We start from the raw sequence: 72,089 nt of genomic DNA on the forward strand, positions 1-72,089 counted from the left end.
CCATCAGCACCTGGCGTGAGATGAGCTCGTCAGAGCTTGCGTCGACTAGCTCAGTCGACTCCGCCATGGTGGCTAACGGCCTGCCCTCCTGAAAAGGCAAAGGCTCGAGGTGTGCCACAAGTCGATCTTCGGACTCGAGTAGATCAGAAAGTTTCATGCCCTTCCAATGCACAAAACGCCCCTCCGGGGTGGAGGTGATCACCAGACTGTTAGCACCAAAATAACCCGAAGCCCCCCAACGAGCGGTGGCTTCAGGCTTTTGGAGTAGAGAATCCAAGTCCTTCTCCAATGTGGAGAGGAACTCGAATGTGTTGGCCTCCTGAAGATCAGTGGCCAAATCACGTAGGCCGAGTCGTGATCGGCTATGCGAGTCCTTAGATCGGAACAAGTCCAACCCAAGGAAAGTTGTTGCAGCGCCGGATGAAGTCGCGCCGGAAGCAGACTCCTCCTCGATCCTCGTTGCGGACCCATGAATTGGCAAATCATCGAGATCATCAACGAACTTGTTGAGGTCGCTTTGAGAAATCGCCGCGGGGGTTTTCGGCATCATGTCGACAAGGAACCGACGGAAACTACCTGCATCATCTGTGACATAGACCCACGAGCCAAAAACAAACGTCATACCCTGAGAAGGTACTGACCTGGAGAACTGGAAAGATGCCATCGAATTCGCCGGTGGATCTTTGATGCACTCCCCTACCTGGTGCGCCAGATGTCGGTGTTTTACCGACTACCTACCGAGGGATATACCCAAGGTGGTAAGTTTAGGTGAGGAGACGCCGAGATCAGGAACTCGAAGGTGCAAGGAACACAAGACTTTAGACAGGTTCGGGCCGCGAGGCGCGTAATATCCTACGTCCTGTATTGTGGTTTGTATTCTCTTGGGTGTAGAATGATCTATTTTGAGGGGGTCCCTGCCCTCCCCCTTATATATCTGGGAGGTCAGGGTTACATGAATCCTAACCAACACTAACCGGGGAATCGTAACTGAATACAACTCGAGTAGATTCCTTCTGTACCGACTAGCTTTATCTCCTACTAAAACAAGTAGAAAATAACTTAAATAAGAGATAAGACAGGCTTTATCTCTCAATCCTATTTAAACTACATTATGTACACAGCCCCGTAGTCCCAGGTCTGACAGTATCATTTTACCTAATCTTATACCGCTTTGCGCCGCAAACATGACAAACATCCAGTTTCGCATATTCATCGCTATAATAGAGGATACAGTCATTAGGACACGTGTGAATCTTTTGTACTTGCAATCCAAGATGGCAACAACCTTTTTTGCGTCGTATGTTATCAAGGGCAGTTTGTTACCCTCGGGAACCATGTTTTTACGATTCCCAGTAGCTCCGCAAATCCCTTATCGATAACACCATTTGCTGCCTTCCACTACAACAATTTTTGTGTGCTACCCAACTTTTTGTACCCCTGTTTGCATTCCGGATACAACGATATTTTGTGATCCTCCAACAGCTTCTCAAACTTCTTTGACTCCTTCACAGTTTCACTATCTTTCTATGCATCTAGCAACACCTAACCTAGTTCGTCACGTGGTTGCTCTTCTGTGGCATTTTTTTCATCCTTGTCCATTGGTTCATCATTAAAGGCACCCGCTTCATATAAGTGAGCGCTATCATCATCATCATCTTCTTCATCATCTTTCATCAGAACTCCAGGTTCACCGTGCTTGGTCCAAAGAGTATTATTATCAATGAAACCCCTTTTAATTAGGTGGACGTGTAGAGTGCTTCTTCTAGAGAATTCCTTATTATTTTTGCAAATGCAGCATGGACAACACATGGAACCTTTCGATGACCTGTGGGCCTCAGCCACATCGAGAAATGACTTTAGGCCAATAATCCACGCCATGGTGCACCGGTCGCCGTACATCCATTGTCGGTCCATCTGCAATCATATTTTTTCATTAAGGAACACTTTGGATGAGCAATTTAAGTCAATGGGATAGAGCTTCACAATTTTATTAAGGAACTATAATCAAAGATGCACATCTTCCTTAATATGATGAAACGTTATTCTATTACGAAGGAGCAAACTCTAAATAAATGCATTCTTTAGAATATGCTCATATTCTATGCATTCTTTAAAAATTAAATATTTACAACTATAGGGCATAAATAATTTGACACAAAAAATGCAACAAAATATTATCATAATGAAGTAGGAAATTACAATCTATCCAATAAAGTTTAGCTACACTACATGTATAAATATAAAATCTCTCCGTTATCCCCCATTATCCCACATTCTAAAAATCGCATAAAAAATAGCAAACTAGCCATAAATAAAGGTTGAAATGTAGGATGTGGCAATCTATCCAAAAATATCCTCTAATACATGTATAAAAACAAAATCTCTCCATTCTCCCTCATTCCAAAAATCATAAATTTCTCTAGCTACAAAGCATAACTACTAGCAAACTAACCATGAATGAAGAGAGGATGGAGTTTCTAACCTTTAGAACACTTGAATGGGTGAAATCTCCAAGAAAAATGAAGAAATCGGGAGCCCCTATGGTGGCTTGGATGAACAAGGGAGGATGAAGGAAGAAATGAGCTGCTCGAACTCGGGAAGGAAGAAGAGGTGGCCATTTTAATGTGTCTGGCTATTTAATACCGGCTGAACCTCCAGCATGTACTAGCTGAGGTAATTTAGTACCGGCTAGTGGCTTCAGCTGGTACTAAGGTGCATCTAGGCAATTTAGTACAGGTTGGAGCCACCAGCCGGTACTAAATTGCCTCCAGGGAGTGTAGCCGTTGCTGGTGGAGCTGTTTTAATATTGGTTGGGGTTCTTAACCGGTACTAAATGGCTCCCGGGGGCACTATTTTTTCAGATCGATACTAAATGCACGCATTAGTCATTACTAACGCTAGCAACGAATGCTCCGTTTTCTAGCAGTGAAAGCCCATCACTTTTTAATTTTCTAGAAGACTAAGTTTTAATTTCTTCTTCGCTCCCGTTTTATCCTTGCATTGTCTTTACGCAGCAGTTAACTATCACATCTCCCGTCTTCTTAGAAACTCAATGTCTAAATCGTTTAATGCCGCTGAAGTAACAAAGTCAAACCAAAGAACTTCCAAGGTGACGCTTTAAGAAGAAAATGACATCAAAGATGCCATTGCCGCCTCATCCGGCAAGCCAGAATTTTGAGTTTTCACCCGGAGATTCATGACAATTGCAGGAGACAGCACGATAACATCTTAGAGGGAGACCACCCCCAAAATGTCATCGTTGTCGACGCCGACATAATGTTGGGAAGGGCTTTCGCTTGGAACACCTGATCGGCAACACCACCGTCCTAGTAAGATGAAATGGTGATGTTGCTACCAGGGTTGACGGAAATGGCAGCCACGCAGTTTCCAACAAGAAGAACACCGCATCGGGAAGGAGTGGGAGCGTAGTGAGGAAGATGCCGCACACGTGACGCATCTGTTTCCCTCTCCCACACAGCCACCAGCTCCGTATCACCACAAGCCACCAAATGCCCGTGTAGCGCCAAGCGTGCAGCCACATACCTCAACCAGGCCAGCATTGGTGCCCCGACGCCATAGTGGCCCACACACCGACCACCGACCCAAGGTCTAGCTGCAGCACCAACATCTGCAGCATCCAGAGGCGAGCTGCAGGCAGCTAGATCTGGCCGCGGGGCATCCGTATTTGCCGCTCGAACGCCGTCACGAAGAAGCTCGATCATGCCACCCCACCGCTGCCTTCCTCGGGCCCTCTGGACTTCTAGCAACATGCTCGGGCGGCGGCAAGGGCGAGACGACAAGGATGAGGCTGTCTGCGGCTGGCATCTAGGATTTCCGCTTGAGTCGCCCTAAAGGGTGACGCCTTTCATATATTCTATTCTAAGATAGTGTTTGGTTTGTTAGAGAACGGGTGCCTCCCTTTACACCATGATCCGTTCCCGTTAGATTTTGTTTGGTATGGATGCGTTGCATCAGATATCATGGTAACTGGTAAAAGGATTACAGTTCAATACAAAATTAGTTACCTGTAAAAAGGGATGTATCAGATCCTTTTATAGACCCTTTCTAGGCACGTGATTTTCTCACATCCAAATAAAGTTTGTATTTTCTTACTATTGAATTGCATACACCAACCAATTCATTCCAAAAGCTTAAGTTGATAGAAAAGGAAGGACAAATACTCCAACACTCCCCCCTCACAAGTTAGGCCTCAAACATGGAAATAGGAGTCAGCTGTAATATTATTTTATAAAATAGGCTCCTTACTCCAGGCTCTAGTGTATAAAGTGAACATACATATAAATTGTTATACATCCAGATATTTTCTGACCCTTGGCACCTCAGTAATGAAAGACAATAGCAAGGCCTACGGTTTCTTCAAAAAAAGAGCAAGGCGTATCGCCAGTAAGGGCATCCCTAACCCTCTATGTAGGATGGTTTCCATAGCATTAATTATACCGCCACATAGGACTTTTAGCTTATGTGGCACCATAATAAATGAGAGAGAGAGTGGCGAGAGGAAGAACTAGGTTTTATGCAAGACCCAGTGTCAACATGTAAACCAATACGCTAGACACTATAAGTTGTGCATTGGGAGTGAGGTAGTATCTTCATAATAAATGGAGAATAAATATGATAGGTGGAGAAAAGAGAGTGAGTTTAATAGGTATCAACACCAAGATATCATGTGTTTTAGAGTGTAGTTTCTAGAGATGGTGTCTTTATAATATGGAAACATAGACACTTAACCATATACACTATAGGTTGGGATTGCACTAACGCATTTGCATCGGGTCCAACTAGGTTTCAAGCAAGTTCTGTCACTTTGTGTGGTCATCATTGAGGAATGGTAAAATGTTCCTCAGTACAAATAATAATGACCGGCAACATCAAAGCGCATCACTTTTTAATTATTAAAAGATGCCAGGATGTAGCGTTTCGGAAAAAAAATCAGGATGTAGCATTATCCTTCACTTTCGACTACCTTACAATATTTTCCGCTTGCGGCTCTTCATTGAAAATTGACATAAGTCCTTATACATAATACATATGCCAACCGTACCCCATCCATCTTACTCCTCCTCCCCTCAATCCCTCCTCCTCTTTGCCAACGAGGCACAGTGTCCGCCGCCGCCTCCTTCTTCGTGAGCACACAACTATGGGCGGAGACAACTCATTAGCGATCACAACCGCATGAGGGCCGCCTACTCCCTCAAGCCCTTTGGAACCATCCTCCTCCACCGAGCACGCACAACGTCACCGCCGCCACCACCCACCCAAGCACCCCACAATCCCCCAACCCACTCCCAGCCCCTCGCTGATACAAGCGCATGACTACAACCACCTCTCCCGTGACCTCATGGTTCCACCCTCCGTCTCCCACTGAGCAAGAGCATGTGGGTGTTGCCCTCCTCGCCCAAGCACACTCTCCATGAGGCGTAAATTCTCTAAGGCGTAATGAACAGATTGTCAAATGAAAACATTTCCATGAGCTAATGAACAGATTATATAGTATACATTATTAATGATTTAGATCACTTAGGCGTAAATTCTCATCCCATATGTGACCTTTGTGGTAGAAGCTAGCATTATCATTCTAGACATGATCAATACGATTTTCATTATCATCATGCTTATGATCATGTCTGGATAGATAGCTACATTGGCAAATAAAAAGTTAAACTATATAAATTTAAAGTATGAACCTGTCTGAGTTGTGCATAAGTGTTTTTTACTTTTTAGTGTTGTCTTCAGCCTTCTAATTCGATGTGTGCAGCTCAGATAAGATTTAGTTTTGTACTAGCTAAGCATTCAAGTGTTATTGAGCATTCTAAACACCCTAATTTTCTGTTACACAACCACTACATAGAAATTATACCAACTTATGGCTTTAATGTATTTCCAGTATGAACTAACTTGTAGCACTGATGAACAAAAATCTAGCCTAGCTCAGTTGGTTGGGTTCTTTGTGGTGGAACCGCAGCACACATGATCACATTTTTCTAAATTTTATTCTAATATTTAATAGCGCTATTCTTTTGGTGGTAGCAGACATGTCAGTTGACTATGTATTTATTGGAGTAAGTGTGTATGCATGCACATACATGAGCATATGAGTCTGTACTTTATTTCGAAAAAATATTTAATGCCTTAAAACCACATGACTTTTTCTTACGTGGAAATTTTTGTTACCTTAAAATAAGCCCCATCTGGATCCACCAACAAATCAATTAGCTCGTTAGCTGGAACTAGTTGGGTTGAACCAGCTAATTAGATAATTACTATTAACTAGTCTAGAAAGGTTTTAGAGCTAATTGGATAATTTTTATTTAGCTAGTTTAGAAGGATTTTAGCTGTGGATTAGCTGGTCCTGTTTGGATCCACGTTGCTAAAATTAGCTAATATTAATTATATTAGCCGGTGGATCCAAAGTCTCTTAGAATATCCATGTAATCTAATGGACAATGACTCATGTGTTGGTTGGGAACAATATATAAACGCCCGAGTGGTGTGTGGCTTTTCTGCGTTTATCTAACGTTTGCTGACATCTCGCTGAAACTGAAACCATCATACTGCAATGTTATTCACTGTTGCCATCTTCTTGGACTCCTTCTGCCGGGATGGATAGGGTATTCCTGCTCCGGCGGTACGGCCGTGTTATTTATACACAAGCATGCTCTAACCCACCGAGCCAAAGCAAGCTAAGAGGGAACAACTCTAATTCCGGATACATTAGTGCGAAAGCTAATGGCGGTGACCGTGGAGATCACACGGCGCGCCGTGCTGAGTCCCCGGCCAAGCTGCGACGACCATGCCGGCAGCCGGACAATCCCGCTCACCATTTTCGACCGCGCCGCCACCGACGGCTACGTCCCTGCGGTCTTCGCGTGGACCGCGCAGGCCGCGCCGACCAACGCCACTCTCGTGGACGGCCTCCTCGCGACCGTCGCAAGGTTCCCGCACCTCGCCGGTCGGTTGGGCGTCGATGACCGCGGCAGGCGGTGCTTCCACCTCAACGACGCCGGTGTGCGTGTCATCGAAGCCGCTGCAGCGGCGGACCTCGCGGATGCCCTTGCGCACGGCGTGTCGGGCCACATCGATCAGCTGTATCCCCAGGCGGACAAGGTGCCCGTGCACGTGAGTACAAAATTTCACCAATTTGTGGTATTAATTACAAGTGAGACTGAGGTTCCTTCCCTTTGCAATATTAGTATGCTGTGAATTTCTTGGTATTTCTGTGCAGGAACGTGCCGACGAGCCGCTCCTCCAGGTGCAGCTCACGCGGTACAGGTGCGGCGGACTGGTGATCGGCACCGCGTGCCAGCACCTCGTCGCCGACGGGCAGTCCATGAGCTTCTTCTACGCGGCGTGGGCGACTGCCGTAAGCACCGGCTTGGCCGTCCTCCCGTCGCCCTTCATTGACCGCACGGCGGCGGTTGTCCTCCGCAACCCACCAGCGCCGGCCTTCGACCACCGAAACATCGAGTTCAAGGGCGAGCACAGCCCGAGGCGCTCCTACCCTGTCGTCCCCCTGGACAGGATCAAGAACATCACAATGCACTTCCCCGAGGAGTTCGTGGCAAGGCTGAAGGCCCGCGTTGCCGCGCGGTGCAGCGTGTTCCAGTGCCTCCTGGCGCACGCTTGGAAGAAGGTCACGGCGGCGCGGAACCTGTCGCCGGAAGAGCTCACGCAGGTGAGGGTCGCCGTGAACTGCCGGAGCAGGGCCAAGCCTTCCGTGCCCATGGACTTCTTCGGCAACATGGTTCTCTGGGCGTTCCCGAGGATGCGCGCCGGGGAGCTCCTGTCCTCGAACTACGCCGCCGTGGTCGGCGTCATCCGCGACGCCGTGGCGCGCGTTGACGCGGAGTATATCCAGTCGTTCGTCGACTTCGGCGAAGCGTTGGAGCGCAGCGGGGAACAGCTGACCCCGACGGCAGCGGTTGTGGGCACGGCGTTCTCCCCGGACCTGGAGGTGGACAGCTGGCTGGGGTTTCGATTCCATGATCTAGACTTTGGCGGCGGGCCGCCATGCGCGTTCCTGCCGCCGGTCGTGCCTATCGAGGGGCTCATGTTCTTCGTGCGGTCATGCACGGCCAAGCCTGGCGTCGACCTCTTGGCAGCGATCCACGACGAGCACGTAGATGCATTCAAGCAGATCTGCTACTCTTTAGACTGATCGGGAACACCTACAACTATGCGTCTATGTGTGCATGTACGTCTTGGAATTAAGATTTCTAAAGTGGTTTGGTTGTATCCGCCTGTGTTAGTGCTGCAGGTACGTGTGATCTTTATATTTATAAAGTTGGTTTGTTAGGGCATATAAATTGTCATATTGTTTGGACATCCCTGCTTGTGGCAATGTGGTGTATGTTGACGTTGTATTCCATTGTAATTTATTGAATATGCATGTGACAGTCTTTCCTCCAAAATATCAACCCGTGCTGAGAGTAAGTATCAAAAGTTCATGGATAAATTTAGTACCCACGCAGGCCACAACTAATCCACATTGCTCATTATAAAAAAATCACATTGCTTATCTTTGCTCTCTCATCTGTTCATTTTTCTAACATGATGGTCATATAGATAATCTGCTGCCTTTATTTTGTTGATGTGACTACTAGAATCGTAAGAACGGTAAGAACCGTAGATGGTTATTAATCAGTCGGCCATTAACCTACACCGTCGGCAAAGATAATAGCCGAGCGTGTACCATCAGCAAATTCCAGTCGGGAACTCTTGGTCAGGCATTCCCCCTTTTGCCAGGGGCGGTTGGTGATTGAATGACCAACCGTAAATTACCAACGGTTGACAGTCAGTAATTAGTTGGTCAACACGTTGTTTCAATGTGGGCCTGAAATGAATTGTCAAGGGAATTCTGGTCGGGGACATTATTCTTGATGGTTTGTTTAGCTTGTTGGGAAATGTTTTACCAATGGTGCGTATGCTATTGACTGTAAGGGATTAAACACAGTTGGCCATACATATATGTGAGGATTTTTGACCATTGGCTATAATAATATGTGATTGTGTGATGGGACAGTCACGATTCAGATATGCTACGGTTTCATTACACCATTAGGGATTCGACGGTACAACATTTTAATCATGTCCTATTGCGATGTCTGTGATTGTTTAACACACACTCAAAACTGAAGTGACAAAATGCTAAATAGTGTCAATATTGCATAGTTCATCCAAATTCAACGAATAGAAAAGAAATGTGCAGACATTCCAAAGGTGACAAAGAACATCGTTCAGAATAGTACTAATATCCAAATGAAATTCTTGACTAAGATACTATTATTTGTGCATAAGATAAACTGCGTGCAATATCATCATCCCACTCCAATGTGCAGCAGCATAAGCAAAAGACGTGTGTGTCCTCTCATCCCCAAAGGTCATACTCCACGTCACCTCCATGCCCAAAGTTTCCACCGCCATTGTCATAATCATCGTCTTCTATGGCTATAGTATCCATTATCATAATCTTCATCGTCATAGTCCCTTCCACAAGTTATATCCTGTATAGATTATAAGATATATTTGTAAGGATGTAAATCATGTACCCATGCAGTAATAAAAAAAACAGAAGAAGAAAGTAAAGCTAGAGGAACCACCATTCTTTCATTATAGTTGTACTATGCATAACTTGGCTGATTAGATAACAGCTGATTTAATAGTACGTGCTGGTATATGCATGATGACACCAAGAAAGGCATGCTGGTCATTTTGGTTGCTACTATGTGGCAAAAGGTAAAAAGGTTACCACTAGATTTTGGCTTGAAGTAGAGAAGAGGGAAAATGTGGTCTGTATTCTCATGATGGCAAAAGTAAAAATTTCTGTGCTCTCGGGGAAGTGATTGAGATTCATGTGCATGAATAAGTAGACAGCTAATGCATACATTATGTACAAAAGATCAAAGTAAATGAGTCTTGAAACATGGGGCATAATCAGGAATCACTATGTGAAACAACCGTTATTGGTAACAGGCATAGATCGGCATTGGTAACGGGCATAGCGTCCGTTACCGATGTTGGTTTACAGTAACGGCAAACGCCAATTACCAATAACACCAAAAATGTAACGGGCCTTAATGATACCCGTTACCAATAACAGAATATTGGTAACGGGTCTCAATGACGCCTGTTACCAATATCAGTCATGGGTAACTGGACTTAATGAAGCCCGTTACCAATAGAATATTGGTCACGGGCCTCTATGTTGCCCGTTACCTATATGGGGTTAAAAAACAAAAAAAAGAAATATTATATTTCACATCTGTCTAGGTAGTTGGAACGTAGGGTCTCTAACAGGTAAGTTAAGAGAACTAGTCGATGTAGCAATTAGAAGGCGTGTAAATATTCTATGCGTGCAGGAGACTAAATAGAAGGGCCAGAAGGCGAAGGAGGTGGAGGGTTCTGGCTTCAAGCTTTGGTACACGGGGACAACTTCGGGTAGGAATGGTGTAGACATCTTGATCGATAAGAGCCTTAAGGATGGAGTTGTAGATGTTAGGAGGCAAGGCGACCGGATTATCCTAGTGCGGTTGGTCATTGGAGATTTGGTTCTGAATGTGATCAGTGCCTATGCCCCTCAGGTAGGTCTTAGTGAGAGCTCCAAGAGTCAGTTTTGGGAAGACCTTGATAGCATGGTTAGTGCCGTGCCTATCAGTGAGAAGCTCTTCATAGGAGGAGACCTCAATGGCCATGTGGGTGCGACTAATGTAGGATATGAGCGATTACACGGGGGTTTCGGGTATGGTAGTAGAAACGAGGAGGGGGGAGGATGTTTTGAATTTTGCGTTGGCCTACGACCTACTGTTAGCGAATACCCTCTTTAGAAAGAGGGAGTCCCATCTAGTGACCTTCCATAGTGGACAATACTCGAGCCAAATCGACTTTATCCTTGCTAGGAGAGAGGATAGACGTGCCTGACTAGATTGTAAGGTGATACCTGGGGAGTGTGTTGTCCCCCAACACAAGCTTGTGGTGGCGGATTTTCATTTTCGGGTACGTGCCCACCGGGACAAACGTGCCAAGATTGCGAGAACGAAGTGGTGGAAGCTTAGAGGGGAAGAGGCACAAACGTTTAAGGAGAGGATGCTAGGCGAGGGGCCTTGGGAAGAAGGAGCAGATGTAGATGATATGTGGCTAAAGATGGCGACATGTATTCAGAAGGTGGCCTCAGAAGTGTTTGGTGTGAGTAGGGGAGGCAAGCAGGAAGTGAAAAAGACTTGGTGGTGGAATGACGAGGTGCAAAGGGCTATTAAGGAGAAGAAGGAGTGTTTCAAACGCCTTCACCTCGACAAGAGCGCAACCAACATCGAGGGCTATAGATTAGCGAAGAGGTCTGCAAAGTGAGCTGTAAGTGTAGCGAAAGGTCAGGCTTTTGATGATCTTTATCAACGGCTAGGTACGAAGGAAGGAGAGAAAGACATTTATAGGATCGCTAGGACCTGCGAGAGGAAGACAAGGGACATAAACCAAATCAAATGCATCAAGGATGGGACAGATCGACTTCTGGTGAAGGATGAGGAGATCAAGGACAGATGGCGAGAATACTTCGACAAGTTGTTTAATAGGGAAAATGAGGGTCCTACCTTCGAGTTGGATGAGTCATTTGATGATACCAACAGACGCTTTGTGAGGAGGATTCAGGAGGCAGAGATCGGGGAGGCTTTGAAGAGGATGAAGGGAGGTAAAGCGATGGGTCCTGATGGCATCCACATTGAGGTGTGGAGATGCCTGGGCGAGAGGACGGTAGTATGGTTAACTAAACTTTTTAACCTAATTTTCCGGTCAAACAAGATGCCGAAGGAATGGAGGAGAAGTATATTAGTACCGATCTTCAAGAACAAGGGAGATGTTCAAAGTTGTACTAACTACCAGGGGGATTAAGCTGATGAGCCATACGATGAAGCTTTGGAAGAGGGTTATCAAGCATCGCCTAAGAAGATTGACAAGGGTGACCCAAAACCAGTTTGGGTTCATGCCTGAGAGGTCGACCATGGAGACGATTTTCTTAGTACGACAGTTGATGGGGAGATATAGAGAGGAGAAGAAGGACTTACACATGATCTTTATTGACCTAGAGAAGGCGTATGACAAAGTACCGAGAGACGTCATGTGATGGGCCTTGGAAAAACACAAAGTCCCAACTAAGTATATTACCCTCATCAAGGATATGTACAAGGATACGATGGTTTATGTTCGAACATGTGATGGCGATACCAGTGACTTTACAATTAAAATAGGACTACATCAGGGGTCAGCATTGAGCCCTTATCTATTTGCTTTGGTGATGGATGAGGTCACAAGGGATATACATGGTGATATCCCTTGGTGTATGCTCTTTGCTGATGATATGGTGCTAGTTGACGAGAGTAGGGCAGTGGTTAATATGAAGTTAGAGTTGTGGAGACACACGTTAGAGTCGAGGGGGTTCAGACTGAGTAGGACCAAGACGGAGTATATGATGTGCGACTTTAGCCCGACTAGGCATGAGGATGAGGACATTAGCCTCGAAGGTCAAGTGGTGGCCAAGAAGGATACTTTTCGGTATCTAGGATCAATGCTTCAGAAAGATGGAGACATTGATGAAGATGTTAGGCATAGAATTTCAGCCGGTTGGTTGAAGTGACGTCAGGCTTCTAGCGTCCTCTGTGACAAAAAGGTGCCACAAAGGCTAAAAGGTAAGTTTTATAGGACGGCGATTCGTCCGGCGATGCTATATGATGCTGAATGTTGGCCTACAAAAAGGCGACATGTCCAGCAACTGAGTGTAGCAAAGATGCGTATGCTGCGTTGGTTCTGCGGGCATACAAGAAGGGATAGAGTCCGGAACGAAGAGATTCAAGATAGGATCGGGGTGGCACCTATCGAGGAAAAATTGATTCCACATCGGTTGAGATGGTTTGGACATGTACAACGGAGACCTCCCGAGACGCTGATGCGTAGTGAAATTTTAAAGCGGGGCGATAATGTAAAGAGAGGTAGATGTAGACCTAGACTAACTTGGGACGAGACGGTTAAGAGAGACCTTAAAGAGTGGAATATCGCTAAGGAATTAGCTATGGATAGGAGCGCTTGGATATTAGCAATTAACGCACATGAACCGTGACCTTTGTTACTTTTTATTTAACCTCTAACTCTTCCTTTGGCTTGTGCCCTTTTTATGTTTCTTATTCTTATTTTCTGTGGGTTTCATCTCTAGCTTACCCCAACTTACCTGGGACAAAAGGCTAAGTTGTTGTTGTACATGTTCTTTATTACGCATCTGTCCACCTTAGAAAAATAAATATTACACAAAGAAAATAAAATTTCCTAACTAATCTAGTAGCATCAAACACCGATGTATCTCTGTCAGTCCCATTTATCTGTCATACAGTGAAAAAAGGATCAAAATATGTGTGAGTTCGTCTTAGTATAAAAAAGATGATGCAATTAGATCTCTCATATCTAATGATCTAAACTATATTCAGAGATAACATGCATGGCATGAAGAACAGGCAATGGAAAGTGGCAACAGCATGGTAGATATTCACAAACAAGGAAATTGAGCTTTGAACACTACAATGATATGATTGCTTCCATTTGATTCTTTTTTTACTTCTGCAGTTGACTTCTGAAGCCATCTTAGCAATAACAAAGAACACATGGCATTTGAACTAATTCTAGCACTACAATTTTAAGTCAAAAGAAGAGATTTCTAGTAAACTGATGGTATGGCAAAGAAGCAAATCATGAGATGGGTAGAAAGGCTTACCATAAAGAGAAAATATGATGAATATTAGCTCCCTGTGAACAAATCAAAATGAATTGTGGTCAGATCCTACAAAATGAGTTAGCTTTCACTTAGCTCATTGCATTGCAAACATAAACTGCTACAGTATCGAAAAGTAATTGGGAGACGTCATATTGTTGTTGTAACAAACAAATTTGTTAAAGTGGAGCTGAGGAAAATTACTAATGGAGGGACAAAGAAATGCATAGGTGAAAAAAAGGAGCTGCTAGGCATGGGAACAGATCATGTATCTGGATTAACTAATTTTCCTCTGTGAAATTTGCATAGCACAAGCAATTGGCAGTTAGATACACTTGCTAGCTACATTGCAATGCTTGTCGAATGTATAATTTGTGAGAAAGTATAATCTAGCTAATGAATTCACAAAGTCAATTTTCAGTTTGTTTCCTTCCTCTGGCCTTAGCTTTACACATCAGAAACAGGCACATGACTACATGGATCTTGCACCATACCTGATGGCTTTACTGCACTCTACTTATCTGCTAGACACCTGGATCAGCAGAGGACTCCAACCCTGCACGTACGCAGTTTCAGGAATCACAAGAATTCCATGAACCAGGAAATCGAAGATTGAAAGCGCCGAGCATACATCAGAGCAATAGGGATTTGGGAGATGGGAAATGGAGGAGGAGGTACGCTGGTTTAATTACCGTCAGAGGACGAGCTCACTCCTCGTAATTCAGTGGAGCTTCGAGCGGACAGCCATGGCAGGGACGGGACTCGGTGGACGGACAGCCGCGGCAGGGACGAGAGTCGGCGGGCGGACGGCTGCAGCAGGGAATGGATTCGGCGGGCGCCGGGAGGACGGGCGCCGCGGCAGGGACGGGATCTGGCGGCCGAAAGATAGGGGGCCGCGCGGCTGGACGGCGGGCGGGGGCTCCTCATGTGCGCCGCCTCCCTCACCGGCGCTTGGCCATTCCGTCCCATGGACGGGACGGCGGGGGACGCTGCCGCCGGTCGAGGAGCCCTCACTGTGCCGTCTCCGCCCTCGCCGGAAATCGGCTGCTCCCGTGGACGGGGGGCTGCCACTGCCGCCGTGTGCGGCTCTCCGAGCCCCTTTGGCAGGGGTTTTTGAGGGCCTCCAGAACCGGCTTTTAACTCACAAACGGTGTTTTTTTTAACAGCTCCAACCTCGGAGCCCCTAAAATCCCGCTCATTGGAGCGGATTGGGTGAGATAGAGATAGAAATTATTCTCGCGAGTAGGGAAAGGGATAAGGTTGGAGACTTGGAGAGCTGAGAGGGCGCTGCGGACGTGAGTGGCAAGAGAGAAAAATTGCAGTGAATGAAATTTTCAGGTCCCTGAATCCTGTAGAGATCTCCAGCAATAGGGAAAGTCCCTACTTAAGGCTCCTATTTTCTTGATCAGTGGCTGTTCCAACTTTTTGGGGTTTTGAATTTTGCTCTCGACTTGAACAATAGCTCCTACTTTGCGGCCTCTATTTTCATAATAATTGTAGGACCTACCTGACAAAGGCTATATCCTTTTCCCCTTTTATTTTCTTCTTTTTATTTCACCATTTGGCTTCCTCTTTTTTTCTCTCTCTCCCGCATTGCTCTTTCTCCACCGCACCAACGCAGTGCTCAATACTGCCGCTGAGGCCCCTCCGCCGGCAAAAGTAGATTAGATCGCTCGCTGCCTCGCTCCTCCCCACTCCGTGCCATGGCTCAGACTCCCCCCTCTTTCGACCTTGCTCACGTGCTGCATATCCGAAGGCTGCTTCGGGCGGTCGGAGGGGAGAAGGACGGCCCGAGCTCCCCACCATGCTAGAGCTCAGGGCGGCGGCGGGCTGTGGGTAGCCTGAGCTCTAGCTCCCGCACGGCGGCCCGCGTGGCGGCGCGAGGAGCAGGTGTGGTACTGCCGGCCCGGCCCGCGGTAGCGGTGCGGAGGAGCAGGGACGGCGCTGCCGGCCCCGACCCGCTCCTTCTCCCTCGCCCCGGCTCTGCATCCGTCGCAGAAGATTGAGAGGAAAGTGTCAAGCTTGCTGCCAAGTTGCCCGGTGAGCTTGCGGCCTGAGCTCGAACCAGGGGCGGCGGATCCCGGGCTCGGCACGACGGATCTTGAGCTCGAGGCCACGACGGTTCCAGGCGGCGGCACACGAGCTCCCCCGGCTGCCGGCGGATTTGGCTCGGCAACACTGGTTTGGTCGCGGGTTGGTCCGGCGGCGGCGCTGGTCCGGTGGCGAATTCGGCTCGCCGGCGTTGGTCCGGTGGGGGCGGATTTCGGGGCAGCGCTCAGGCTGCGGTACGGCCGAGTAGGGGTCTCCCCAAGGACCCGTGGGAGATAGGACGGGGAGGGGGGATTTAGGTGCAAGATAGGACGGGGAGGGGGGATTTGGGTGCCTTCCTACTGTAGGAACTTGAGCAGGGACCTGCTGGAGTGATTTTTTTTTCTCTCGGTCCCTACTATTTGAGCAGGGGTTGTTTGAGCGGGGGTTGAGGTAGAGATCTTGCTGGAGATGCTATTACAAGTAACGAACCATGTTAAGACCCGTTACCGCTCAGCAGCAGTAACGGGCAGCAACCAATGTCCGTTACCTTTTAACTCCAAAGGTAACGTACCTTAGGGCCTGTTTGGATCCAATGGAAAGAGAAACAGAAAGTGTAAAAATTTTGCTCTTTTGCACTTTTTTTGCATTTTTGGATCCAAACATCCCAAAGTGCAAAAGGGCAAATGCTACCGTAATTTTGCTAATTATGGATTAATTAGTCTTAATAGATTCGTCTCGTCATTTAGTCCTCATCTATGTAATTAGTTTTTTAATTAAACTATATTTAATACTTCTAATTAGCGTCCAAACATTTTACCATTTGTCCTTTTGCCATTTGCCCTTGGATCCAAACAGACCCTTACTGTGTCCGAGGTTTGGTCCCTCCCTCAAGGCCTTATTAGTAACGGGCATTAATGAAGCCCGTTATCTCTGTACAATTTAATAACGGACCATAAATACCCGTTACCAATGATGTGTGACCAGAGACGTGTTTTCACGTAGTGAACTAAAATTTATTGCTCTAATTACATTACTAATAACCAAATGTCTAATTGTGTGCACTGCTCTATGTTCTGCCTAACAAAAGGGTTCAGAAAACGTGAGGCATATGATAGCAAAACAATACTAACAGTACGTCAGTGCTAAAATTACAAGTTGAGGATAGAGATATGATTAGCATATCCTATCCATTAATCAGTCCTTATTACTTTCTAGAATTGTATGGAATAGCTCTAGCATGGTATGAGATAGCTAGTTACCAGACTCCTAGTTCAAGGTCTTGGGAGCCTGTGCATCACAACGGATTTGGTTCAACTTATGTTTTTAGCCCAAAGAGATAGAAAGGTGTATACTTAATTTCTATATGTGAAAGCAGATAAGTTTACAAATAAACTTATCAAGTCAGCTGCAGTTTCCTGAGCTAATGCGTCATAGTACAGTCCTCTAGTAGCCAATGCCTGCCACCAGTTCAAGCCCAGCAACATGTATTTCTATTTGCACGTATGGTTAGAACAGCAATTCACATTACTGGCACAACACGCTGAATTTCGCGAATACCATTATTTTCCTTCCGCAGCTTCTCATTTTCCCTTTCAATTAATTTCTCTCTATTAGAATAGTGTGGATGTGCCCCTCTCATTGTACATCCATCTACGATCCTCTACATGGCACTTCACCTAAGATCACATTGCACGTTTTAGGGGAAAATTCAGATTCTTTTGATTGAAAATAAAACAAACACCTCTCTACTCTATTTTCTTCAGTGATGTATGATAAGGCTAACATGACTGCACTTTTACTCAGACCACACGTGATTGTTCAGAAAAATTATAGGTGGGATATAAATTCCAAACCAAATCATGATCTGCAATCAAGAAAAGACAGTATCATAACTGTGACACCCTTTGTATCTAAAAGACTAAACAAAGATCCATAACATAAAATCAGGCATAAAAGAGCAATAAAAGTATACAAAAACCTATCAAAATCTACCTTTCAAGCAAATGTATATGTGTATATGTATATATGCATATACATGTGAACCCTTGCAAACAAATCCTTGTAACTTTCAAAGTTGATCACAAATGACTCTAAAAATTTAATGGCTAATCTTTCATAACAAGAGCAACAAAAGTCTAGTTGAACTCAAGGGCTAAAAGTGCAAAAATTCACATGAAATGACATGTCATTTAAATACTAGTTTTTAAAAATTTAAAATAACTCTTTATACATTGCTCAAATGAAAATAGTCATAAAATAGAAAATGTATATCTTGAAAAGTTGAACAAAAATGGTATTCAAATGTTTTTATTTGACCTTGCGAAGAATGAGTTTTAGCTCTCTTTTCACCCATACCCCTGCTGTTTTTGCTGTTTGCGCTTAAATCCCTCACCTTCTCCCTCCTCTCTCCTCCATCCGCCCTGTCCCATCGCCAGCAGGCCAGCTGGTCGATGCACCCCGGTGCAACTAAGCTCGCCCGGCCATGTGGACTCGCCATCACATTGGAGATCCCTCGCTGGCCCACAAAATCCCGCTCTCCCCCTTAGGAAGCCTCCACGCGGCGACATTTTCCTGCCGCAATTGCTGCTCGCGCCACGTCGAGCCTCGCCGGCAACAGCGAGGCAGCCACGCCCCCGGTTTTGGAACCCCTGGTCGCACCTTCCCCAGTAGCTCATGCCCAAGCCGCCATCCTCCCTCTCGCGCCTATAAAAACCCTACCCGAGGCCCTAGAGCTAGCCGCCCCCAACCCAACTTCAGTGAGTCACCATATGCGTGTGGACGCGCCACTCCACCCCCACATTTCCCAAACCAACCCTCCCCTCACCTCCTCCACCTCACACAGAAGCTGCACGATCGATCCCCGTGCCCTCTTCCTCACCGGAGCGCCACCACCACCACCCGCACCACCCGCCAGCTCTGTGCCACCGCCGGCGAGCCGCCTCGGTCCACCACTTCCCCACCCAAGACCATAAATAGGTGCGGTTTGGTCCCCTCTTGCTTCTCTCACCCTCGCCCCTCGCCGCCGGCGATCCTAGTCGCCGGAATTTGGCCGGCCGTCGTCGTTTCCCTGCACAAAGGACCCTTTTGGTTCGATTTCAATATTTCCAAGAAAATTTCTGTAAAATCTCAGGGACACATTTGTAAACCAGAAACTAGAACTTTGAAAACCAATCTATGAACCTTGAAAATGCAAAACAATTCATAGAAAAATTATAAAACTACAAACTAAAATGTTCTGGACTCTTTAAATTAAGATCTACAACTTTGTAAAAGGATCTTGGACTGTTTTCATATAATTTTAGCTGTAGATTTAAATCAAGTTTAAATATCTTTAATTTGTTTCAAGAGTTTCAGAAAAGAACTGCTCATGACTTTTGGATGGTAGCTTCTGTACTAAGAGTATAGTCTTTCATACAAATTTTGTGCACTAAATCCAATCACAACTAGATGTTTTGAGTACCTTTTGTTATATGATAGATCCAGTTAAACTAGAATTTTAGCCTCTGATTCTTGCATAGGAAAAATCTACAAAATTTACATTAGCCTACTCATGCAAGTAAGTTTGGTCAGTAAAATGTTGAGCACTAGTTCTTCCATGGCTTGTACCGTACAAATAGATGTTGATCCTAGCAGTAGCTGTTTAATGTATTTTTCATGATTAACCTACTGAATGAAAATAGCTAAAAAATTTCCAGTGAGTTTGTACTTAAGTAACGTGCTCTGCATAAAAATCTCAACCCCAGAAACTACCTCCACAAGTAGTTTTGTTTAATAAGCATGTTGAAAATGGCCGTTTACGACATGACAAAACCACTCGCTTACTTAATGAAGTTAGTTAATCCAGATAAGTACTCAATAAATGACTTCCCAAGGAAAAGAAAATGAAGTGCTCGACAACTTAACTTAAGTTTAGTTGAATGACTATTTTATAGTGAAATAGTTATTTATCTTGTACTATTAAAACCACTTATACATGTGCATTCATATAGAATCGACTACTCTCACCGACGGAACCTACAAGCTGGTGCCCGAGTCCAAGAGTGAGCAGTGCGAAGCTCAAGTTAATCTAACTGAAGTTGTAGAAGGTCCGAACCAAAGTTCGGAAGAACCCCCGACTAGTTTTGCCCAAGAAGGCAAGCCCCGGTGCATGATCCCAGTATTTTAATTGATGCAACTACTGTTCCTTTTTACCTATGCATTTAAGTTCATTAGAGTTGATTGGAACCCTAGCTGCATGATCCTAGGCACCTATATAATGAATACTAGAACTGGAAGTTCGAGTAGATGCTCTGCTAATAGGTTCGGTAAAAGTCGAGTCGTTTCCTGTCACTCGCGAGAATTATAGGAGTTGAATGATTTTACTACATAGTGCAACTCTAAGGTCAACAGGCGGGGCTGTGGTACGATGCTCATAGTTGAGGCCCTGTCTAAGTAGAGAAAAAGGCTAAGGCCATAGTGTGTGGTAGTGGTGGTTAAACATTTGAATGTACTAAGCACATGTCGAAAATATGGTACTCGATAAGCTTAAGTACCTGATTGGCCCGGCAAATGAACCATACTTTCACCCTACTTGAACGAAGTTCACATGAGTATACACATGCGAGTGTAGAGCGTGGCTCTATAGTCGGGGAGGGTGACCCTGATCCACAACCCGGAAAGGAAAGGGAAAAGTTACTTGGGGTGACACTTCGGTACTCCAGGCGTGTGTGTTAGGTTTGCCTTGCAAGGTTAAGAAATTCGATTTGAATCGTCCGTTTCTCGCGGTAATTGAGACTGTTTAATACTTCTGCCACATAGAGTAATAAGAGAAACATAGCTATGATAAAACTTGCTGGATGATTAATTGTTTTCCACCATATTTGGTTAGAGATAGATGCTCACTTAGAATGGTTAAATGAAATAGAATATTAAAAGCTAAAATGTGAAATTAAGGACTTACTCTTTGTTGCTTTTCAGGAAAAAAGAAAATCTAGAGCCCTAGAGCCATGCATGCTTAGGAGTCCGTTATTTATATACCAATAGCTGAGTATGTTTTGCTGAGTATTAGTATACTCAGCCTTGCTTGTGGCATTGTTTCCAAGTGCATCTTTTGAAGAAATGTAAGCTGGTTTGACTTGGCCTTATACCTTGCCACCTGGTTGGTCCGTATCACATCTCTATTGAACCCACTCTTCATGACCGTATCATCATGGCACAATTACATGATGAGGGTGTTAAGATCATCAAGCAGAAACTATCTCAAGGAGAGAAGTACAAATATTTCCATCAGGATCACAAAGGAATTTTATGATTTGAAAGTCGCATTGTCATTCTGAAAAATCACGAACTCCAAAAGCAAATTCTTGATGAAGCACATCTTTCCAAATTCTCTATTCATCCAGGCAGTAGAAAAATGTATCAGACCTTAAACAAATTTTTGGTGGACCAGGATGAAGAGAGAAATTGTCTAATATATTGCAGAGTGTGACACTTGGCAGTGAGTGAAAGCTAGCCACTTAAAAGTAGCTGGTACACTCCAACTTCTGCCAATAGCATCCTGGAAATGGGAAGACATCAGTATGGACTTCATTGTTGGTTTGCCCAATACATCTCAGAAACACGATTCTATATGGGTTATTATTGACAGGCTTACAAAGACTGCTCATTTTATTCCTGTACACACCACTTATAATGCCAAGAGATACGTTGAGATATATCTGGATCGTATTGTTTGTCTACATGGGGTACCAAAGACAATCATTTCTGATCATAGCACTCAGTTCGTAGCACGCTTTTGGGAACAATTGCAAGAATCTCTTGGTACTGAACTAATCCGAAGCTCAACTTATCATGCTCAGACTGACGGTCAAACCGAAAGAGTAAATCAAATTAGCGAAGACATGCTTAGAGCTTGTGTCATTCATTATGACAAGAGTTGGGACAAATGCTTATCTTTAGCAGAGTTCTCGTATAACAACAGCTATCAAGCAATCCTAAAAATGGCACCCTTCGAGGCATTGTATGGTCAAAGGTATCGAACTCCATTGAGTTGGTCACAAACTGGAGAGCGCAAAATTTTTGGACCAGACTTGGTAGTCGAGGCAGAAGAAAAAGTGAGAGTTATCCAAGAAAATCTTAAAGTAGCCCAATCTAGACAAAATAGCTATTTTGACAAGAGGAGAAAACCCTTGAAATTCGACGTTGGTGATCATGTCTACCTTTGGGTTTCACCAACCAAGGGTGTGCAATGATTTGGAGTAAAAAGAAAGTTAGCCCCTCGTTATGTTGGTCCGTATGAAATCATTGAAGAATGTGGACCTGTGGCCTATAGAGTACGACTTCCTTTGCATCTTGCAGCCATTCATGATATTTTTCATGTCTCTCAACTAAAGAAATGTGTCAGAGTTCCTACCAAAATTGTTGAATAACAAGAAATCATGGGGGAACCAGACCTCTCTTATATTGAGCAACCCATCAAAATCCGTGACCAAAAGGAAAGAAGTACCCAAAGGGTGGTGACTAAAATGTATAAAATTCAGACGACCATCACATTGAAGATGAAACCACATGGGAAACTAAAAGTCATCTCAATCAAAATTTTTCTGGTTTTCTTGGTTCCATCCAAGGTACACACTTTCCGCACCTAGTTTTTATCCGAATCTCGGGACGAGATTCTTTTTAAGGGGAGTTAGCTATGACACCCTAGGTGTCTAAAATGCTAAACAAAGATCCATAACATGAAATCAAGTATAAAAGAGCAAGAAAAGTATAAAACATCCTATCAAAATCTACCTTTCAAGCAAATGAATATGTGTAGCTGAATATATGCATATACATATGAACCTTTGCAAACAAACCCTTGTAACTTGCAAAGTTGATCACAAATGACTCTAAAATTTTAATGGCACATCTTTCATAATAAGAGCAACAAAAGTCTAGTTGAACTCAAGGGCTAAAAGTGCAAAAAATTCACATGAAATGACATGTCTTTTAAATACTTGTTTTAGGAAATTCAAAATAACTTTTTATACATTGCTCAAATGAACATAGTCATAAAAGAGAAAATTTATATCTTGAAAAGTTGAATAAAAATGGTATTCAAATGTGTTTGATTTGACCTTGGGAATAATGAGTTTTAGTTTCTTTTTCACCCAGACCCCCACTGTTTTTGTTTCTCGCGCATAAGTCCCATCATCTTCTCCCTCCTCTCTCCTCCCACTGCCCTATCCCATCGCCGGCAGGCCAGCTGGCCGGCGCAAACCGGCGCAGCTGAGGCCGCCTGGCCAAGTGGGCGCTGCTGGCGCCACGACGGGCCCCTCCATGCGGCAGCATTCTTCTACTGCGGGCGCTGCTGGTGCCACGACGGGCCCCTCCAGTGACAGCAAGGTAGCTGCACCCCCGGTTTTGCCCCCTGGTTGGGCCTTCCCCTACGGCTCGTGCCCAGGCCACCATCCTCCCTCTCGCGCCTATAAAAGCCCCACCAGAGGCCCCTAAGCTTGCCGCCCCAACACCAACTCTGGTGAGTCAGCATCCACACGTGGACGCACCACTCCACCCCCACATTGCCCAAACCAACCCTCCCACCACCTTCTCCGCCTCACCCCAAAGCTGCACGACTGGTCCTCACGCCCTTTTCCTCACCGGACCGCCGCCACCACCACCAGCACCTTTCTGTCAGCCCTGTGCCACACTGGCAAGCTGCCTCGGTCCCTCCCTTCCCCACTGAAGGCCTCAAACAGGTGCGGTTTGTTCCCCTCTTGCCTCTCCCACCTTTGCCCCTCACCGCCGGCGACCCTAGCTGCCGTAATTTGGCCGACAGTCGCTGTTCACCTACACAAAGGACCCTTTTGCTTCGATTTCAATCTTTCTGAGAAGATTTCTATAAAATATTAGGGACTCTTTTGTAAACCAGAATCTAGAACTTTGAAAATCAATCTATTAACTTTGAAAATGCAAAACAACCCACAGAAAGATCCTAAAAATACAAACCAAGATGTTCTGGACTTCTTAAGTTAAGATCTACAACTTTGTAAAAGGGTCTTGGACCGTTTCCACATAATTTTAGCTATAGATTTAAATCAAGTTTAAATGTCTTTTAGTTGTTCCAAGAGTTTTAGAAAAGAACTGCTCATGAGTTTTGGATGGTAGCTTCTGTACTAAGAGTATAGTTTTTCATAAAAAATTCATGATCTGAATCCAATCACAATAAGATGTTTTGAGTACTTTTTGTTATATGCTAGATCCAATTAAACTAGAATGTTAGCCTCTGATTCTTGCATAGGAAAAATCTACAAAATTTACAACAAACTACTCATGCAAGTAAGTTTATTTAATAAAAAGTTAAGCACCAGTTCTTGCATGGTTTGTTCTGTACAAATAGATCTTGATCCTAGTAGTAGCCGTTTAATATATTTTTCATGTTTAACCTGCTGAATGAAAATGGCTAAAAATTTTACCATGAGTTTGTACTTAAGTAACGTGCTTTGCATAAAAATCTCAATCCCAGAAACAACCTCTACGAGTAGTTTTGTTTAACCCAAGCTTCCTGTTAAAAATGGTCGTATGACATGACAAAACCACTCACTTTCTTGATGAAGTCAGTTAATTCGGATAAGTACTCGATAAATGACTTTCCAAGGATAAGAAAATGAAGTGCTTGACTTCTTAACTTCAGTTTTGTTGAATGACTACTTTATAGTGAGATAATTATTTATCTTGTACCTTTTAAACCACTCATACATGTGCAGTCATATAGAATCGACTACTCTCACCGACAGAACCTACGACTGGGTGCCTGAGTCCGAGAGTGAGTAGTGCGAAGCTCAACTTAATCTAACTGAAGTTGCTGAAGACCCAAATCGAAGTTCGAAAGAACTCTCGACTAGTTTTGCTCAAGAAGGCAAGCCCCGGTGCATGATCCCAGTATTTAATTAATGCAAATACTGTTCCTTTTTACCTATGCATTTAAGTTCATAGGAGTTGGTTGGAACCCTAGGTGCATGATCCTAGGCACCTATGTATTGAATACTAGAATTGGAAGTTCAAGTAGATGCTCTGCTAGTAGGCACGGTAAAAGTCGAGTGGTTTCCTACCACTCGCAAGAATTATAGGAGTTGAATGTTTTACCACATACTGCAACTATAAGATCGACGGGCGGGGCTGTGGTACGATGCTCATGGTTGAGGCCCTGTCTGAGTAGAGAAAAATGCTAAGGCTGCAATATGTGGTAGTGGTGGTTAAGCATTTGAACGTACTAACCACATATCAAAAATATGGTACTCGACAAGCTGAGTACCTGATTGGCCCGGCAAGTGGACTTTACTCTCACCCTACTTGAACGAAGTTCAGATGCATATACACATGCGAGTGCAGAGCAGGGTTCTGTAGTCGTGTTAGGTGATCCTGATCCACAACCCAGAAAGAAAGGGGAAAAGTTGCTTGGGGTGACCCTTTGGTGCTCCAGGCGTGTGTGTTAGGTTTACCTTGCAAGGTTAAGAAATTCGATTCGAATCGTCCGTTTCTCATGGTAATTGAGACTGCTTAATACTTCTGCCACATAGAGTAACAAGAGGAACTATGGCTATGATGAAACTTGTTGGATGATTAAATATTTTCCACCATGTTTGGTTAGAGCTAGATGCTCATTTAGAATGGTTAAATGAACTAGAATATTGAAAGCTAAAATATGAAATCAAGGACTTACTCTTTGTTGCTTTTTAGCAAAAAGAAACCCTAGAGTCTTAGAGCCATGCATGCTTAGGAGTCGGTATTTACATACCACTAGTCGGGTAAGCCTTGCTGAGTATCAGTATACTCAGCCTTACTTGTGGCAATGTTTTTAGGTGTGTGTTTTGAAGATATGATAGCTGATTTGACTTGGCTGAGTACTTTGCCACCTGGTTGGTCAGTGGAGTGGGATCCATCCCCGGCCAACAATGACTCTACCGAGTGATGCCACGTATGGGCTTCACCGTGCTATCCAAATCGACGATAGATGATCGTGTTTTCTTTTTACGGCTTGTAAACTCTGAATAAAGTTTTGATGTTTGAACTCTAAAGTACTCGTTTGATGAACTTAGCTTGTAATAATTAATGGTTAGACTTGTGAGGTAAAAGTTGTGGAATGTTATAATCTCTAGACTTGCCTTCGTGCGATTTAAGTGTACGCTTTGTTTCGATCGAAATATTAAGTGGTCGCATCAGGATTTACCCGACAGACTGTCAGATTACTCCATTTGAAGTGCATGGTAGCCGGTTCATCTTTATGGATTATGGTTAGTGCACTTAAGCCGGATTAATTCGGGAGGTTCTGCCACACATATGAAGTGTTGCGAATTTTTTCCACAACTTACGCCACCTGGAACACATCAGAGAAACGGTGTATCCGAGCGATGTAATCAAACCTTGTTGGATATGGTTCGGTCGATGATGAGCCAGTCGGACCTTCCATTATCATTTTGGGGTTACGCTCTAGAAAACAACAGCTTTCACACTAAACAGCGTACCATCTAAATCCATAGTTAAGACACCATATGACATATGGACTGGGAAGACTCCAGCTTGTCTTTTCTAAAAATTTGGGGATGTGAAGTTTTTGTCAAGCGACTTCAGTCGGACAAGCTAACTCCCAAATTGGATAAGTGCATATTCGTGGGATATCCAAAGGAAACTTTAGGGTATTACTTCTACAACCGATCAGAGGGCAAAGTGTTTGTTGCTCGGAACGGTGTTTACTTAGAGAAAGAGTTTCTCAAGAAGGAGAAAAGTGGAAAGAAGGTATATCTTGAAGTGGTTCAAGATGAGCCAATCGGGCAAGATTCAACAACTGATGCTAATGTAGCAGAACAAGTTGAGATACCCATGGCAAGAGAAGCACCACCACAGCCATGAAGGTCGGCAAGGCTCCGCAAGGCATGCAAGATATTATTGTTGGATAGTGATGAGCCTGCGACATATGCAGAAGTGATGATGGACCCAGATTCCGAGAAATGGCAGAGTGCCATGAGATCCGAGATAGATTCCATGGGAGACAATCTAGTTTGGAACTTGGTTGACCCGCCTGATGATGTTAAAGCTATAGAGTGCAAATGGATCTATAAGAAGAAGAAAGATATGGATGGAAATGTTCACATCTATAAGGCTCGACTTGTCACAAAAGGGTTTAGACAAGTTCAAGGAGTTGACTACGATGAGACATTCTCTCCCATAGCGATGCTTAAATCTATTCGGATCATTCTAGCAATAGCCGCATATTTTGATTATGAGATATGACAGATGGATGTGAAAATAGCTTTCCTGAATGGAAACCTGGATGTGGACGTGTATATGATACAGCCCGAAGGTTTTGTCGATCTGACCAATGCTGGAAAGGTATGCAAACTTCAGAAATCCATTTATGGATTGAAGCAAGCATCTTGGAGTTGGAATATTTGTTTTGATCAAGTAGTCAAAGGGTTTGGTTTTCTTCAGAACGAAGAAGAAGCTTGTGTTTACAAGAAAAAACGTGCGAGCTCTGTTGTATTTCTGATCCTGTATGTAGATGACATATTGCTGATTGGGAATGATATTCCTATGCTGGAATCCATAAAGACTTCACTGAAAAATAGTTTTTCTATGAAGGACTTAGGGGAAGCCGCATACATTCTAGGCATAAGAATCTATAGAGATAGATCGAGAAGGCTTGTTGGATTAAGCCAAGATACTTACATTGACAAGGTGTTGAAACGTTTCAGCATGGAACAATCAAAGAAAGGGTTATTGCCTATGTCACATGGTATACATTTCAGCAAGACTCAGTGTCCTTCAACGACTGATGAGCTGGATCGCATGAGCAAGGTTCCATACGCTTCGGCAATTGGATCTATCATGTATGCGATGATAAGTACACGCCCAGATGTCTAATATGCTCTAAGTGCTACGAGCAGGTACCAGTCCAATCCAGGTGAGAGTCACTGGACAGCGGTGAAAAACATTCTTAAGTACTTCAGAAGGACTAAAGATGCATTCCTAGTCTATGGAGGTGAGGAGGAGCTCACTGTAATGGGTTACACTGATACTAGCTTCCAAACCGACAAAGATGATTCAAAGTCGCAATCAGGATTTGTGTTCACATTGAATGGTGGTGCTGTAAGTTTGAAAAGTTTCAAGCAGGATACGGTAGCTGATTCTACAATGGAAGCCGAGTACATTGTAGATTTGGAAGCTGCAAAGGAAGGTGTTTGGATGAGGAAGTTCCTCATAGAGCTTGGTGTGTTTCCGAATGCGTCCAACCCATTGAACCTCTACTATAACAACAATGGGGCGATAGCGCAGGCTAAGGAGCCAAGGAATCACCAGAAGAACAAACATGTACTGTGAAAGTTTCACCTCATACGAAAGTTTGTTAGACGGGGGTGAGATCAAGATATGCAAGATACACACAGATTTGATTGTTGCTGATCCTTTGACAAAGCCTCTTCCACAGCCTAAGCATGAAGTGCACACAAGAGCTGTGGGTATTAGATATGTTCTAGATTAGACTCCAGTGCAAGTGGGAGACTATTAGAAATATGCCCTAGAGGTAATCATAGAGATGACCATATTTCGTTGTATCCATGATGTATTATGTGTTCATTGAATATCCATGAAAGGCAACTTGTATTGATTAGCAATTATGTGAATTGTTTGTGAGACTCTTTACTTGTATGGTTATTCTAAAGTTGTTCCTAGTCAGAGTTCATATTTGGACATACATGAATATTAGACTAGCACATGATTTAGTTGATGACTGTGTTTTACAAGTCATATGACATGGAGATGTCAAACTAACAATGTGGGCGCATGTATGACATGAGGCTAGACCGACCCAACTCAAGAAATAGTGATTTCTCATTACACAATGTGTACACTGTGTCCTTAGACTTAAGATTGTTGCATGTACTTAAGATGTGAACCGACCTACTTAGAAGCCATCAAACGCTACTCCGTAACTGGGTAGTCATAAAGGTGGTTCTCGGGTTTGTCAAGAAGCATGCTGTGAGACAGGGTCAGTCAAGATAGGATTTGCCCCTCTCTTCTTGAGAGAGATATCTCTAGGCCCCTCAAGTGATCGGATCAAGAAATGCATGGCCATGCTAGGGTTCCGGATCACGGCGTCAAGAAAGAGAGGTCAGCTTGGAGCTAGACCAAATATCGTGAGGCAAAGGGAATAACATGTATATGAGATTGTGATGGCTCGTCTGATATGATCTTTGCGCGCGCATAGGAGTTGACACATCTTGCTAGAGGCCACTATCAACTATTGGTCGAGTAGGAGTACCCGGGGCATGTCTGTTTGTGCGTGAGCCTAAAGGGTCACACACTTAAGGGGCTGGAAGCCTAATGAGGATATGATCCGAATTAGACTAGCCTTAGGTGCACTAATGGGCCTCGGTTAGGAAGCCCATTAGTGGGCACCTATAAAAGAAGGGGTGGGGGCGCATGGAGGGGCTAACCCTAACTCCACGCCTACTGGCAGCTGCCTGTTCCCACGCCCACGCCCACGGTTGCCCTCGCGGACGTAGCAGTCTGGAGTGCGACGCTTCTTCCCCGTACGTGTGGATACCTTCAGGGTGCTGCATGTGTTGCATGAGGATGAGCTGCACATGAGGAGGTCTTGCAACTGCACTGTTAGCGACCAACTGCACTACGCCGACGCGCTATAGAAATTCTACACCCGCACGTCTAGTGGTAATTCCGTGATCTATAACAACAGTTTTCCTGGTTTATGCGGTGGAAATTTTTGTTTATCGCTAGCATAGCCCACCTCATATCCCATCAGAATTCTCACATGATACTTCTTCCCTGAACGAGTTAGGGTCGTCAACCTTCCCAACATCATACATGTCCTCACTTAAGTATGTCTCGCAACCTAGGAAAGTTGCTGGATTCCTGACCCACTGTGATCTTCTTAAATGTACAACAGGCTCAGGCTGATGTGCTGGTTGAGGTCTAGGCTAAGGCACCTCAACTGGGTTTTAAACTTCAACATCAGCCACCACTTGCTCAGCTTGTGGTTCGCTCGCAGGCTTATGAGCTACTACAATAGGAGGAGCAGCGCTAGTACTCTGAATAGGAGGTGTAACGTAAACAGAAGGTATACTCTGAACAGAGGGTATAAACAACGGCACTAACTGAGGTGTTACTGTCTCTTGAATTACTGGGATGGGAAGCTCAGCCCGTATTTCTTCAAGGTTTATTTCCCTCCTCGGAAAGCTCCCATTGATTCTTGCATCCTCTAGGAACATAGCCTGTCTAGTCTCAACAAACTTACTGAAGTGATCAGGACAGTAGAAACGGTATCTCTTAGACTTATCTGGGTATCTTATAATATAATTTCTTTTACTGTGGGTTAAATAACTTAGCTTCAGCAGGACAGCCCCACACACGTAAGTAATTAAGTGTCGGTGTCTTCCCAAACCATAATTCATAAGGTGTCTGATAGGAGGATGAGTCCCGATCTTCCGAGAGATACGGTAAATTTGATCGGTGGAGAACTCGACATTGATGAACCAAGGCTCCGAACGAATAGAACCTCGCAATCAGTACACCACTGCTCTATTGGTTATCACTTGTGTCACACGAATGACCTCACCACGAAGGCTTATCCCTGCAAGCGCAATCAAGAACATAACCAAGAACAGGATATGCAATCAAACAGACTTGATTACGAGATGGAATCTCACAAACAGATGAACGGTGACACTGTTTGATGACATATTGATTCTAAGCAAAACCCAAAACCCTAATGTGGCAACGGCTATTGAATAAAAAGGAGTTAGGGGCATGCAAGTCCCCTGGACGCAACCCTAATGGGTTCTAACATGGTACACGGGCCATCGGCCCAACAGACGGTGACACAGCACTTTGACAGATTCTGGATGCCCATTTATGTCGATGATTCCCATCGACTCAAAAGGAATTTTGAGGTGGGACGGTGCTATTCAAAGATCTATGAAATTCTGGTTCCAACCATATATAGAATGTCGAAATCCGACTCCGTATGTGGCCAGGGCATCAATTTTGGTGAAGTCAGTTTCTGGAATCCGAGGTGGAGTCGAAGTCGAGTTGGACATGGACTCCTCCTTGGTGTGGACATCCTAGCTCCTGCTCCTTGACTCCTTGGCCTTCTCCAAGTCCTTGCTGGTCCTCTCCATTGTTCCTAATCAATAAAAGATGCATGGAACCAAGCGTAAGTTCTGAAAAACAATTGATAAGGTTAGAACGTACCTGGAGATCCAACTGTCACGCACGTGCTCAAGTGATCGGTCCTTGCATTGTATGCAAAGGAGAGATGTCCTCATCATCCTCCCCCTCTTGAATTGGATTCGTTCTTGACTCAAGCTCATCTTTCTCACCCAAGTATGCCTTCAAATTTGAAATGTTAAATGTAGGACTAACCCCAAACTCGGGAGGCAACTCAAGTTTATATGCATTGTCATTTATCTTCTCAAGAACCTTAAAAGGTCCAGTGGCATGTGGCATGAGCTTGGACTTTCTCAAATCCGGAAACCTATCTTTTCTCAAATGAACCCACACCAAATCACCGGGTTCCAATTTTACCTCCTTCCTACCTTTACTAGCAGCAATTCGATACCTTTCATTCATTTTTTCAATTTGCAACTTAGTAGTTTTATGCAACTTAAGAATAAATTCAGAACGTTGTGTAGCATCTAAGTTCACAAGTTCAGAAGGTGGTAAAGGTAGTAAATCAATTGGAGCACGAGGATTGAAACCATATACTACCATAAACGGACTTAACTTGGTTGTGGAGTGAATAGATCTGTTATAAGCAAACTCAATATGTGGCAAACACTCCTCCTAGAACCTCAAATTATCTTTCAAAATAGCCCGCAACATAGTAGACAAGGTACGATTAACTATCTCCTTTTGCCCATCAGTTTGTGGATGACAAGTAATAGAAAATAGCAACTTTGTTCCCAATTTATACCATAAAGTTCTCCAAAAATGGCTCAAAAACTTAGCATCCCTACCAGAAACAATAGTATTTGGTACACCATGCAAACGCACAACCTCATTAAAAAATAAATCAGCAACATGTGAAGCATTGTCGGTCTTGTGATAGGGTATAAAATGTGCCATTTCAGAGAAACGATCAACAACCACAAAGACACTATCCCTCCCCCTCTTTGTTCTAGGCAATCCTAAAACAAAGTCCATAGAAATATCCTCCCAAGGTGCATGAGGAACAGGAAGAGGCATATAAAGACCATGTGGATTAAGTCGAGACTTAGCTTTGTTGCATGTGGTGCAACGTGAGACGTAGCGCTCCATATCACGCCGCATATGTGGCCAAAAGAAGTGAGCGGCCAGCACGTCCTCCGTCTTTTTAACACCAAAATATCCCATCAAACCACTGCCATGCACTTCCTGCAATAGCAAAAGATGAACGAAGCTAGCTGGAACACACAGATTGTTAGCACGGTAGAGAAGGCCTTCACGCAGCAGAAATTTTTGCCACGGTCTTCCCTCTCTACAGTTTTTATGTCACACCCGATTTATAAGAACATAAATCGAGCAATCATATATGCGCCAGGACCAAGTCACGCATATATACAACAGATTATCAAGATATCACAACACATGTCAGGAGAAACATTAATATAAATCGTACATGAGTCATAAATGAATTATTTTATTACAACCGAATCAAGAATCGGTTCAAGAGTTGCGGAAGCGTAAAAGAGATACATAAAGAGCTGGGCGCCACAGGGACGTCGACTGGAAGACAAACGCCTAGAAGTCGTCGAAGCCGCTGACGTAGTCCTCCACGTTGCCGGGCACTGAGCAGCAGTCGAAGATATCCGAAATAGAACAGAAGAGTAGAGAGGCAAGTGTGAGTACAAACTAGTACTCAACAAGTATAACACAAGTATGAGGCTCTAAGGTTAGCTGACTCAACTGCATTAGCTTTTAAATCTTGGCAAATTTTATTAAAGCTAATTACTACAAGTGGATGAATTATCATGACCCAAATTGCATAAGAATTAATCAATATTAATTAAGAACTACTGAGAACCATCCAAACCAAACCAACCCGGGGAAGCTCCCTAATCAAAGGTTGATAACCCCACTAATCAGACGGAGGATCTGGGCTGCTCATGACTATGAGCACAGCTGATATATCAGTTTTACACTCTCGAGAGGTTGCACAACTTTACCCACAAGTCATGAGCTACGCTAGTTGTTCATCACACTTCCTTAGGTGGGATGGCTAGCAAGCACACTACGAGACTGTTACAAAGGACACGTTGGTAAGGTGTAACCGCTAAGGATTCTGGATCAGCGACGATGGGGCCCACCTCCGGGGGTACAAGACACACAGCACAGACCAAGCCGGAGGAGCAGGGACCATTGAAGCTTACCACCCCTCTTGCCCATGCAGGTAAGTTACTTCCGAACCAACACGACCTAATTAGTAAGTCAAGACCGTCCCATTCCAGTCTTGTGGTTGCGCGGTTGTCCCAGGTTGTCGCTCTATGAACCGGTCCTTATGGAGAGTGGCCAACCAAGCACTAAGCACCGTGCTGGCCCCCTAAACCATGTTTCTATCAAAAACATCTTTTAAGGACGCACAAACCACTCAAGCACACAGCACAGAGGGTCGGCTCCAGAATTAAGTTGCATAAGATCATTAATCAAATTAATTAAAAAGGACCCAGATATGTTATAGCGCAGCAACCTAGCACAACTAACCAAAAATGCAACCCATAGGATATATATAAGGATATAAAGGTGGCTAGGAAGTCCTTATAGATATACAGTATTAAAATGCAGTATGAAATTGTATTTAAAAGTGATAGGAGGTTCATGTTATACTTGCCTTCCTCGTACTCTCCCGGCTGCTACTCGAACTGCTCGGAAGATGGCTGCTCCTGGTACTGCTCCGGTGGCTCGACGTCTACTCACGATCGTAACAGCAACACATGGGCCACACATGCACACACATACAAACAATAGCAAAATATAAGAAACAGTACACCAATACAATGGAACAGCACATAAAACTGGCCTAAAACTATTCTACGCGTTACAACGATCGCATGGATATAAAGAACACCTAAAACGGGGCTAAAACGCGAAAACTGCGCTCGAAACAAGATCCAGGGACTTATTTGTAAGAAAAACCTAATTTCCAGGGGTTCTGCACAAAAACCGTGGACTTAAACGTAAATAAACCCTAGACTCAGGGGCTAGCATGAGAAAACCCAAGACATGGACCGCGGTTTCAAAATTCAGGAAGCTCAGGGGGTCAAACGGAAATAAAAGGACCCGTCTGTAAATACTTTTTAACTAGGGCTGGACGGCGGGTTGATTCCAGGGAAGACCGGGGTCTCTTTAGCAAAAACACCGACGCTGACCGGTACGCTGCCCGTTTGACTCGCGCGCGGGATGGATCTGGGCCACTGGATCTGCATCGAACGGCTCAGGAGAGGAAGGAGGGATCCGGGCGGCGGTGTGGCGACGCTGGGTCGCCGGAGCTCTGTCTCCGCAGCGGCGAGCGGTTGGAGATCGCCGGAGAACACGTGACTGGGCGCTTCCGGCCTCGGTTCGGGGTACGGCTAGCATGGGGAGAGAGATAAGACGACGGCGAACCCGTCTAGGTAGTCAGCGCGGCGGATTGGAGCTCGGGGCGGTGCTCCCCACGGTGAGGGCGGCTCGGGGTCACGACGGCACGGGGAACACGCGCGAACAGTGGGGAAAAGGGGAAGAAAAGGGGCACGGCTGCTTCCTTACCACACCGGGGTGCTGCTACAATGGTTGGAGGCCGAGGATTGAGGGCGCCGGCGTCGAATCGGGGTGGCGCAGGGTGAGTTGGCGGCGCGGCGCTGTCCTCGGGTTGAGCGGCGGCGCGGCGGCACTAGGGTACAGAGGGAAGCTGAAGGAGGCAGTGGCGGCTGAGAAGGAGCGCGAGAGAGCTGCGGCTAAGAAGGGTGGGCGGTCCTCGGCGTGCGGGTCGTGCGCTCAACGGAACTCCCGGTCCTCACGGGGTTGTTGCAACCCATCCCAATCCGATCGTGGCCACGCTTCTGGAAGGGAAGGGAGACTCGGGCGTTGGCCAGGGCGCGGGCTCGGGTGCGGCGCAAGGGCGGGGCCACGGGCAGCGGCAGGGTGGCCGGCCAGCGGGGAGAAACAGGGGAGGGGGAAAAGAAAGGGAGGGGAGGAGCTGACGCTCGGTGGGAGGAGGTCGCCGACAGGCGGGCCCAGGGTGACAGCGAGGAAAAGGGGGGAGAAAAGCAGCTCGCGGGGTGGCCGATGGGCTGAGCCGGCCGATGGGCTGGTGGGGAAAAGAGTGGGCCGACGTGGCCCATGCGGGGAAAGGGAGAGGAGAGAGGAGGAAAGAGAGGGAGAGACTTGGGCTGGGCCAAGGCTGCTGGGCTACTGTTCTCTTCTCCTCTTCTTCTTCCTTTCTTTTTCTTTCCTACACTCAAGCTATTCAAACAATTCCATTTGAATTCAAATGTATTTGAATTCAAACTCTACAAACTCAACACCAATAAAACAATGCTGCAGCATGAATGCACAACAATTTGATCCTATGATAAATTTTAATTACTTGCATTATAAAATTACTTTAAATGCGAGGTAAATTAGGAAAAACGCTGGAGAATTTATTTGAGCCCAACATAAATTTATTAAAATTAGGAAAAAAAATTACCTTAGGGTGTTACAAACCTACCCCCCTTACAGGAATCTCGTCCCGAGATTCGAATAGGCTAGCTAGCAAAGAGATCGGGATATGTCTTCCTCAGCTCGTCTTCCCGCTCCCAGGTAGCCTCATCCTCCGTGTGATGACTCCACTGAACTCGGCACATCTTGATCTTCTTGTTTCTAGTAACTCTCTCAGACGTCTCCAGAATCTTCACCGGATGCTCGATATAGGTCAGATCCTCCTGCACATCCAACCCTTCTATCGGTGCTTGCTCTTCTGGCACTCTCAAGCACTTCTTTAGCTGAGACACGTGAAACACATCGTGCACTCCTGAGAGATTGAGAGGCAACTCCAAATGATATGCCACCTCACCTTTCCGTTCCAACACCTTGAATGGACCAATGTATCGAGGAGCTAGCTTCCCTCGTACATTAAACCTGCGGATTCCTCTCATCGGCGAGACCTTCAGGTATACATGATCGCCCACTGCGAAGGTCAAATCTCGGCGATGAACATCCGCATAGCTCTTCTGACGAGTCTGAGCGACCCTCAGATTCTCTCGCACCTGCTGTACCAGCTGTTCGGCCTCCTCAACAATATCCGGACCAAACACCTGCCTCTCGCCAATCTGATCCCAATACAGCGGAGTCCTGCACTTTCGACCATACAAGGCCTTGAAAGGGGATTTCTTCAGACTGGCCTGATAACTATTGTTATAAGAAAACTCTGCATACGGCAGGCATTTATCCCAGCTGGTACCATACTGTATAGCGCAGGCTCGAAGCATATCCTCCAACACTTGGTTGGTTCTCTCTGTCTGCCCATCTGTCTGAGGATGGTAAGCAGTACTAAAGCGCAGCTTCGTATCCAACGAATCATGCAACTGCTCCCAGAACCGTGAAGTGAACTGAGATCCTCGATCAGATATAATCTTCTTAGGAACACCATGCAGACAGACAATCCTGGAGATGTACAACTCTGCAAGTCTAGCGCCGGAGTAAGTAGTGTTCACCGGAATGAAGTGAGCAACCTTCATCAACCGATCCACTACTACCCATATGGAGTTGTACCCTTTCTGAGTACGAGGCAAGCCAACAATGAAGTCCATAGTGATTTCCTCCCATTTCCACTCTGGAATCTTCAACGGCTGCAATAACCCTGCTGGCCTCTGATGCTCTGCCTTGACACGCTGACAAGTGTCGCAGATAGCCACGTACTCTGCAACGGAACGCTTCATTCCATACCACCAGAATTGTTCCTTCAGGTCGTAATACATCTTCGTGCTGCCTGGATGGATAGAATATGCTGTATCATGGGCCTCACTCAGAATCAACTTCCTGAGGTCATTCACATCCGGCACACATATACGACCCTTGTACCACAAGGTACCCTGATCATCCTCTCTGAAATGAGGAGCCTTGCCAATCTTGAGCAGTTCACGGATCTCCTGCAGCTTCTGATCTTCCTTCTGATGCTGCTTGATCTCGGCCTCTAGAGTGGGTTCTGCCTCGAATGTTGTACCCGAGGTGTGATGCAAGAAACCCAGACTCAACTGCTCAAACTCCTCGCATAACTCCTGAGGCATCTGAAAAACCACGGCCATGTTAACATAGCTCTTCCTGCTCAGAGCGTCTGCTACAACATTGGCCTTGCCCGGATGATAGTGAATCTCCAAGTCATAATCCTTGACCAACTCTAGCCATCTTCTCTGCCGCATATTCAGCTCACTCTGAGTGAAAATGTACTTGAGGCTCTTTTGATCGGTGTAAATATCACACCTCTGCCCAAACAAGTAATGCCTCCATATCTTCAGAGCATGCACAACCGCGGCTAACTCCAGATCATGAGTGGGATAATTCAGCTCGTGCCGGCGCAACTGCCGCGAGGCATAAGCTATCACTCTGCCCTCCTGCATCAGGACGCAACCAAGACCATCCCTCGAAGCATCACAATACACTGTGAACCTCTTGCTCTGGTCTGGCAGAGTAAGGACTGGCGCCGTAGTTAACCTCTTCTTCAGCTCCTCGAAGGCACTCTGACGCTCATCAGTCCAAAAGAAATCCACACCCTTCTCTAGCAAGGAAGTCAAAGGCTTCGCAATCTTGGAGAAATTCTCAATGAACCTCCGATAATAACCTGCTAAGCCCAGAAAAGAGCGGACTTCCTTCACTGTCTGCGGTACAACCCAGTCAAGCACATCCTTCACCTTCCCGGGGTCCACAGCAATACCTCCCTTGGAGATAACATGACCGAGGAATGGAACCTCGTCAATCCAGAACTCGCACTTGCTGAGCTTGGCATACAGCTTGTGCTCTCTGAGCCTCTGCAACACAAGCCTCAGATGCTTTTCATGCTCTGCTTCTGACTTGGAATATATCAGGATATCATCAATGAATATCACCACAAAGGTGTCCAGATAATCCATGAAAACCTTGTTCATCAAATGCATGAAGAAAGCCGGAGCATTGGTCAAACCAAAAGACATGACCGTATACTCATATAGCCCATACTTGCAGGTGAATGCCGTCTTCAGGATATCCTCGGAACGAATCCTCAGCTGATGATAACCCGAACGCAGATCAATCTTCGAGAATACATAAGCACCCTGAAGCTGATCAAAGAGATCCTCAATACGGGGCAATGGATGCTTGTTCTTGATAGTGACTGCATTCAGATCCTGATAGTCAACGCACATTCTCTTCACGCCATCCTTCTTCTCTACCAGCAATACAGGAAAAGCCCAAGGAGAGAAACTACGACGGATATAACCCTTAGCTAGCAACTCGTCGACAGTCTTCTTAACCTCCTCATGCTCAACAGGTGCCATACGATAGGGCCTCTTAGCAATAGGAGCTGTGCCAGGCAAGAGATCAATAGAAAACTCAATGTCGCGATCAGGCGGCATACCTGGCAAATCATCCGGAAAGACATCCGGGAATTCAGACACCATGCGAATACCATCCGTGGGTCTAGCCTCCATCTGATGAAGAAATCCAGAAGGCTCTGTAGCTCCAACAGTAACCTCCTGGCCATCCGGTGCTGACAGAAGAACAGTCCTCTGAGCACAATCTATCCGGACTCCCCACTTGGCAAGAGTCTCCATCCCGAGGATCACATCAATGCCCTTGGAGTCTAGCACCATTAGATTCGCACTGAAATCTACCCCCCTTATGGCCACACTGACTCTGGGACAGAAGACATGAGACCTCAACTGCCCTCCCGGTGAAGATACTAACATGCACCTCTTTAATGTGCTAGTAGGAATGCCATGATGCTCAACAAAAGACTGGGTGATGAAAGAATGTGTAGCACCAGTATCAAAAAGCACCGTAGCGGGATAGGTGTTGACCATGAACGTACCAATAACCACGTTAGGAGCCTCGGCCGCTGACTCGGCCGTCACGTGGTTCACCCTGCCCTGAGCTGGGGCCTTGGGCTGTGCTGCACGCCCCTGCTGTCCTGCCTGCGCCTTCCGAGGGCAGACGTTGGCGTAGTGCCCTGGCTCGCCGCAGTGGAAGCACACTCGAGGAAGTGCAGCGGCCTGCTGCCCAGGAGGAGGAGTGGGCGCTCCCTGCCTCTGAACTGGTGGAGCCGGAGGCGCCGGAAGCCTCTGACCCGGTCCCGCCTGCTGCTGCTGAGGACGAGGCGGGTACTGCTGCCGCTGCTGGTACTGCTGAGGTGGCCTCTGCTGCTGCGGCGGTGGTGGATGCTGATAGCGGGGACGAGTGTTGCTGCCCGAAGAGGATGGAGCCATCTTCCTCTTCTTATCCTCAATCTCCCGACGCTTGCGCTCGGTGTTGAGGGCCGCATCAACCAGCTGGTTGAAGTTGTCGAAGCGGTGGTTCAGCAGCGCATACTGGATGTGATCATCCAGTCCCTCCTTGAAATACTCCTGCTTGTCGCTATCACGAGCGACGTCAGTAGGGGCGTAGCGGGCAAGCTGAAGGAAACGGTCACGGTACTCCGTCACCGTCATCGGTCCCTGAAATAACGGACACAGATAACAAGGGCAGAAATCGCTCAATTTGTCAGGTTTACGAAAGAGATCAAGGATAGATCAAGCTCAAAAGAAATTGCCGAGAATTCCATTCAAATTTACCTGCTTAAGGGCACGGAACTCCTTCTGCTTCATCTTCATAATGCCCTCAGGAATGTGATGGTTCCTGAAACGCTCACGGAACTGGTCCCACGTGAGAGCATCACGATCCCGAGCTGGGTAGGACTCCCACCAGTCAAGAGTGGAGCCTCGCAGCTGCCCTGCTGCGTAAAGGACTCGCTCCCGGTCGTCGCACTGTGCAACAACCAACTGGCGCTCCACCGAGCGAAGCCAGTCGTCCGCCTGGAGTGGGTCCATGGCGTGAGAGAAGGTCGGAGGATGACCTCTCAGGAAATCCGCACGCCTATCACGGGGCTGAGGCGGCGGTGGAGGCGGTGGCTGAGCATGGATCTGCTGCAGATCCTGAATGGTGTTGTTCAGGGTCGCCATCATCTGCATCTGGAGCTGGAAGAACTGCTCCGGGGTCAGTGGTGGCGGCATCGGCAGCGGCTGACCAGTACCCTGGTTGTTCTGCTCCTGCTGGTCAGAACCGGAACCGGTGCGCCTGGTGTTCACCATCTGATTGCAACAAACGAAATTTATGAGAATAAGATATCGTGCAGCTGCGGAAATGAAACTTCGGAAGGATATGACAGAAAGAAAGGAATATAGGTTTTACCCCCAATGTTCTAACTCAATTTTATTATTTAGTTCAAGTTGGGTTAGGGTCGATTTGCATGAACAAGTTTAACTACTAGACTATGCAATCAACCAAAAATCCAACTCAAACATTTGCACAATAACAAACATTCGATATTCACAACTTAGTCGAGTTTTCCACACTACTCGACTAACACACTCGTTCTAGCGTATGTTCATCGGGACAGCCTAAACCTATAAATTACATGATTAGGCAACTCAGGCCAACGTCTACGGAAAGCTCAAGCTATTTCTCAGAAAAGACAGGAGAGATAGCAAATCTAGGGCTTAAGACTCAAGGAATAGAAGCAGAAAAATGATGGTTGAAGATTTGCGGGGCAAGGCAAGAGGAAAGAAGTCCTAAACTCGACCAATTCTACCTAGGCTTCGTCCTACAGTCGACACGGCTCTGATACCAATCTGTCACACCCGATTTATAAGAACATAAATTGAGCAATCATATATGCGCCAGGATCAAGTCACGCATATATACAACAGATTATCAAGATATCACAACACATGTCAGGAGAAACATTAATATAAATCGTACATGAGTCATAAATGAATTATTTTATTACAACCGAATCAAGAATCGGTTCAAGAGTTGCGGAAGCGTAAAAGAGATACATAAAGAGCTGGGCGCCACAGGGACGTCGACTGGAAGACAAACGCCTAGAAGTCGTCGAAGCCGCTGACGTAGTCCTCCACGTTGCCGGGCACTGAGCAGCAGTCGAAGATATCCGAAATAGAACAGAAGAGTAGAGAGGCAAGTGTGAGTACAAACTAGTACTCAACAAGTATAACACGAGTATGAGGCTCTAAGGTTAGCTGACTCAACTGCATTAGCTTTTAAATCTTGGCAAATTTTATTAAAGCTAATTACTACAAGTGGATGAATTATCATGACCCAAATTGCATAAGAATTAATCAATATTAATTAAGAACTACTGAGAACCATCCAAACCAAACCCACCCGGGGAATCTCCCTAATCAAAGGTTGATAACCCCACTAATCAGACGGAGGATCTGGGCCGCTCATGACTATGAGCACAGCTGATATATCAGTTTTACACTCTCGAGAGGTTGCACAACTTTACCCACAAGTCGTGAGCTACGCTAGTTGTTCATCACACTTCCTTAGGTGGGATGGCTAGCAAGCACACTACGAGACTGTTACAAAGGACACGTTGGTAAGGTGTAACCGCTAAGGATTCTGGATCAGCGACGATGGGGCCCACCTCCGGGGGTACAAGACACACAGCACAGACCAAGCCGGAGGAGCAGGGACCATTGAAGCTTACCACCCCTCTTGCCCACGCAGGTAAGTTACTCCCGAACCAACACGACCTATTTAGTAAGTCAAGACCGTCCCATTCCAGTCTTGTGGTTTCGCGGTTGTCCCAGGTTGTCGCTCTATGAACCGGTCCTTATGGAGAGTGGCCAACCAAGCACTAAGCACCATGCTGGCCCCCTAAACCATGTTTCTATCAAAAACATCTTTTAAGGACGCACAAACCACTCAAGCACACAGCACAGAGGGTCGGCTCCAGAATTAAGTTGCATAAGACCATTAATCAAATTAATTAAAAAGGACCCAGATATGTTATAGCGCAGCAACCTAGCACAACTAACCAAAAATGCAACCCATAGGATATATATAAGGATATAAAGGTGGCTAGGAAGTCCTTATAGATATACAGTATTAAAATGCAGTATGAAATTGTATTTAAAAGTGATAGGAGGTTCATGTTATACTTGCCTTCCTCGTACTCTCCCGGCTGCTGCTCGAACTGCTCGGAAGATGGCTGCTCCTGGTACTGCTCCGGTGGCTCGACGTCTACTCACGATCGTAACAACAACACATGGGCCACACATGCACACACATACAAACAATAGCAAAATATAAGAAACAGTACACCAATACAATGGAACAGCATATAAAACTGGCCTAAAACTATTCTACGCGTTACAACGATCGCATGGATATAAAGAACACCTAAAACGGGGCTAAAACGCGAAAACTGCGCTCGAAACAAGATCCAGGGACTTATTTGTAAGAAAAACCTAATTTCCAGGGGTTCTGCACAAAAACTGAGGACTTAAACGTAAATAAACCCTAGACTCAGGGGTTAGCATGAGAAAACCCAAGACATGGACCGCGGTTTCAAAATTCAGGAAGCTCAGGGGGTCAAACGGAAATAAAAGGACCCGTCTGTAAATACTTTTTAACTAGGGCTGGACGGCGGGTTGATTTCAGGGAAGACCGGGGTCTCTTTAGCAAAAACACCAACGCTGACCGGTACGCTGCCCGTTTGACTCGCGCGCGGGATGGATCTGGGCCACTGGATCTGCATCGAACGGCTCAGGAGAGGAAGGAGGGATCCGGGCGGCGGTGTGGCGACGCTGGGTCGCCGGAGCTCTGTCTCCGCGGCGGCGAGCGGCTGGAGATCGCCGGAGAACACATGACTGGGCGCTTCCGGCCTCGGTTCGGGGTACGGCTAGCATGGGGAGAGAGAGAAGACGACGGCGAACCCGTCTGGGCAGTCAGCGCGGCGGATTGGAGCTCGGGGCGGTGCTCCCCACGGTGAGGGCGGCTCGGGGTCACGACGGCACGGGGAACACGCGCGAACAGCGGGGAAAAGGGGAAGAAAAGGGGCACGGCTGCTTCCTTACCACACCGGGGTGCTGCTACAACGGTTGGAGGCCGAGGATTGAGGGCGCCGGCGTCGAATCGGGGTGGCGCAGGGTGAGTTGGCGGCGCGGCGCTGTCCTCGGGTCGAGCGGCGGCGCGGCGGCACTAGGGTACAGAGGGAAGCTGAAGGAGGCAGTGGCGGCTGAGAAGGAGCGCGAGAGAGCTGTGGCTAAGAAGGGTGGGCGGTCCTCGGCGTGCGGGTCGTGCGCTCAACGGAACTCCCGGTCCTCACGGGGTTGTTGCAACCCGTCCCAATCCGATCGTGGCCACGCTTCTAGAAGGGAAGGGAGACTCGGGCGTTGGCCAGGGCGCGGGCTCGGGTGCGGCGCAAGGGCGGGGCCACGGGCAGCGGCAGGGCGGCCGGCCGGCGGGGAGAAACAGGGGAGGGGGAAAAGAAAGGGAGGGGAGGAGCTGACGCCCGGTGGGAGGAGGGCGCCGACAGGCGGGCCCGGGGTGACAGCGAGGAAAAGGGGGGGAGAAAGGCAGCTCGCGGGGTGGCCGATGGGCTGAGCCGGCCGATGGGCTGGTGGGGAAAAGAGTGGGCCGACGTGGCCCATGCGGGGAAAGGGAGAGGAGAGAGGAGGAAAGAGAGGGAGAGACTTGGGCTGGGCCAAGGCTGCTGGGCTGCTGTTCTCTTCTCCTCTTCTTCTTCCTTTCTTTTTCTTTCCTACACTCAAGCTATTCAAACAATTCCATTTGAATTCAAATGTATTTGAATTCAAACTCTACAAACTCAACACCAATAAAACAATGCTGCAGCATGAATGCACAACAATTTGATCCTATGATAAATTTTAATTACTTGCATCATAAAATTACTTTAAATGCGAGGTAAATTAGGAAAAACGCTGGAGAATTTATTTGAGCCCAACATAAATTTATTAAAATTAGGAAAAAAAATTACCTTAGGGTGTTACACTGGTCCCCATTGAAACGGCACTCTATTCTTTGTCAACCCGTGGAGAGGTGCTGCAATGGTGCTGAAATCCCGCACGAAATGCTGGTAAAAACCTGCAAGACCAAGAAAACTTCGAACGTGCGTGACCGTAGTCGGAAGTGGCCAGCTTGTGATGGCAACAATCTTTGCCTTGTCCACCTCAATGCCCTGCGATGTAACAACATAACCAAGACAAGACACTCAATCGGTGCAAAAGGTGCACTTCTCAAGGTTACCAAATAAACGTGCATCGCGCAAGACATTAAAAACAGCGAGCAAATGTTCAAGATGTGCATCATATGACTTGCTGTAAATAAGCATATCATCAAAATAAACTACCACAAATTACCAATGAAAGCACGTAAAACCTCGTTCATCAATCTCATGAAAGTGTTGGGTGCATTAGTTAAACCAAAAGGCATGACTAACCATTCATAAAGACCAAAGTTGGTTTTAAAGGCAGTTTTCCATTCATCCTCTAAAGCCATACGAATCTAATGATATCCACTACGTAAGTCAATCTTGGAGAAAATAACAGAACCACTCAACTCATCAAGCATGTCATCCAAACAAGGAATAGGATAGCGATATCGAATGGTAATATTATTGATGGCTCAATAATGATCACACATGCGCCAAGTGCCATCTTTCTTAGGAACCAATAGAACAGGAACAGAATAAGGACTAAGGCTCTCACGAATGTACCCGCAGTCCAGAAGGTCTTGGACTTGTCGCTGAATTTCCTTAGTCTCGTCGGGGTTGGTCATGTAGGCGGCACGGTTTGGCAAGCTCGCCCCTGAAATCAGGTCAATCTTGTGCTCAATGCCTCGCGCAGGTGGTAATCCGGGGGGTAGCTCCGGTGAAAAGACATCCATATACTCCTGCAAAAGGTTAGCAACAGCAGGTGGCAAAGTAATGGATGTGATCTCAATGGAATATAAAACATGTTTGCACACTAAAGCATAACAAGGTCTAGTAGAGGCCGATAAGTCATCAAGATGAGATTTAGTTGCAAACAAAAGTGGATTTTTTAACTTAATAGGTTGCTGATTTTTAGAATTGAAAACACCCTTTTGTTTAGCATTATTCTTTTTCTCATTCTCAAATTGCACAATTTCAGTGGGAGTCATTGGCAGCAACACAATTATTTTGCCCTTATGCATGAGAGTATACTTATTAGATCTACCATAGTGAATAGCATCGGTATCAAACTCCCAAGGACGTCCCAACAAAAGAGAGCAAGCATCCATAGGCACCACATCAAAATCAGCAAAGTCATGGTAAGACCGAATTGAAAAATGTATCCATACAGTTTTTGTTACCTTTACCTTACCGTTGTTGTTAAACCATTGAATGTGATAAGGATGTGGATACTCCCATGTGGTCAAGCCAAGCTTCTTGACTACCTCAACATTCACCAAATTGTTGTAGCTACCTCCGTCAATGATTGTATGCACACGGCAGTCCTTGACGACAAGAAAGATGTTGGAAAGGTTGTGACATTGGCGTTTGTCGTCCTCTCCCACCGTGGCGCTCAAAGCTCGGTGCACAATTAAGGTCCTGTAGTTGTTGGTCTACCCAGAACCTCCTCAGCACCGTCATTGGAACCTGAAATGTTAGCTGCAATAATATGTTCATCTTCAATATCAGAAGCACTAGCATACCGACCGTCAGCAGTAGCAATGATGGTCCATTTGCTAGCGCAATCTCGCAGCATATAGCCAAATCCCTGGCAGCGGTGGCACTTGATGTCGGCTGTGCGACCAGTGGAAGTGTTAGCCTTTGCTGCAACACCAGGAGGTGTCTGGAACTTGCTGTTGTCTTGTCCCTTTGATGTTGAAGGTGCGGTGCTGCGTACAACACCGGTGGAGGGAGGTGTGGCCGCACGTAAGCTCGAGGAGGGCGCCGCTTTGGCTGGCGCCGGAAGCTACCGTGGCATGAAGGTGTTGTTCCGCCACTGCTGTTGGTGACCCTGCAGTTCTTTTTTTGCCAACATAGCAAGTTGAAACAAATGTTGTATAGAATGATATTCCTTATAATCAACTATGTCCTGGATCTCACGCCACAAGCCCCCATAAAATCTAATAATCTGGTCTTCCTGATCCTCAACTACCCCACAACGAAGCATACCCTTCTGCAACTCTTGGTAGTACTCTTGGACAAACATGTCACCCTGATCAAAGTGTTGTAATTTCTTATGAAGATCACGTCTATATGATGGAGGAACAAACCTAGCACGCATCTCTTCTTTTAACGCAGTCCATGTCTGTGGGGTATTACGTGCATTGACAAGTTCATTCCACCAAATGATAGTGAAATCTTTAAACTCACTAGTGGCTTGTCTAACTCTATGACGCTCAGGAACAAGATGGGAGCTAAATTTCTATTCTATCGTCATCTTCCAATCCAAGTAAGTCTCAGCATCATAAGATCCATAAAACGGTGGAATAGAAAACTTAATCTTAGCATAAGGATCATTATCTTGCTCAGGAATATGAGGACGACATCTACCATTACCTCCCATACCTTGACGATGACATAGAAGGTGACGGTGCTGCTGTGCATCAACCTCATCATCGTCGAACTCGTCCTCTGTGTCATTGTGAGCAAGGCCGCCGGCAGCAGGGACGATGGAGGGTGGACTATGGTGGGGAAAACGAGCCTCCACCGTGTCTAGCCGTGCGGCAAGACCATCAACACTTGTATGAATCCTCTGAAAGGTGGCTGCTGTGGTGGTCTGGTACTTGTTGAAAGCGTCAGTCATCGCCCGCATCATGTCTTTTAGTTCCATATAGGACACGCACTCAGTATCGTCCGAAAGTGTAGAAGGAGAGGTCTGATCCATTGGCACCTTTCCTGTCATGGTTAGAACAAAACAGAAATGAAGGCAAAAGGTTATGAACCCTACGACTACACTCTTTGAAGTGGAAGTGGAAAACAAGCAGTAAGATGCATCTTACCCCGCTCTTACAAGTGTCTTACCAGCACTGCAGGTGGCACACGGTGACTGGTATGATAACACAAAGAGAGTGGGTGTGATTGCAAAGTAACCTGTTCTGCTCGGGAGAAGGTGGAGCTTGGGAAGGCTCAAATGCAGTATATGGATGTGGCACACAAGTTAGTAACAGATAGCAATGCTGAATAGTGTCCAAAGAACGTGACCTAGTTGCTGGCCTAAAAATGTATTAGAACAGATGTGGCAGCAAGCAAGGAACAAGGATGAAAGATGATGAACAACAAGGGCAGTATCAGCAAGTATCCAGCAGCTCACACAGAAAACCAGCAAATATCCCCCTATTTTGTCTTTTAGCACTAGTAGGAATCATATTTTTGTTTTTTGTTTTAGTTTTTGATATTTTTTTATCAACCAGGGGCACAAGGGAATGAACAACACCAAATATTAGCTCAAACCGATAAAAGATGTGATCGGTACAAATTCAGGAGCGTTTGAAAAAACTGGTGCTAGAACTTCGGAGCCCGAATCAAGTGCCTTCCTGATTTTTTTTTTGAATTTTTTGAGAACGCCCTACCCGGCATTGCCAGAGAATCATATGTGCAACTTTTTGAGAGCTTTCCAAGAAAAAAATTCACCTCAATCGGAGTTCCGAGCGAAAAGTTTTGCCCGTTTTAAGGAGGACTCTCCGAATTAGGTTTTGTGGCGGTGGAAACTGAATCGGATGCGAATCGGTGGTGGATGGAAAATTGTTTTTGGAGATGGCAGCAGATGGAAGAAATAAAACTGAACTAAAACAAATCTAAATCAGCAACCAAACTCAACCTAGGACACAAACTCAGAACTATGGACTCCGAAACGAACTTGTGCAAAAGGCTGAGCGAGGGTTGTTGTCACACCCGTTTTAGAAAAGGTAACCAGATCTATCCCATATGTACGCTAGGATCAAGTTCCGCACATACGGTAGAAATCATAAGTGAATACCCGAAACAATGTGTGGCAGAACCGCCTAAATTATTCCGGCTCAAGTGCATTAGTCATCGCTATACAGCCGATACTAACTCAACGCACTTCAAACGGAACAACCCATGGGTCTGTCAGGTCTCCGCCCGATACAACCACGGTTCAACAGGATCGAAGCAGATTTATCTCACACGAAGGTGAGTATACAATCACATCACAGCTCACCAACTTTTAATTACAGAGTATTAAACATTATTACAAACCGTTTCAAAGTTAAAGTAACTTATACAAACATCGTTTAAAACGTCAAGCTAAACAGCTTGTCTAGGTTCACAGCGGAAGAAAATAAACACGCGACTACACACATCGCGAAGGTTGACACCATGCTCAGCCCAAAGCCTGGTGTCACCCAAGAGGATCACTGCCAGCCGGGGACGGATCCCACTCCACGGACCAGCCATATGGAACAGAAGTTGGCCATGCAGAGCTATCCGTGGGGTTCTCAACGGTTATTCCTGAAAAAGTTACTAGCAAGACTGAGTATACTAATACTCAGCAAGGCTTACCCGAGATTAGGGTATACTCTGCCCATAACTAAACTCATGAAGGTTTGAAACGGTTCTAGGTTAAATTTCTGCTGAAAAGCAACAAAGAATATAAACTAATTTTTCATATTTTTGCTGTCAGGTTCTAGTTTCATTGATCATTCTAGGTAAGCACCTGTTCTAGGCAAGCAAGGTAGAGATTAACATTCATCCCAATTATTCCATAAAGATTAATGTTCTTACTCTATGTGGCAGAAGGAATAAGCAGTCTCAATTTTCGCGAGAGAAGGACGATTTTGAATCAAATTTCCAAACCTTTCAAGGATAAACCTAACTCACACGCTTGGAACATCCAAAGATCGTTCCGAAGCAACCGTTTCCCTCATATTCCGGGTTATGGATCAGGGCCACCACAAGCGACTGCAAGACCGTACGCACACCAATTGTGCAGGACATACGTCTGTAGCGTGACTACATGATCGTACTCCTATCTGCTATGCAGAACGCACTCCCACACATTGGTGCATGTGTACAACAGAAACCAAAATTATCGAGTGGTGGAGACATGTCCATTTGCCGGGCCATTCAGGTACTAGGCTTACCGCTTTACGATATTTCGCGGCGTGTGGCTAGTACTTTCAAACGCTTAGCCACCACTACCACACACTGCGACCTTATCAACTTTCATCAAGACAGACAGGGTAAACCTCCGAGTCATGATACTGCACATGATCCTATCCGTCATCCTTATAGTGATTGCGAGATAGTAAACATGCAACTCCTATATCGCGTGAGTGATAGGAAATCACCCGACTTCTACCGGTCCTATTAGCAGAGCATCTATGCGATAAGGACTCAGGTACAATACATTGGTTCCTAGGATTCATGCATCTAGGGTTCCATTTCAACTCCTATACTTAATGCAGGATATAATATATAAGTATAAGATTGCGTAATGTAGCAATTTGAAATACTGGGTTATGCACCGGGGCTTGCCTTCTTGAGTGGGGTTGTGAGCAGGAGTATCAAAGATTTCCGAACTTTGGTTCGGAACTTCAGTTAGAGTCTCGACGATGTTCACCGAGTCTTTAGAAAACCCTTGTTCTTGTTCCGAGATTAGTTCGTAGTCTCCGTCGTCGAGTGTTGTTGATTCTACATGATATGCAAGGATTTAAGTGAGATGGTGCTTGAGTTAAAGATTTTATTTCACAATAAAGTTGCAATCCAACAAATTAACCAATATAGACTCATGAAGCAAGGGAGTTGGATTCTAAGCTTCTATTTACACTTAAGTCATGGAATTACTTTGAAGTGTTTGACAAGTTTGATTTTTATTTTAAAACCCATAAAGATTCTAACCTTGAATTTTTGTGGTTAAATTTATTTTCAATAAATAAGCTTATTGTGAATTTTTCATAATTTTCTGGAAACAAAAACTAAAATATTTGAATTTGAATTCAAATCCTGAGCAAACAGAATTATAAATTCTTGAAAATTTAATTATGAACTAATTATCAATATGTTAGGTTATGGTAAAAAGATCTAGACAAAAGAGCCTTAGAATATGTTTAATTAAATTTAAACCTTTCCTAATTTGATTTGCAAAAGGTTAAAGGAACTTAAACTACAAAGCTATGCTAAGCATGAAATTTTTATACTAGCTTACTCATGATCCAAACAAGCTACATAGCAAATAGCACAAGAAAATAAGCTTGTATGTAAGAGTTATGCATAAGCTACCGCTTTTACTTAGGTTTAAAATAGATCAAAAAGTATTTGGTTTCAAACCAAACTCTATTAATAAAAGTTGTAGAGCTTGAACTCTAGTTTCTAACAAAACTGGTTTGGCAAGTTTTGAATTTTTCTACCTATTCCTATGAATTTTACAAGCTGGCAGCTTTGCCCACATGAAATAACAAGGAAGTTTACAGAGGGGTCCTCGGGTTTTTGCACAGGGGCCCTTAGAACAGGAAAAGTATTCGCAGATGTGCCCTTGACTCTCCTCGACGGTAGCCGGTGGGTCTGCCCGACGTGTTCTCGCCGGCGGCGAGGGCTTGGGCGAGGAGGAACCGGTCCAACACGACCCACGGGACCTACTGTGCCTAGGGGTGGGTGATGTGCACCAAGACAAGGGGTGGAGCATGGCCGGCGACGAGAGGTGGCGGCGGCCGTGGCGGCGCACACACGTTCCCGGCGAGGGGCCGGCGAACAGGGATGGAGGGGGCGTGCATGAGCTTCGCGGGAGTGTGGGGATGTGTTTCCCGTACCCAATTTGGTCGGAGACGGGGCGGGAGGTGGTTGTCAACGGTGAGGTGGACCTCGGGCGCCTCCGGCGAGCAGCGGCACGGGGTCGCTTCGATTCCGGCCAAGGGATGTCAGAGGCGCGACCAGGGCGGGTCGGGAGGCTGGCGGGGAGGGAGAGGAAGCTTCTGGTTGCTAGAATTTGGGCGGGGTGGAGCGGCCGTTGAGAATTCTGGCGAGCGGCTGGCGGTCGGCTTGCTGGTCGCGAGGAAGAAGAACGGAAAAACAACAGAAAGGAAGGGCTCGGGTCGGCTTTATAGGGGCGCATTGCTCTATGGAAGGGAGGGAGAGGGAGAGCAGACGCGCAGCCAGCTCAGGTCGACGGGCGGCGCCGCCGTGCACCACGGGTGTGCGTGGTGACCGCTCAACACAGGCGGCCCGGCGTGGCAGAGCGAGAGGGGGGCCAGCAGAGGCGGCGCGGGCAGAGGGAGGAGTAGCCAGGCGACACGTCGCACGGGAGAGAGCGGCGCTGGGCAGCAGAGCCTCGGGAGATGGCCGGTGAGGGCGGCGGGGCGGCGTAGAGAGAAACAGAGGAGAAAGGGGGCTGGGGGAGGAAGAAGGGGGACTGTTTTGTGATTTTCTAAAAGTGCAGGGACCTCACTGAAATGTATAAGTAACTTTCAAACTAGGGCTCAAATGGAAATGGGCCTAAAAGCAAAAGTGTAGGGTTTATCAAAATCTACAACTTTGCTTTAAGGTTCATTTGCAGAAGAGCTAAGGATTTGAAATTAATATAAAACTTAGCAAAGTTTCTAAACTTTATATAAATCCTATTTAAAAACTACACTACATTTACATCCTATGTGTAGTTTCACCTATATTTGCGATTTAAACACAAGTTTTTGACTTTTGCCAAAACAACCTTTATGTATTTGGATTCCACTTCCCATTCTCACCCATTTAACACTAAAGGACCTTTATTAATTTATAACTATATAAACACCCTTCTTCCTTAGCATTTAAATTTTTAAACATACTTTCACCACATTTTGCACTCAATTTGATACTAAAATCTAGTGTGTGACAATACTAAGTACCTGAGTGTCACACAATGCATTGACAAAATAGAGTATAATAGTACTTTATTACATGACCGACAGTCTTAACCTTAAATAAATAAATAAACATCAATAACTAGCAGCGGACTTCAACTTCACAGGCAGATGACTGGGAGATATACATCTCGTACTCTTCAAAATCTTCAGGGAACACCAGACAATTATCTTGTTCGGAGCAGCATTGTTTTTAATAAAGCAGGTGTGAGTACACTTATGGTTGGTACTCAGCAAGTGGAGTAAATTATACGACATGCAAGGCTATATTTGAGGAAAAGCTAACATGGTTTGACTGCGATAAGCATTTTTAGTTGATCAAGTTTTATTAAGCAAGCATTAACTAAGTGTATGTATATACCAACCCTTAAACAAAATATCAGAGGTAAATAATCCACAACATAAATAAATAAATAAATAACATCGATTTAGATCATATTTAAGTTTAGTTATCATGTGAGTGTTCAAGCAGCGGCTAACCGTGAGCACAGCTGATATATCAGTTTTCACTCTGCAGAGGTTGTACACTTTACCCACAATTCGTGTTTTCCTTAATGCCCAGGTTTGCAAAGCCCTTAAACACTTCCAAGGTGAGTGGCAGGGATTCACTACGAGGCCTTTACAAAGATTCTCTAACTTATGACAATCCGCTAAGGTTTCAAGTCAAAGCGGCCATAACCCTCCCTAATGAGGTAGTGCCATAGCCAAGGACCATATATATCAATATGCCTCAAGAGGACCGAGCTACACCCCGACGATGCAACCCCTCTTGCCCTTTCAGTAAGATTATCATAAGCTAAAGTTTCTAATTAATTAGTCAAGACCAGAGCCATGTAGTATTGTGGTTGCACTATTTTCCTTGGTAGTTCTCCATGTTTCAATTAATACAATGATCTTAATTATCATCAATAGAGTATTCCATAACATTTGTAAAACAGTGTAGCATGATTTCCAAATTATCCAACTAAATTCTAAGTAAAGCAACTAGCGTAACTATGGCATAATTATAATAACCCAAGTTTAATCAAGGAAATTCAAAAGAAACTAGGCACATCCTTAAATTGGGATCCATCATATTCTAGACACATGCATGCATATAAAATAAATATGTGTATTTATAATGTTATTGGGACTGGAGTATGATCAATGACCACTTGCCTTCATTAACGAACTGCTGCTGCTTGGGAACATCTTTGAAGCTTGGCTCTTGCGGACCCTCGAACTGCGTGTCGTCTATCGTAGCACACAAATACATACAAGCAACAAATACAATAAATAAAAAATAGTATACCAATCAATATAAACAGAGCAAAATAATATTATAAAGCTACTGCATACGTCGTAAGGATCACGTGAGCGCAAGAATCGATGAAAATGGAGTTAGAACGGAGAAGTTAGGGCTAAAACAGGCTTTCAGGGGCTTATTTGTTGAGGATTTGAAACTAAAAGGGCTCTGACAGAAGAAATCGAGGGCTAGATCATAATTAAACCTTAGACCTATGGGTTAGATTATAAAACAAAAGGATCTAGGACTGCAGGTTCTATTTTTGAAAAGTCAAGGGCCTAAACAGAAGAAAAATGATCTATTCGTGAATACTTTTGAACTACTGTGGCACAACCGCTTGAATTATTCCGGCTCAAGTGCGCAGACCATCGCTATACAGGCGATATGACCTCAACACACTTCAAACGGAAGAACCCAATGGTCTGTCGGGTAACATCCCAATGAAACCACCGGATTACGGATTGTTCAAGCGTACCTCGCACGAAGGCGAGTCTAGAGATACAATCACCATCACATTTTTACAACATAGGCATAAGTAGTTATTACAAACTGGGTTCTGGTCGAGTACTGCAAACCTAACTAAAACAAATTTATACACACCTTGTTTGAAATCTTCAAGTTTTAACGGACATTATTCAGAGATGGCAGCGGAAAAGAAACAACAACGCGACTACTCGTCGCAAAGCAGGCACCATACTTAGCCCAAAGCATGGCGTCATTCCGAAGAGTCATTGCCGGCCGAGGACGGATCCCATTCCACGGACCAGCTAGGCGGTAAAGCGCAGGGCCAAGGAGAACTAGCAACTGAGTCCTCGAATGACAAACCTGAAAACCACATTACTAGCAAGGCTTAGTATACTAATACTCAGCAAGGCTTACCCATCAATTGGGTATATTTGGCCCATAACTAGACCATGAGAGGTTGAAAGGCTCTAGGTTTCTTTTGATGAAAAACAATAAGAGTATGTCCTTAATTCCATATTTTAGCTTTCAGATTCTAGTTCAATTAGCCATTCTAAGTGAGCATCTATACTAGACAAGCAAGGTAGATATTTAAAGCATACATCAATATTGTTCCATCAACTGTTGCTCTTGTTACTCTATGTGGCAGAAGTATCAAGCAGTCTCAATCACCGCGAGAAATGGACGATTCCTTAATCGAATTTCATAACCTTGAAAGGGATCCTAACTCACACGCTCGGAAACTTTCTTTTCCGGGCAACCATTCCCCTCATATTCCGGGTCGTGGATCAACGCCACCACAAGTGACTGCAAGACCATACGCATATCCAATGTGCAGGACATACGTCTACAGTGCGACTGTATGACTATACTCCCGTCTGCTATGCAGAACGTACTCCCACACATCGGTGCGTGTGAACATAAACCAAAATTCAAGTGGTGGGGGATATGTCCACTTGCTGGGCCAATCAGGTACTATGCTTAACGCGTACCATATTTACGGTATGTGGCTAGTACTTTCAAACACTTGACCACCACTACCATACACTGCGGCCTTATCAAATTGATCAACACAGACGGGGTACCATTCCAAATCATGATACTGCACATAACCCCATCCGTGATCCTTATAGTGATTGCAAAATAGTAAACAATCAACTCCTATATCGCGCAAATGATAGGAAATCACTCGATTTCTACCGGTCCTATTAGCAAAGCCTCTACTCGATAAGGACTCAAAAACATTACATAGGTTCCTGGGTTTCATGCAACTAGGGTTTCATAAGAAATTCCTAGCACTTAATGCACAAGATAGATATATAACAATATAAGTGCATAATTTAAAAATCTGATCTGTGCATACTGCATCGACTATGTTTAGCCGATTGATGTGTCCTATATCGGCTGAGCCTTAGCCGATACCTTCCTGAAGCATTAACCTGGGTAACTACTTGTGCACGCATCGGCTTGATTTTTCTTTAGCAAAAGTAGCCGATAGAGGTGTAGCCGATCGACGTGTAGCCGATGAGCGTGTGGCCGATGGGTGTGTAGCTGACGGGTGTGTATTTTGCAAACAAGACCCTAGAAAGAAACAGAGACTTGCATTTGGGTCCCTAATCGACTTGAACAGAAGAAGTCGAGCGGCGGCGATTAAAATCCGGCGAGGAGGCGCACTGGCGGTGAGGGAAAGGTGGGGAAAAGGTTCAGGAGCTCACGACAGATTTGGAGGTGGCTGGAATCGTAGAAGGGACACTCGGAGGCAACGGTTTGACTAGATACAGAGCCGGTGAGGTGAGGTTCTGAGGGCGGTGACGATGTTCCGATGACTGGAGTGCAGTAAGGCAAAGGAAATTGGTCAAGGAGCTTCGGCGTGGAGATGTGGTGCTGATGGTGCTCTTGGCGAAGGAGGAGAAGGGGTGGAACTTCGGTTCGACTAGAATTAGAATGGTGGTGGAGAGTGAGATCACCGGTGCGATGTTCTGGGCTGCACGTGTGCGGGAAGAGGAAGAAGAGTGGATCAGGAAGGGGCAATGAGATGCGGCGGTGCTGGTGGAGCACGAAATTGGAGAGGAGAAGTAGTGGAAACGGCTAACGGCAGGCGGCAAGTAGCTGCTGGTGGTTGACAGCACACGTGGCGGCTCGGGAGGGCAGCGGCGCGATGCGTCTGCGCGAGGAGGAGCCAGCAGGGTCGGTTAAGCGGCGGGCAGGCGAGCTGGGGCCAGGTGGCGCAGGAAGAGCGGCAAAGTGGTAGCTTGCGGCTGGGGAAAACACCGGCGATGGGCGGTGGGCGGCGCTGCAGAGAACAGAGAGGGGAAGTAGGAGGAAGAAGATGAGGACCTGTTTGTAAATTTTGCAAAAGTTCAAGGAGTTCACTGTAAAGTAAAATTTTCTTCCAAACTATAGCTCTAATTAAAATATGCACAACATCAAAAGTGTAGAGCTTAAAAAGATCTACCACTTTGCTTTAGGGTCTAACTTCAAAAGAGTTAGGGTTTTGAGGTTTTGAAATCATTCAATTTCAAATAAATCCAAAATAAGTTTTACCCTTTCAATGCAGCCTTGGAGTATTTACACTTCTTACAGTGGTTAAAGAGTGAATACTCACATTTGCAAATCAACCTTTCTTACATTTTGAAATTACCTCCCATTTATACACAATTTACAAAAAGAACCCTAATTTTTCCAATATTACAAAAATACCCTTTAACATGTATTTAAGTTTTTAAAGGCATTCATCAAAATGAACACAAACTTCACACAACTTCATACTAGAAATTAGCGTGCCTAGCTCCTAAGTACCTGAAATGTCACAACTACTATGGGTTGCGGGTTGATTTCTACAAAAACTCAAGGGCTAAAACGCAAAAGGACCATGGTTTGACCGTTATCTGGATCTATTGACTCGGGCTAGATCTAATCTAACCCGTTGGATTTAGATCTAACGGCCAGGGACGCGGGGCGGCGCGGGGGCGGTGGCGCTAAGTGCCGGCGGCGGCGGCGCTACGCCGGGATAACGTGTAAACGCGTTCCCGGCCTCGGTTTCAAGCGCGGGTTGCTCTGGAAGATAGCAGGCGTCACGGGTAATTGATTTAGAGGTGTTGGGAGTGATGGGATCGACCGGAGTGGTGGCACGGTGGCGAGCGGTGGCTCGGGATTGACGGTGAGGCCGTGCGGGCGCGGGGAAGCAAGGGGGAGGGAGAGAGAGGCAACGTGCAAGTACCCTTACCCCACTACGGTACTCCAACGGTGCTTGCTCGACGGTGGGGAGCGGTGAAGCAGCGGTGCGGCGAGCTCCCGAAGCTTGACAATGGCGGTGGCGATGGGGGCTCGGGATGCTAGGGTTTTCTCGGGCGGAGGCGGCGGCTATGGCTTGGGGTAGCTAGGGCACGGGTTGGCGCCTTAAATAGGGGCAGCAGCGAGCCTAGGCATGCGGGCCTGTGGCCCCATGTGGTGGAGCAGCAGGACGGTGCCTGGCCGGACTCGGACTCGGGTCCGAGTCTGGCTCGGGGAGAAGACAGCCCTGACATGTGGGGCCCGCCCGTCAGCGAGCGGAAATGGGAAGCGGGGAGGGAGGCCGGTGCGCGGGGAAAGGTGGGCCGGGGGCGCTTGCTGGGCCGCGCGGAGTAAAGGAGAGAGGAAGTCCCCGGCTGGGCCGCGCGGAGGGAGAAAGGGGAGGTGGGCCAGGCCAACTGGGTTGGACCGTGCGGTGGGGGAGAAAGAAAGAGTGAAAGCTGGTTGGGCTAGGCTGCAAGTGAGAAAAATAGAGGGAAAAAGAAAAAGAGAAATGGGCCGGGCCCAACTAGAAAATGAGAGAGAAAAAGAAATACATTTGAATTTGAATTTGAAATTTAAATTCAAATAGAAAACAATCAATAAAACGATGCAAAAGGGGCACGAAATGCAAAAATCCTATAGTTCCTTATATTTCTTTTTATAGTTTGCTAAATTGCCATTAATTCATGATAAATGCTCTAAAAATCAAAATAAGAAGACAAAAACCTTATGTCCTAAGAGAATTCTAGCAAAATCTAATGAAGTTTCTAATTTCAAAATTAGGGTGTTACGGTTGTAGGTCGGAATGAGTAAAAATTTTTGTGGCTTTTTTGTGGACTATAGGACAGAAACAAAACAAATCTAAAGGCATATGAAGGCGCACGAGTATACCTCACAGGCAACTTGATAACTGATACCACTTGATAGGAGGATGAGTCACGATCTTCCGAGAGGTACGGTAAACTTGATCAGTGGAGAACTTGACGTTGATGAACCAAGGCCCCGAACAAACAGAATCTCGAAATTACTACACCACTTCTCCGTTGGTTATCACCCGTGTCATAGGAATGACCTTCCCATGAAGGCTTATCCCTGCAAGCGCAATCGAGAACACAAGCAAGAACAGGATATGCTTATCCCTGATTCCACTTTGCCCATTATAGAATCAACATCTTCATGATGAGGGTGCTTGCATAAGTCTTGGAGGAGCTCTTGAAGTTCTCTTCCACCTTGGCAAGATAAGCCTTGGCGGTCAGCTCCTTATCATCCTGGTCCTTATCAAGAATAGCACCACGAATGGCCGCCAAGATCGTTTGCTTAATGATCATGTTGGCCATACTGTCACATCTCTCCCACTTTTCAATAGGCTTTGCTGGCTTGTTTTCACGTAACACGAGGTCCTACTAGCACACAACAATGGCCACCTGCACCTGATTCAACCAGCTGGGGTAGTTGGTGCCAATCAGGGGGTCAATGGAACTCAGGTAACCCGTCGCAGTGTTTACTAAAAATCATGAAAATAATTCAGTTAAATTCACAATTAAGATGCTCATAAGAAGTATGAAATTAACCCTACAATGGTCTGATTAAAATCACACTTAGGATACCAAGGATTCCAGATCATGGCATCTTGAAAGAGAGGTCAGCTTGGAGCTAGACCAAATATCGTGAGGCAAAGGTAATAACATGTATATGAGATTGTGACGGCTCGTCTGATATGATCTTTGCACGCGCATAGGAGTTGACACATCTTCTAGAGGCCGTTGTCAACTATTGGTCGAGTAGGAGTACTCGGGGCATGTCTGTTCGTGCGTGAGGGCTGGAAGCCTATGAGGATATGATCCGAATTAAACGAGGCTTAGGTGCACTAATGGGCCTCACTTAGGAAGCCCATTAGTGGGCGCCTATAAAAGAAGGAGTGGGGGCGCATGGAGGGGCTAACCTTAACTCCACACCTACTGGTAGCTGCCTGTTCCCACGCCCACGCCCACAGTTGCCCTCGCGGACCTAGCAGTCTAGAGTGCGACGCTTCTTCCCCCTATGTGTGGATACTTTGGGGGTGTTGCATCTGCTGCACGAGGACGAGCTGCACGAGAGGAGGTCTTGCAACTGCACTGTTGGCGACCGACTGCACTACCCCAACGTGCTACAGAAGTTCTGCACCCGCGCATCTAGTGGTAATTCCGTGAACTATAACAATAGTTTTTCTATTTTATGCGGTGGAAATTTTTGTTTATCGCTTGCGTAGCCCACTTCATATCCCATCAGAATTCTCACATGATACTTCTTCCCTAAACGAGTTAGGGTCGTCAACCTTCCCAGCATCATACATGTCCTCACTTAAGTATGTCTCGCAACCTAGGAAAGTTGCTGGTTTCCTGACCCACTGTGATCTTCTTAAATGTACAACAGGCTCAGGCTGATGTGCTGGTTGAGGTGCAGGCTAAGGCACCTCGACTGGGTTTTCAACTTCAACGTCAGGCGCCACTTGCTCAGCTTGTGGTTCGCTCGCAGGCTCACGAGCTACTTCAATAGGAGGAGCAGCGCTAGTACTCTGAACGGGAGGTGTAACCTAAACAGAAGGTGTACTCTGAATAGAGGGTATAAACAATGGCACTAACTGAGGTGTTACTATCTCTTGAATCACTGGGATGGGAAGCTCAGCCCGTATTTCTTCAAGATTTATTTCCCTCCTCGGAAAGCTCCCATTGCTTCTTGCATCCTCTAGGAACACAGCCTGTCTAGTCTCAACAAACTTACTGAAGTGATTAGGATAGTAGAAACGGTATCCCTTAGACTTATCTAGGTATCTTATAATATAATTTCTTTTACTGTGGGTTAAATAATTTAGCTTCAGCAGGACAGCCCCACACACGTAAGTAATTAAGTGTCGGTGTCTTCCCAAACCATAATTCATAAGGTGTCTTTGGAACTGATTTAGTAGGAACCCAATTAAATATATGCACAGCTTCCTTTAATGCTTTCATCCACAGTTCCACATGCAAGGTAGAATAACTAAGCATACTACGTACCATGTCCACAAGTGTACGATTACGACGCTTGGCAACTCCATTTTGCTCGTTCGCCCGGCATACTATATTGGGCCTTATACCATTCTCTTAAAGGTATTTAGCAAATGGTCCAGATATCAGGCCGAATGGAGCATGTCTCCCATAATATTCACCACCTCGGTCTGATCTCACTAATTTAATATTGACATAATGCTGATTTTCCATTTCAGCCTTGAATATTTTGAATTTATCTAACGATCCGGACTGATCAGGAATGGGGTAAATATAACCATAACAAGGGAAGTCATCAGTGAAAGTAATGAACTAGCCAAAACCATCTAAAAACTTTACTGGGAACGGGCCACAAATATCAGTATGAACAATTTCTAATAAGCCCGAACTTTGAGTAGCTCCTTTCTTAATAGTCTTAGTGAATTTCCCCTTAATGCAGTCAACACATTGTTGATCTAAGTCTGAAACATCTAATGAACTAAGTATCTCCTCTTATGAGACGCTCAATTCTTCCCCTCAAAATGTGGCCTAAACGACAGTGCCACAATTTTGAATAAGTCTTATCATCACGCTTGCACTTATTTGTTGCATCACACACATTTATCACAGAATAACCATTATCAAGAGAGAGAGAGAGAGAGAAAATAAAGGTCGTCTTGCAAATGACCAACGCCAAGACAAATATTATGAAGCTTAATGTTGCACTTTGAGTTGCCAAACTCACAAATATGTCCCGACTTATCTAAACATGAAATAGAAATAAGGTTTCTCTTTAAACTAGGAGCATAAAGAACATCATGCAAATGAAGGTTGAAGCCGCCCTGTAACTCCAAGTCGAAGCTCCCAATGCCTTCAACCTTGACTTCATTGCCATCAGCCACTCTTAGACTTCACTCCCCCTCTCTTATAGTTCGGATCAAACTGATTACCTTTGTTCTTCAGCCACTCCTTAAATCCTGCGGAGTCCTTCTTCACATGCTTAGGTGACTTGCAGAACTTGCACAGCTTCTCATCAAAAGTCTTCTTATGCGCCACAACCTTGCTCAATTTATGGCTCTTGAACTTCTTACGCTGCTTGCTGCTTCCTGATTCAGCCTGATGCTTGGGAGCATTGCTAACATTAATATGCTCAAAGCGTTGACTAACCATATTGACAGCATCATTCATCCTTTCAGCTTTCTACCTTTCCTCTTCCTCAACACAGTAACTGATGAGCTCAACCATGCTCCAAGTCGCTTTCTGAGTGTTATAGCTTATCTTGAAGGGACTATACTGTGGAGGCAGTTGTCAGATCCGGGACCACGGGACTGTGTACATAACGTAGTTTAAACAGCTTTAAGAGATTAAGTCTGTCTTATTTCTTATTTATCTTATTTATCTCTTATTTATTCCGTATGAATAGGAGATAAAACTAGTTGATACAGAGGGAATCTACTTGAGATATGTTCTGGTACGATTCCCTAGCTAGTATCGGTTAGGATTCTTGTAACCCTGGCCTCCTGGATATATAAGGGGGGATAGGGACCCTCTGAAAACAAGATCATCAGATCATCCTACACCCAAAGAAATACAAACCACCATACAGAACGTAGGGTATTACGCACCTCGCGGCCTGAACCTGTCTAAACCCTGTGTTCCTTGCACCTTCGAGTTCCTGATCTCGGTGTCTCCTCACCCAAACTTACCATCTTGGGTATACCTTTCGGTGGATAGCCGGTAAAACACCAACAGCTGGCGTGCTAGGTAGGGGGCGCATCGAAGATCCACCGGCGAACTCGATGGCATCTTTCCAGTTCACTAGGTCAATACCTTCTCAGGGTACAACTTTCTTTTTTAGCTTGTGGGTCTGCGTTGCAGATGGAGAGGGTGATTTCCGTCGTTTCCTTGTCGACATGAAGCTGAAAACCCCCGCGGCGTTTTCTTAAAGCGACCTCGACAAGTTTGTCGATGATCTCGACGATTTGTCAATTCATGGGTCCGCAACAAGGATCGAGGAGGAGTCTGCTTCCAGCACGACTTCATCCAGCACTGCAACAACTTTCCTTGGGTTGGACTTGTTCCAATCTGAGGACTCGCGTAGCCGATCATGACTCGGCCAACGCGATTTGGCCACTGATCTTCAGGAGGCCAACGGCTTCGAGTCCCTCTCCATATTTGAGGAGGATTTGGATTCTCTACTCCAAAAGCCTGAAGCCACCATATGTCGGGGGGCTTCGGGTTGTTTTGGCGCCAACAGTCTAATGATCACCTCCACTCTGGAGTGGCGCTTCATGCATTGGAAGGGCATGAGCCTTTTTGATCTACTCAAAGCTGATGATCGACTTGTGGCACACCTCGAGCCTTTGCCTTTCCAGGAGGGCAGGCTGTTGGCCACCGTGGTGGAGGAGTAGACTGAACTAGTCGACGCAAGCTCTGATGAGGTTGTCTCTTGCCAAGTGCTGATGGCGGAAGAAGGCAAGGATGATGACGATTTCCCCATCGTTGAATTTGATGCTGTATCTGAAGATGAGGTCACGGCCAACACCCACAACAAAAATGACACTGATCGTGAGGCACGGAGGGCCAGGAACAGAGCCCGTACAATCCGGCGGAGGAGGGTCAACGAGCATAGGCGATCTATGTATCGTGAGCTTGACCCTGAATTCACCGCCGTAAGAGAACGGGGCTTCCGGACTCCGGTGGCCAACATCGCCAGGGTTATGGCCATACTCGAGTGCAGTAATGATCCGAATGTGCGTCAAGCACTTCTTTACGCGCAGAGGGCCTGGATCCGGCTAGATCAGCAGAACCCGGTGTCTACCGTCAGGGAGGAGCACGTGGGCGAGATCCGGAGCCAGGCTCATAGCCGGACTGCCGGCGGTCGTCCTCGACCTCAGCCCAGCCACAACAACGACAACGCTTGCGGGAGCCAGGCCCCTGGCGGGAGGCAGCAGCCACCTCCAGGGGGTAACTCACGACAGGCCAATCATCGGCCTCCTCTAGAAGACCTGCGCCAGCACATCAATGAAGACCGTGATGCGCGGTCCGTGATCAACTCTAGGCGCAAGGTTTGCGAAGAAGTCGAGACCGAAGGTACTGACTGCAGTGACCGTTTCCTAGCTTTTTCTACGCGGTTCAGCAGCTACAAGTACCCTGAGGGCTTCAAGACGATCGACATCACCAAGTATGATGGCAAGCAAGCTCCTCATCAATGGCTACGTTACTACTCCACTGCCATTGTAGTCGCAGGGGGCTCCAACATCACCAAGGTCGTCTACTTCCCGATGGCTTTGGATCCTGCGCCACTCACATGGTTGGAGAGCCTTAGCAACAACTCGATCGACTCCTGGGAGTGGCTCAAGAAGGTCTTCATCGACAACTTCCAGGGGGAGATCGCTCACGCAGGTACTCGTCACGATCTTGCTCAGTGTAAATAGGAACATAACGAGCTCTTGCGGTCCTACACACGTCGCTTCTTTGACGTTCGCGCTACCATCGCGAACATCTTGGAGGACGACATCATCGACTGCTTCTACAACGGCATCACCGACCCAGGCATCTACAGAGACTTCGGGCGGAACAAGCCAAAAACTATTATGGGCCTTCGTGATATGATGCACGACTGGTCCGAACAAGAGGAGAAGATGTGGGAGCGGTTCACGCGGCGCCAAGATAGCAATCTGAGGTGTCCAAACGACAACCGCAATGACAAAAGCCAGCGGGACTATTCGGGTCCACACGAAAAACGCAAGCCAGATGATCTCATTGTGGCTGTGGATTGTCCCTCACACGGCAAGAAGTCAACGACGCAGGAGGAGTTCGAGAAGCTCCTGCAGAAAAAATGCCCATGGCATCTAGGTGCCAATCACGCGGCCATCGACTGTTACCACCTCCGGAGGACATTCAGCAACTCCGATGGTGGCAAGAAGAACAAGAAGCCAGTGGACAGGGAACCCGAGGACAATGACTAAGAGGATCAAGGGCGCAATGCAAAGTTCCAGGATGCTTCAAAGATCGTCAATGTCATCTTCGGGGGCGATGGAGACTTCAGCTCCAGGCGGGACCAGAAGCTGCTTCTCCGGGAGATCATGTCCATTGAGCCGGCGGTACCACGATGATCGTGGATGAGCTTCTCGGAGCCCGGTAAGTTCCCCCTGGTCCTGGATCCAGTGGTGGCAGAAGTCAGGCTCACCAAGGTGCTCATCGATGGTGGGAGTGGTCTCAACCTCATCTTCGCCAGCACTCTGAGGAAAATGGGTCTGGACTTCACGGACATGCTGGCTCCAAACAAATCTCCCTTCTACGGCATTGTCCCAAGTAATGCGGCGTACCCACTTGGCATGATGGTTCTCCCAGTCACTTTCGGCATGAGGGAGAACTATTGCACCGAGTTCATCAAATTCGAAGTTGCTAACTTCGAATCTTCTTATCATGCTACATTGGGTCGTCCGGCGCTTGCCAAATTCATGGCAGTGCCGCATTTCGTTTATTTGCTTCTCAAGATGCCAGGACTAAGTGGAGTACTCACTCTCAAAGGAGACTTGAAGAAGTCGTATGATTGCAATCAGGAGGCGATCCAGTATGCTTCGACCTCTCGTGTGCCAGATGCTTCAGGGGAAGTACTCGCGGCCACGCACCAACTCTCCCAGTTCGGGCTAGAGATCCCTTCGAGAAATGCCAGCAAGTCGAGCATCCAGTCAACTGATGACATGGCCGTCAAGTCAATCCAGCTCCAGGAGGGTGACTCATCTAAGACTGCCGTCATCGGCGCGGGCTTAGGTGAGAAATAGGAACTCGCGCTCGTCAGTTTCCTTCGGGCTAACTGATACATATTCGCGTGGAAACCAGTGGACATGCCAGGGGTGCCCAGGGAACTGATCGAGCATAGTCTGAATGTACACCGATAGGCCGTGCCCAAAAAGCAATGCCTGCGAAGGTTTGCTCATGACAAGCGTGAGGCAATTAAACAAGAAATAGCTAAACTCCTTGCGGTTGGATTCATTAAAGAAGTAATCCATCCAGAGTGAGTAGCTAATCCCATCCTTTTACATCAAAAGACTAATGAATGGAGAATGTTCGTTGATTACACCGATCTCAACAAGCATTGCCCGAAGGATCACTTCAGGCTACTGTGCATTGATCAAGTTGTCGACTCGACGGCGGGATGTGTGCTCCTCTGTTTCCTTGATTCTTATTCAGGTTATCACCAGATTGCACTCAAGGAGGAAGATCAAATCAAGACCGTGTTCATCACCCCGTACGGGACATATGCTTACAAAACTATATCCTTCGGGTTGAAAAACGCAGGAGCAACCTATCAGCGTGCGATCCAGATGTGCTTTGCTGATTAGCTGCATCAGAACGTTGAAGCCTATGTCGATGACGTGGTCATCAAGACCAGGAATTCCGATGACTTGATTGCAGACATGGAAGAAACATTCAGCAGCCTGCGCAGATTTCGGTGGAGGCTCAACCCAACCAAATGTATTTTCGGAGTACCATCAGGAAAATTGCTCGGGTTCATCGTCAGCAATCGAGGAATTGAAGCCAATCCTATGAAGATCAAGGCCATCACTGATATGGAGGCTCCAGCCATAATCAAAGATGTGCAGAAGCTAACAGGATGTATGGCAGCCCTGAACAGGTTCATCTCTTGACTCGGGGAGAGAGGACTACCCTTCTTCAAGCTCCTGAAATGCCAAGATAAGTTCCAATGGACGGAGGAGGCCGAGCGGGCCCTGCAAGATCTGAAACATCACCTTCAGTCTCCGCCGGTCCTTACAGCACCACTGCCGGGGGAAGATCTGCTACTCTACATCACGGCAACAACTCATGTTGTCAGCAGTGCTATTGTAGTCGAGCGAGGCGAAGAAGGCCATGCATTTGGAGTGCAGAGGCCTGTGTATTTTGTCAGCAAAGTACTCTCCGAATCCAAGATACGATACCCGACAGTTTAGAAACTTTTATATGCAATTCTGATTGCATCAAGAAAGCTGCGCCATTATTTTGACGAGTACAAGATCACCGTGATTACGGATTTTCCGTTGGCGGATATTCTCCATAATCAAGATGCCATGGGGCGTATATCAAAGTGGGTAGTGGAACTGGAGGCTTTGTCTATCAACTTCAAGCCACGCACTGCAATCAAGTCTCAAGCTCTAGTCAATTTTATGGTTGAGTGGAGAGAGAATCAAATTCCAACTCCAATCGACAAGCCAGAGCATTGGACCATGTACTTTGATGGATCTCTCAAGCTCGACGGCGGCGGCACCGAAGTCCTATTTATTTCTCCATGAGATGAACAGTTGAAGTATGTCCTTCAGATCCTTTGGGAGGTATCCAATAATGAAGCCGAGTATGAAGCCTTGCTTCACGGGCTACGTTTGGCGATATCACTAGGAATCAAGCGACTACTTGTGTATGGCGATTCTCTTCTTGTTGTTCAGCAAGTCAACAAAGAGTGGGACTGCAACAAGGAGACGATGGACGCTTATGTACAAGAAGTACGCAAGCTAGAAAACAAATTTTCCGGCCTAGAGGTTCATCATGTGTTACGGGAACACAACATTGGCGTGGACATACTGTCCAAGCTAGGATCCACCCGTGCACAGGTTCCAGCGGGAGTTTTCATCCAGGAGCTGAAACAGCCATCCATCAAGTCCTCACCTCAGGTAACCACTGATGATGGCCTTCAGCAGCCTGATCGGGAGGTTATGATGCTTGGGGAGGACTGGAGAGAGGCTTACATCGAATTCATTTGGGATCAAAAACTTCCAGCAGGGGTGGACGCAAGAAGCATAGAGGCAGCTCGTGTCATGCGCAGAAGCAAGGGTTTCATCCTGGTCGACAGCAAGCTCTATCGGCGTGGCACATGATCAGGGGTGCTCATGAAGTGCGTCACGAAAGAAGACGGCTGCGACATATTGCGGGAGATACATGAGGGCGTTTGCGGCAACCACGCAGCTTCAAGAACGCTGGTGGGAAAAGCATATAGAGCTGGTTTCTGGTGGCCCACTGCAGTGACCGATGCTGAAGACCTCATGCGGAGATGCCAAAACTGCCAATTCTTTGGAAAGCAATCTCATGTCCCGGCTCACAGTCTCATCACCATACCACCATCTTGGCCATTTGCTTGCTGGAGCCTAGATATGATTGGGCCCTTCACAATAGTGCTAGGCGGTTTCACCCATGTATTGGTGGCTATCGACAAGTTTACCAAGTGGATCGAGTACAAGCCGATAGCCAAGCTCACGCCAGATTGGGTTGTTGATTTCATCTCTGATATCTTGTATTGCTTCGGCTTCCCGAATACCATCATCACGAACTTGGGATCAAACTTCACGGCCAACCAGTTCTGGGAGTTCTATGAAAATGCGTGCATTGAGGTTAAGTATGTCTCTGTTGCACACCCAAGGGCTAATGGTCAAGTCAAAAGGGCGAACAGCATGATAATTGAGGGCCTCAAGAAAAGACTTTATGATGAAAACAGCAAGAAAGGAGGAAAGTGGATACACGAGTTGCCACATGTCATCTGGGGGCTTCGGACTCAGCTGTCCAAAGCCACAGGACAAACACCATTCTTCCTCGTATATGGTTCTGAAGCTATCTTGCCGGCTGATATCATGTGGAAATCACCTCGGGTGGAGATGCACAATGAAGGCAAGGCAGACAAAGCAAGGCAGTTAGAGCTCAATTCTGTCGAAGAAGCTCGCTGCACCGCTCTTGTTCAGTCAGCCAGATATCTCCAGGGGATCCGGCGTTATCACGATCACAACATGAGGGAACGGTCGTTCAATATAGTGGATCTGGTCCTACGCTGCATCCAAGATAAGTCCAGCTTACACAGGCTTAACTCAAGGTGGGAAGGTTCGTTCATTATCAAGCAGGTTACAAGACCGGGGTCGTATCGACTACAATACCCCGAGGGCCAAGATGTCCCGAACTCTTGGAACATTCAGAACCTGTGCAAGTTTTACCCATAAGGAGGCATGCGGGGCTAGCTGTTCTCCGGGCGCCTGGGTAGCCCTTTTCTCTTCCGAATCAATTTGGAGGCTACGTGTCACAAGATTCGGAATGTACATTTTTCTGTTAACAAATGGAGGCTCTGGCCACGTTCATATTTTATAAATCGACTTCTTGTCATGAGTTATAACAGGGGCTACGGCCACATTCATGTCTTATCGGCTTCTTGTCATAAGTTGTTACGGAGGCTATGGCCACGTTCATGCTTTATCGACTTCGTGTTATGAGTTTCGACGGAGGCTTCGGCTCCGTTCATGCTTTATACGAATCGACTTCCGCCGTGACCTTGGATGATCGCTTGCGACGATGATCGCATCTTTCCCAACAAGATCGATCCATTCGATTAGTTTATACCTAACTTGTTGGATGGGCTCGCATAAGGAGCCATGTCGACTACGCCCAGAGTCGTTGCACTCGGGGCAATTCCGACTCCTTGCTGGAAGCACGCAGTCTCGCGGCGATGCCCGCGTCCTTTCCCAACAAGTTCGATCCGTTCGATTGGTTTTTACCTAACTTGTTGGACGCGCTCAGATGAGGAGCGATCTCGACTACACCCAGAGTCGTTGCACTCGGGGTAGCTTCGTTCTCTGCCATAAGCACGGCAGTCTTGCGACGATGCTCGCGTTCTTTCCTAACTAGTTAGACCCGCTCGATCGGGCTATATCTAACTCGTTGGTTGAGTTCCTACTTGGAACTACTATGACTACTTTCAGGGTCGCTGCACCTGAGCGTAGTGTCTTCTACTTAGCCTTTACGTCTGAAAGTCAATATAGCTAAGGCACATACAAGTAGAGACATCAAATAAACAATATATACAAGAAAAATGAGTACTTGTTTTTACATTCTCATCCTGCAGTACACCTTTTACTGTTTGTTCTGCTACAGGTTGGGCTTCTCGAAGGTACTCATTAAATTGATCTTCAGTACACTCCGTCGCCACCCCCTGCGCGAACATCTCCAGTTGTGCTTCTGGCCAATAGGATTTCACAAAAGCAAGCGCGTGGCTGGCGCACGCGACTGGGGCCTTTGTGAGGAATTTGACGACCTTTTGTGGAGCTCCGAGGAGTTGCTCCAGCAAAGGCCGTCCACCTGCTTCGCCTTCTTCTGGTGGATCCACCATATCCACCAGCTTCTGGGCGGCCCCCTTGAGGTCCTCCAACTCCTGTCGCTGCTGCTCCTTCTCCTCGCCCAGCGTCTTGATTTGCCGAAGGCAGTCTGTGAACTGTTCTTCAGTATCAGCGACTACCTTCTGCAGCCTCTTGACATCATCTGTACGGTGATACAACATATTCTTCACATCAGTAAGCAGCTCTTCTTGGTATTTTAAGATTTTCCTAAGCTTTGCGGTGAAGATATTTTCAGTGTCCAAGGAAACTGGTTAAGGGAAAGTACTCGAGGAAGGAAAAGAGCCTACCTTGGTGCGCTTTCTTCTGTTCCTTGAGCTGCTCCTCGAGATTGCGCAGGTCGTTCTTGAGAAGCCATATCTCTCAAGTCCGTTCCTGCTTTAGCATGTCGAGCTCTCTCTGCAGATAGCAGTTCTTCGTCTTCTCATCGGATATGAGTTTTTTACAGGGTAGCAAGCTCCTGGTGACCACTCACAACCATTTTCAGCTTCTCTGATTTCTTCTAAGAATGCGTGATCATGTTCTGCATATAGGAGGAGATCAAGACTAACAACTCCACAACGTATACAAGCAGAAGAGCAGTCAGGTTGGCAAAATCGTACAATTCCTTGTAGGCCTTCTTCAAGGTCTTTATGTTGCTGGCCGTTAGCATTGGATCATCCACCAGATCGGTGGTGATGACATTCTAGTACCCAGGCCCGGCTATCAATAGGTCGCCAGGACCCCTTGAGGTCCCGGCGGCTTCTTCAGGTGGTGATTGCTGGGCACCTGCAAGACAAGATGCATTCAGTACACGTTACCTGGGGCTAAGTAGTTAGCCGTGGGCAGTCAGACACTTGCCTGTGCCATCTGTGGGAGCGGCACCGAGGGCCTCGACTTGTTCCCCACCACCAGCCCCGGCTTTGGTGTAACACCCTAAGGTAAAATTTCGAGATTTATAATGAATTTAATTGGGCTCTAGTAATTTTCTAAGGATTTATTTTGCCTAGCTTGCATTTATTTATAATTTAATTCACAACTAATAAAAATTTATTTTAGGTTCAACATGTGTGTGCATTCATGCTGGTGCATGAGTTTTATTTGGTTGAGTGCATAGGGGTTGAATTCAAATTTGAGTTGAATTCAAATAGATTTGAGTTGGTGCGGGAAAAGAAAAGGAAGGAAACAGGAAGGTAGGTCAGTCATTTCTTCTATTCTCAGTCATTCCTTCTATTCCCAGCCATTTCTTCTTTTCTCAGTCATTTCTTCTTTTCTCAGTCATTCCCGTTCTTTTCTCTGTCATTCTTTCTATTCTCAGTCATTCCCCCAGCTTGACCCCACCTGTCGGTGACCATCTCTTTCTTTTCCTTCTTCTTCCTCGTGCCCGACCTCCTCTGTTCCTCCTCCACCATCCCGGCCGCTCCCTCGCTACCTGTGGCCCCGCTCTGCCCCAGTGCGCACGCTCGAGGCCCACTGACCAGCCTCGCTGGCACCCTCACCTTCTAGAAGCCGAGCCCCAAAGCCGGGATTGTGCAAATCCGTTGCGCTATCCGATTTCACCGCAGAGTCCGCGGCACGCACGCCTAGGGCATCACCGCCGCCTCTTAAGCACCAGGCCACCTCCCCTGTGGCTTCCATAAACCGCGACCACAACCCTAGCCACGCTAGCTCGCTCTCGCCGTTGAATTTCTCCGTCGAATTTCGCCACGACCGCCATTGCCGGTGAGCTCGGCCACTACCAAAATTGATCGCCGCCAGCGTGTTTCCGTACTCCCTAACTCCCATGTTACCTTCACAGCACCACCCCGAGTCGATCCACGGTGACCAGAAGCACGGAGGCCCCTTCATCGTCTTCCTCCGCGAGCGCCGCTGTCCTCGCCGCTCGGCCCCCGCCGCCGACCACCCTGCGCTGTTTCACCGGCCAGTTCGAGCCCTCGGTGAGCAACAGCATGTTCCCTTGGTCCTTTTAAGCTAGATGTCATTGACCTTAGCCCGTTTCCGTAGCCGGATCGCCACACGCCGGCGAGCTCCGCCGCGCAAACCCGCTTCCGCCGCCGCGCGCACAATTCCGAACAACCCCGAGGCCCACAAGTGCCTCAGGTGGATCACGCGTGTCACGCTGATAGCGACAGACCCAAGCCCCGTTTGATTTGACCCCCGAAGCATTGTTTTCGCCCAGCTCCGGTGGCGCGCTGCCGTGGAAACCGATCTCCGGCGACCCCCCCGCCGCCGGCCGCGTTCTATCAGATCGGACCGGTCCGATCCAGATCGGACCTGTCCGGACCCCCGCCGTTTAGATCGGACCGTCCGAACTAGATTGGGTCCGAACCGTTCGATCCAGATCCGATGGCCCAGATTAGAAGATACCCCTTCAGCCATGGCAGTTTTGTTAAAGAGCCCCTGAGCTTCCTTGGAATCAACCCGCAGTCCACCTCCGTTCAAAGATAATTCCAGTTAAGCCCTGTTTTTGCACCGAAGCTCCTGAGCTTTCCAGAAATAGGGTCCGCCATCCCTGGAGCGTAGTTCTACACGTTAGACCCTGTGTCTGTAGCTTAATTACATCTAGGTCCCTAGTTTTTGCCTAAAAACCCCCTGGAAGTTCTGTTTTCTCGCAGAAAAGCCCCTGAACCTTGTTTTAGCTCTAGTTTTCGCGTCTTAGCTCCGTTTTAGGTGGTTTTTGCGCTCACGCGATCGTTGTTGTGACACCCTAGGTGTCAAAATTGTACCATGCTATGTATAAGATGTAATGCATGTGTTGAAATGTATAAAGATTGGGTGTATTTGTAGGAGTAAGACCCTATGTGTAATTTTAAAAAAAAATATAAGTCCTTTTGTGCAAAATGCATGAGTTACAAAAGTAATTTTCAAAAGTTACTAGGGGCCAAATTATAAGAATGCAAGTAAACATGACAGCTCTGGAAACTTGCAATTAGGCCCAAGTTGTGTGTAAAATATGTAACAAGGACAAATCTTTATAAAATTTAAAATTAGTCCAAAGTTTCAAAATAAAGATGCATACTTTGAGTTTTTGAATTCAAACCCTAAAACAAAGTTGTAGATTTTGAAAAGTTTTACAACTTTCATTTTGAACACTTTTCCTTTTGAGCTCTAGTTTAAAAGTTATCACTGGTTTACAGATAGGTCCCTGGAATTTTGAGAAATTGCATTTTGGTCCAGTCGTCCCCAACCTTCCTTCTTCCTCCTCTGGCTGTTTACTGCTGCTCCCCTGTTTTTACTGTGCCGCCGCCGCAATTCCTCAAAATCAGGCCACGGCAGTGCGCCCCCCCCTTGCCCTCTCACCC

At 46.3% G+C, this 72,089-nt stretch overlaps 1 protein-coding gene and 1 long non-coding RNA gene across 2 annotated transcripts; one reads left to right on the forward strand and one right to left on the reverse strand.

The window, feature by feature from the left end:
- Positions 1-6,708: 6,708 nt before the first annotated feature.
- LOC112876757 (tryptamine hydroxycinnamoyltransferase 2-like) lies at positions 6,709-8,253 on the forward strand. The gene is made up of 2 exons (XM_025940936.1): positions 6,709-7,137; positions 7,244-8,253. The coding sequence occupies exons 1-2, from the start codon at positions 6,748-6,750 to the stop codon at positions 8,174-8,176; spliced, it is 1,323 nt and encodes a 440-aa protein (XP_025796721.1). The 5' UTR covers positions 6,709-6,747; the 3' UTR covers positions 8,177-8,253.
- A 5,003-nt stretch (positions 8,254-13,256) lies between these two features.
- Positions 13,257-15,321, reverse strand: LOC112877655. Its single transcript, XR_003225531.1, has 4 exons — positions 14,455-15,321; positions 14,257-14,318; positions 13,766-13,797; positions 13,257-13,376 (listed from the first exon to the last, which is right to left on the reverse strand). It is a non-coding gene; the product is annotated as an uncharacterized LOC112877655 (long non-coding RNA).
- Positions 15,322-72,089: the final 56,768 nt, after the last annotated feature.

Source organism: Panicum hallii, chromosome 9, assembly GCF_002211085.1.
Source record: "Panicum hallii strain FIL2 chromosome 9, PHallii_v3.1, whole genome shotgun sequence".
Classification (NCBI taxonomy): domain Eukaryota; kingdom Viridiplantae; phylum Streptophyta; class Magnoliopsida; order Poales; family Poaceae; genus Panicum; species Panicum hallii.

Excerpts from the sequence above, each read along its gene's own strand:
- LOC112876757 (XM_025940936.1), top strand. The coding sequence starts at position 6,748 with ATGGCGGTGACCGTGGAGATCACACGGCGCGCCGTGCTGAGTCCCCGG. Across the intron at positions 7,138-7,243 it reads CGGACAAGGTGCCCGTGCAC|GAACGTGCCGACGAGCCGCT; the intron begins GTGAGTACAAAA and ends ATTTCTGTGCAG.